The following is a 72,089-nucleotide window of genomic DNA, read 5'->3' as shown; positions in this document are numbered from 1 at the left end:
GTGCACAGCATAAGGAAATGAGTGGGGCAAGGATGAAAAGAGATCAGGCCGACCTCGTGAAAATCAAAGAAAGGCTCCAAGCATTCAGTCCATTTTGTGCGGATCCAACGCTGAGGAACATCATCACCGGAGTGATTGCGAAAGATGACGTAAATGTTGATGATTATCGAACAGTCGGGAGGAAAATCTTAGAAAAATTGGAGGGTCAGCCAGTTTTTACATATGCAAGTAAACGGAAGGACAAAGTGAAAACTTTACGTGATTCATGTTGCATCAAAGTTTCCCAAGATAGATCCATCAATCCCGCCTTACTTTTTCAGAGAATTTTGGTCATATCGAATGCAGGTGACTTTTCTCTAGAGGAGGTTCTAGAATACGAACTGAGCCCATTCCCATTTCCCACCAGCCCTGTTTGAGACAACCAACATTATGAGGAAGCCAGAGAAAACACAGCTTGCTAAAGCAATCGATGAGTACGCAAGCAGCCTATCTGATGAGGCTGTTACCAACGAAGTACCACAGACCGAGAAGTATGTCCTTGATGGTGGTTCCCTCATGCATCGCGTACAATGGACGAAGGGAAGCACATATGGTGCCATTGCGGATGGCTATGTCGACTTTACCCTACGCAATTACGGGATGGCGACAGTCGTTTTCGACGGTTATCGTGATCAACCATCAGTGAAGGACTGCACCCACCAATGCCGTCAGCAGAAAAATCATCCAAAAGTGAGCTTCACTCCAGGAACAGTCTTCACTGGAAACAAGGAGGAATTTCTGTCACAGGGCTGCAATAAGCAAGGGCTGATCAATATGATAAGCAACAAACTGCGAAAGAAAGGCCCCACAGTTATAAACGCTGAAGGAGGTGCCGACTATGATATTGTTCAGGCAGCTATTGCAGCTTCTGAATACCACACTACAACCCTGGTTGGAGAAGAAACAGATCTCTTGATCCTTCTCCTCTATCATATGGACAGTCGGAAGAAGACAATGTATTTTCGTATACAATATTAATACCCTAAAGGAATGTCTCGGACAACAGCTATGTTCTCAGTTACTCTTCATCCATGCGTTTACAGAATGCGATACCACCTCACGAATCTTCGGAATAGGAAAGAGAACACTCTTTCAGAAAGCCACCAAAGGCGACAAAGAGCTAGAATCCATGGTACTTGCATTTACAAAACCTGGCCAGAGGGTGGATGCAATTGAAGAGTATGGCAAACAGTCAATGGTTCTACTCTATGCTGGAAAGCAAAGCGATTCGCTGGCATCTTTGCGACATTCTGTGTTGAAAAAGAAAGTAGTTTCAGTGTCATCCTTCGTTGCGCCAGCCCGACTTCCACCAACTGCATCTTCTACAATATTCCATTTCCTGCGTGCTTACTATCAAATAATGATATGGTTAGGATTAGAAAGCAATTTGGACCCTACTGCCTGGGGTTGGAAGATTAAGGACAAACAATTCACACCAGTAATGACTCTGAAAAACCCTGCACCGGACAATCTGTTAAAGATTGTGCATTGGAATTGCACGATCGCTTGCACAACACGGCGATGTACATGTAGGAGGTACGGATTTCCGTGTACCTCTGCTTGTGGACAATGCCAACTTGTGTCCTGTGAAAACCCAAACAATGTCCTTCCATTGGATCAAGACGACACAGACAGTACCGATGATAATTGTGACGACTACTAGTATGTAACAATCATAACTTGAAAAATGGTACTTCATCTCTGACATTTAGTGCATATACTCTTCCATCATAGGCGTCGATTCCCGGAAGGCAGGGGGGCGCGCCCCCCTGTAGAAATTGTTTGGGGGGCAGCTACCCTGCTTTTCTGTTCTTTTTTGTAGCTTTGACAGTGTAATTTTATGGAACTGTTCAAATTTGGATACATATTTCACACTTTTTATCATCTTGCCCCCTCAGATTTTTTCTTAAATATTAAAAAACCGATGCCTATGTCTTCCATGACATCATAATGACATCACAGACGGTTTCTGATATGTTCATTTGGTACATAGATACCATGTTTATATGTGTTTAATTCATTTATAGTGTGTTAATTGAACTAAAAAAAAATTTTGTGTACATTGAAAAATTTGGGGGGTCACCATTTCAAATTATGTAAATTGACCACTTTCCCGGGGTCAGATTTTTCTAGACTTTTTTTCTGGGGTATAGTACAACCTAATCATACACTTCTTAGAACAAAAAACCTTTTGTATAAATTTTTTTGGGGTCAAACCTTATATTGACCCGCCTATATCAACTGAAATGACACATCAGAGAAATGACATTTATCGAAAAGTTTGTTAGAAGATTGATTGTGGTTCTCAAGCGCTCGAATGCGTTTTGTGATGATGGAATGCAAAAAGGTTTGAATTTGACCTATTGTAGACTTGTAATGTAGGCGCTACATGTTTTTACTTTTTACACCGCAGGAGCTATTGTCCTCATTGTCGCTGGGTGCATAATGTTGGTTGTGGGATTTTTTGGCTGCTGTGGAGCCATCAAGGAAAACACCTGTCTGTTGGGAACGGTATGACAAAAGCTTTTGTTTTTAAAATTTCCAATTAGTTTTTTGATTCATCGTGTTCAAAAAATTGTAAGCTAACATTTCAACCTCAGTAAATATTCTATGGTTTGGCATTGGGTTTCTGATACACACGGCTACGAATAAATTATAAATTTATTACAGTCAGACGATTAAAAATTGTGCGAGTTAAAGAAGCTGAAAGTTTATCATATTAGACATAAAACTTTGCAGTCCCATGCTTCAATGCAAAATCTCAAACAGCAAATCAAACGTCTGTTGACATTAAATCAATGTAAAAAAAAAGCAGTTAGTTCCTGCCTGGGGTGATTTGCACAACCAACCAGATACAGGCTAATTTTGTGTGGATCTGATAAGTCTACATTTGATCTAAGTAATGTTATAAACACCTATTTTATTTTTAGTACTTTGTCTTCTTGCTGGTGATATTTGGCTTAGAAGTGGCCATTGGAATATGGGCATTTGTAACATATGATACGGTAAGAACATAACTGTGGGCAGGTGTTTAGTTTTTCGTTAGTGTTTCGTTAGATTTCTCACAACAATAACCAGCAACCGTCTTGTAACTCAAGTAGTTGCGCTGTATAATTTTAACGTAATCAGTTTTACAAAAGATCCGCTACTTACGAATAATAATCAAATAACGTTTCATTTCACCAAGGCTCCACAAGACAAATTTAAGACACAAGCTCTACTCGGTTGGCTATTTTTCTCCAATAGGCTTTCGTGAGTTTTATCCGGAAAGCATTTTCAATTTTGGTACAGTACAAAGAATAAACGTCGACTAAGACGCTCAAGAGAAGAAGATCCTATTTATTTTAGCTCTCGTAGTTGAAGTAGGGGGGAGGGGTTATTCAATTTTGTTAAATCCAGCTTTAGGCATTCTTGCACCCCTAACACTTTAGATACCGTAGTCAGCTTTTTTAGTTTTGATAAATCAGAAACTTGCAAAAGCTTTGAAACTTTAAAATAAAATTTTTCCCTTTTTGTTACTAGTAACCCTGACCCAATAAAACTAATATCGATGGGCCATAATCTTCAAGTCGACAAAGGTTTAAACAAAATCAAAACGTACGAGTTTTGTTAACAAAATTTTCGGCTTCGGTAGAATGCTTTTATTTTCATTGAGGATTTCGAAATTTGTCGAATGCCAAAATCGATATTCGATCGGTCACCTGTGAGAGTTATTTCGTTCAAACAAAGAGGCAGCGGTAGGCAAAAATTTTCTTTATAAAGTGTAATCATGTATGCTAGTCTTTTGATCAGCAGAAACAGCACTACATCGGTTTTGATAATATCCCACCAAATAAAACTTCACCTTTTGTTTTCTAGTTAGATCAAGCCATAGACGATGGCATAGGAGCCATCAACCTTTCAGATAAAGATCAGCAAGACCTTCTTCGAGCAACGGAGCAGAACGTAAGTTTTTCAAACTGGAAGCATTTGAAGCGACTTCTCATGTTGCTTTGAAGTTTGAGTTAAATATTATTAAATAAGCTACGCAAAGACAGTGCTGATGAACTTTATAAATAATTAATGTTGTTTTTTTGTTTTTTTTTATTCTATACGTTTTTTTTTTACAAAAAAACTTCATAATCTTTATTGCTTTGTTACCCAGAATAAGCTAGGATACAATCTGCATACGTTTTTTCCTGAAATTTTTATATATATACACTACACAGTATATCTAAAGTTTTTCAAATACACTACCCCTTTAAGCTGTTCACAATTCATGCAAATACTTTTTTCAACAACTAATCCTTTTTTATGTCTTAACACGTTCTTCGTTACTTAATTTTCTAGTCTATTGGTTAGTTGGTTACATGTAAAGAGCTGTATTAGCTAGCCAGGGATAACTAACTATTTAGTATAGAATGTAGATATACTGTAAATGATCTTTGTGAATAGATATTAGTTCTTACTATCTTGTGATTTAATTGCTGATTACTTGACAAAGAGATCTGGCTATGTCTATATTGCCCTGCGCAATGCGCATGCGTTTACAAATAAAGCACGGATACCTTACCTCTTATTAGTGTCAATACACAGCTTCTCAGCGTACGTTATCAATAACTATAGTGTATACTAGAAAACGGATATCTACATATAATCTAAACCTGCCGCTATTTTCACTTAAAACTTTGCTTAATTTCTATTTTTCTCAATTTTAAGTTCACAAACCTAATCCGTTGTAAAAGATGTCATATGCAAATTTTTGTAGAAAGGAAAATCTTACGACTTTTACTGTTTACGTTTTTGCATGAAAACTATCAATTTAATTGAACATTAAAGCATTACGGTGGCAACAAAGATTTAAAAACAATTGTTTTTAACAAATACGCATAAACAAATATTTTCAGTTTGAGCGCTTGCAAAACAAAAGGATAGCTTTTTGCTATTAAATTTTGACGAGATAAAATACAGAACGGGTCCTGAGTTAGAAATCAACGACGGTACAAAAGTACTAGGAAAATTATTCTAGCTTTTTTCCAAATGGATTAGATGCAAACAACATAGATGGCAGAATACGCAGTGCTTTCATCAACTTTCCATGCCCGATATAAAAAGTAGCTTATGCCCTGGCTGGACCCCTTGTCAACTCTACCCCAGTTACTAAAAGATTGTAAAAAAATTACATTACTTTTCTTGTACATTCAGGTTTTCCGTGATGTTTTTCTTATTTCAGCTGCAATGCTGTGGAACGTTGACGGGATGCGCAGATTGGAATGCCCAATCAGTTGGGAGTTATGGTTGTGGCTGCGATCAAGATACCGTCTCCAACAAATCATATTGCGTAGAAATACCAACAGGTTGTTCTGCAGATTCGTATCCTGATTCACCAAAAGGCTATGTGTACGCACAGGTAACCAACAGTTTTTTTATTATCAAGTCATTTATTGAGGTTGATATCTCAAAAAGTGTTACGGTATTTAAAAAATAGGAAACGAAAAGTTTTAAACTCTGCTCTGCTTGATGTAACTGCTTCTATCTGAAGGGAAGACATCCTCATCTAGAGAGATTGCAGAAGGAAAAAGTTTATTAGCAATGATTCAAGAGTCTTTAAACAATGAAAAAAAATACTGTAATGGGAATTTAAACTGATGATTTCTTTTATCAATAAATATTATATTTTCAAATGAAAATAATTTGAAGCAGCTTTGGCGATAACAATTATTTAATTATTTTGCTGAAGTGATACTTGTAGCCTACTATGTAGCCTACTAAGCTTCTGGAGCTTCTTTTTGTAAGGCAGAAACAAGGTATCCATAACCACAGGCCAACAAAATTTTTTTTTTAAAAAGACACGACATGTTAGAGTCATTTTATGGTATTTCAAGGCCCCTGATCCCGAAAATGCACTTGTTTTTTTCGAATTGGCTCTAGTTTTTGAGATACAGCAAAAACATTTTTTTCGCAATTTTGAGCCCCTATAGATTTAACGTCGTGTGGTTTATTACATAGACAAAACTGAAAGTAATCCCAGGCACATTTCTAAGTTGTACAAAGGCTATTTGGAACCAATCACGTTGATTACAACCCAAACAAACAGCTATTTAACGTTTACTGGCCAGGTAACAATCAAAATAGGCCTACGACGTGAAGCAAGCCTGAGGAAACAAGATGTAGAATATACAACTTGTGTTTTGCGTTAATATATTTGATGACTTCAACAGTATTAGATTTACTAACTAAGCTACTAAGTACAAACAAAATGCATACATTGTTTTGCTTAACAAACTAGACAAATAAGCAGAACAAAGCTATGGATGATGATGATGATGGCGTATGAGCGATCTTTCCAGGCTAGATTGGAGGGCAGGAAATCTTCAACCACTCAGCAGTCTCGTCGTCCAGGACCCTCAGACCATGCGCACCGTGTGGGGGTCGGTGGGTTAGGCAGTGGTGGATGACATGGTCTGCGGTCTGTTCCGTGGCACCACACTCGCATTCTGATGAAGGAGCAAGGCCCCACTTGTGCATGTCCGAACGAAAGTGGCCGACGCCAGTTTGCAGGCGGTTAAGCCTGACCCACGCAAGCCTTGCGAAGGACATCCCTGGTGGACGGGGATAGGCGTCGGGTATGAAGTCACGGAGCGTGGAGGTGTGATTTTGCCACTCCGTGTTCCACATGTGGTTCGTCCAGTGTGCCGCACTTAAACCAAGTTCTTCTGCGTTTTTAAGTAGTTGTTGTGCGGCAGGCACAAAGGGGCGTCTTCATTTCAGCCGCTGCTTTATAGGTGGTGGTCTCTTGAATGTTGCATGGAGGAGATGGTCGGGGTCCAAAGCGCGGCGAGTGAGAGAAATCGTGGCTCCTTTACGGCGTAGCTCAGCGCAAGGATGGAGGAACCACGTGAGCCTCGTGGGCCCACCTACTTTATTTTTTGGGTAGGCCTGGCCCACCCACTTTTTAAAGCCAAATTTCTTTGAAAAGGTAGCGAAAACGGAAAATCAGAGAGGGAGTTCCAAAAAAGGTCTTAACTCATTTGATACACACTAGTTTGATTATCTTTGATAGCTCAATGATGAAATCCAACCTTCAAACTTTTCTGTTGAGTTCATTATTGATGTGCAGCGTGTGTGGGTGTGGTTGCGTGTGACTGGTGGAGCAATCTATCAATCAATATAATTATTCTCTATGCTCACTATGGGTAGAACAGTGATATCATTACATATGCAGTTATGCACGTACTGTATAATGCTGCATGTTATTACTCCTAGGTGGTATTATAACTGTGTTTATTGTTGCCTTTTTATTTGTGTGTACATCGCCACATTTTGTACAGCGCTATAGAGCAATTCAACGATTTTGTAAATTTTTTGACCAAATCCGGCCCAAAAATGGAAAATTTTGCTTGTTGGCAGGAAAGGCAGTTATGAAAACGCAATGTGTAAACCAGGGGTCGGCAACCTTTTTCTAACAGCGGGCCAAAGCCAAAGTTTACATGGTCTTCAGTTCAGTTCAGTTGTTTTTTATTTCTGACCATCATATCAAAAACAATACACGTCAACATAGCAAAGGTCGAGAAAAAGGTAGAAGCGACAAAACGAGAACGTTAAAACGTGCTTGTGACCGAAGTAAGTTATTAAGTTGAGAAATTTGGCACGGTCGCAACACCTTGAGAAAAATTTAAGATATAAAGGAAAAATAAAAAAAGAAACTGTTACAAAAAAAATAAAATAAACAACATATATTTAGGCTATAGCTTTATTAGCCCAAATAGCTTTAGCTGATATATTTAAAATTTGTATGGACATTGGACAGTTGCTATGAAGATCGGCCATGGTGCGTTATCAAGAGTGCTGACTGCTGATGGTCGTGAGGGGAACACGTCTTGATGCGTTTAGCTCATAGCAAAGAAGAGAAAGGCAGGCAAAGAAAACCCCACAAAGAAATCCTACCACGGGCAAAGCCATTTCAAGCGCAACGCACCAGGCCTTGCACGACTCACAAAAAAGATACAACTTGACGAAAACAAATAAAACAAACTAGCAAATACAACATCATCATCTTGCGGAAATTCAATTATACCCAGGGAAGTTATGTTTTGAAGATGTCAAGCGTACTTTGATATAAAGTTGCGTTGATAAAGCGATAATTTTATACCCCAGTCAGCTAAACTCGTCACTTCCACACTGATGCAATGTTAGCAAACGTTGAATTAATGCAAAAATGACAGGCATCGCTAGCTGGGACGTAGTAGTGGCATGTCACAGTAATATGAGAAATTTGGGTTAATGAAAAAAAATTCGGCATATTACGTTAGAAAAAATAGATAAACAAACAGACAATAGCATGACGATCCAGTCCAAGATATTGATATAAAACAACTGTTTGGAGCACATGGTCACCTCTTCACCGAAAGATGGCGATTGGTCAAAGAAGATGGAAAAACTTTTGCAGACTCTGTAGAACTTCTGTGGACAAAAAAAAAACAAAAAAACACATGAACCAGAAAGCCAGTAGGAGTATTTACAACCTTACCATTTTGCTAATAAATCTACACACATTGGTCTATCATTGCTGGGCAAAAAAAAATATTAGTATGTTTGGTGTATGTAATACTTAGATAGGATTATTTCAAGGAAGATTTAGCTTGTTTATTTTTAATTTAAAGCCTTTTACAGTTTTACATTTATTTCTTATAGTAGTTGGAAGCTTGTTCCAAACTGTTGGCCCCATGTACCGTATTGATTGTTTGCAAGTGTTAATTCTGCAATATATAGGAATATAAGGAGAGTTACTTCTTGTGGTTAGGCTACTTGATTGTTTACACATAATTATATCATTGAATGTTGTGGGAAATAGCTTTTTTGAATATTTAAACATGAAAGTTGCAATCTCTGTATTTTTCATGTGGTAAATTGATTTTAAATTATTGAGTTCCATTACACCTTTTATGCTTTCTCTGCGATCAATGTCAAATACAATACGAAGAAAGTTATTGCATGTACGTTGCAGCTTTTGCAATGTAGTTTTGTTTTCATGACACCATGTTGAGATACAATACAAAACAATATTGGCTGGCCGTAGCCTATTAATACCAGTTTTGATATATTCAGAGGCATGATTTCAAGGCGTTGACGTAGCCTAATACCTTCAGAATATCGGCTAGTAATATCCTTGGCGGGAATTAGCTAAACAAATTCTTAAACATCAAAATCTTTGTTTACTGCACGCACAAATACTGCCAGCTCAGCTGTAGGCTTATCTGTCGTGTCTGTGCTCTCATCTATTGCCATTACGAAGAACTGTAGATGTACAATAACTTTTTTCTAGATGTTACATTCTCCGATATATCTTCTTTTCGTCGAGTTATGGTTCTTGTTGCAAAACTTAGGCCTATATCTGAAAAGTAGTTTGTTTTTTTTTTCTCTGGACATATGTTTTAAATAACTTCCATCTTACACCTTTTCCCAAATTTTCCATCACTACGATTTCTTGTCTTTTGCTATTGATTGTGCTACCTTGTAGCTAGCAAAAGAATTTTCTGATTCATTGGTTTTCCTTTCCTTTGTAATAGAGAAATTTGCTGTTTTAATGCTATTTTTGAGTAGATTAGCTTTGCCGTTCTTTGTTTGACCCATTAACTTGGAAAAAATAATATGTTTTGTATCATAATGGCGCTTTATGTTGAGTTCTTTGTTTATACAAACAGAAACGCTGCAAATCAAAGACGTGGGCCTACTAAAATGATTAATGAAAAGTACGGTAGCCTACTTGTTCTTCCATTCGATTATAGGCTACTGTAGGCTAATAAACCACTGGCCTGGCCACATATTATTATAATTTGGAAGGGAGCAGCGGGCCAGATGATTTTTCTTGGCGGGCTGTAGGTTGCCGACTCCTGGTATAAACGATTTCAAATATTAGGAATGCAACAATGTTATGAGGGTCAGGGGGCTTCGTCCCCCAGAAGTTGGATTGACTTTGACTGCTGCCCCTCTTGGCCCACCTACTTTTAAAATGGTTCCTCCATCCCTGGCTCAGCGGGTTGGATGCCTGCTAGGATGGGTAGGCAGTCCGTTGGAGTGGGACGCAGGCATCCAGTCACAGTACGCAGTGCGTCGTTGATGGCGGTATCAACGTGGTGGGTGTGAGAACTACGACACCAGACCGGCGCGCAGTACTCAGCTGTGGAATGAACAAGGACTAGGGTAGCTGTACGAAAAGTTTTAGCACCAGCTTCCCAGCCGGAACCCGCCAATCGCCTCAAAAGTTCGACGCGTGTAGATATTTTTTTGCGCAGTGACTTCAAGTGCCGGCGGTACGTGAGTGACCTGTCCAGGGTTATGCCAAGGTATGTATGTTCGTCACAGTAGGGCAGGCGTTCCCCATCAATGTTGATGTTTATCTCACGCTGTGCCTCCCGGTTGTTAAGGTGGAAGGCCGCCGGCACTGTCTTTGACTTGCTGAGCTGTAGCTTCCATTTCTGGAGGTATGCTGATAGTGTTTGCATGTCTTGGCTGAGGTTCCTCTCCACTGACTGCCAGTTTCCTGCATAGTGCAGGAGTGTCAGGTCGTCCGCGTAAGCATATTTCCTGGAGACGGTGGGGGGCAAGTCGTAGGTGTATATGTTGAACAGGAGAGGAGCCAAGGCTGAGCCCTGTGGGACGCCGTTTTTAAGTCGGCGTAGTCTGCTTCGATGACCGCTACCCGTTGTGAGGGTAAAACTGCAGTTTTGCACAAGTTCCATCATCATATGGACCATGTGTCTGTCAGGGAGCAGACGGAGTAACTTGCAGGTAAGGCCGCTATGCCATACGGTATCATAGGCAGCCGTGAGATGAACAAACACGGCGCCAGCCTTCTTCTTAGCCGAGAAGCTGTCCTCAATGTCTTGGGTCATAAGTGTGACCTGATCTACGGTTGATTGTCCGTGGTGGAAACCAGCTTGTTCACGGGAGAGCTGCGGATCTATTATTGGTTCGACACGGGCGTAGATGAGTCTCTCGATGATCTTGAAGGGGATGCAGAGCAGTGAGATTGGACGGTAGCTCTTCGGGTCTCCTGGGGGCTTCTTCGGCTTAGGAACTGCAACCACAAGGGCTCTTCTCCAGATTCTGGGAATTCTCAGGTGGCGCAAACAGCAGGAAAGCAAGTCTTTTTACCAGGACATTAAGGAGGCAGCAGCATGGAGTATCAACTCCGGGCATAGGTGGTCAGGGCCCGGGGCTTTACCTGGCTTTATGTGCTGGAGAGCGGCGGAAAATTTTTCCGGGGTGAACTCACCCGAGATGTTGTCCCTGTCTGGGGTTGTTACCCTCCAGAGGTCCGTCATTTCCTGCAAGACGGATCTATCTGATTCACGGTCTCTCGATTTGTATTTCCCGTTGTCCACAAGTTGTGAGGCGATGGAATTTGCTGAAACGGGACATTGTTGACGAGAGGCACGTGATCTGCCAGTTAGGTTGTTCGGTAGCCACTTTAACAAGTCGAAATTCTGCCACTGATATTGATTAGAATGAAAGCGCCAACCAATCACAAGCTACGGTTTAAGTGACGTAAAAAATGGCGAAAAGAAGATAATAGCTGGTTGGCTTAGGGGTTAGGGTTAGGGCTAGAAAGTAGTCATTTCATTGACGCAGGTTCGATTCCCACCACTGCTATTGCTCTTTTTCTTCCGCAATTACCAAATAAAGTTCAAAACAAGCATTAACTCTCTGGATGAGTGCGAGAAGGATCACAATTGGACGGTAGCCTCTTATAACATGTTCTGATTGGTTGGCGGTTGCATTCTAATCAATTTCAGTGGCAGAATTTCGACTTGTTAAAGTGGCTACCAGGTTGTTCAGTGTACTCCATGCTATGCGGCTGGAGTGCGTGAAGTCGATTGATTCAACGGCTTCTGTCCAGCGCTCCTTCCTCTTTAAGTCCAGCCTTGCCAGCAGAGCTGTGGCTGAGCTGTTGGTGTCATTGCCCTGAGGGGCGGGGAGGAAGTCGGAGTAGAGGCTTTCGCACTCCTTATCTCAGCACGGTATGTAGGTCTTACGTCGGCCGCGGGGATGGATTGTTTTGCCGCTGATGTTATTGCATCACAAAAGTCCTGGTAGGCTTCTTCCACGTTGTTGGTGTGAGGGGATGGGAGATACTGTGTGGCTTCATTAGTGAGGAGGCTATAGCACTCCCAGTTAGCCATTCTGAAGTTCCATCGCTTAACAGGCTTGCTCGGGACAGGCATTATGAGCGCTGGAGCCGTGATAATCGAGGGTCGATGTTTGGACCTGGGGAACTTCTCTAGCACACGTCTGTCCGGTTGGTAATTATCGAGGTCATCACTTGCGAAAGCCAGATCGGGGTTTGTACCAGCGTTCCAGCGTCCGGAGAAGAAGCTCGATCGTGCAGTAGGGTGAGGTTATTATTGGCTGACCATGAGGCCAGGCTTTCTCCGTCGGTGTTGGTGGTGTTGTAGCCCCAGTCAACGTGGTGGCAATTAAAATCGCCAGCGTAGAGGCTGGGTTGGGGGAACACTGGGATGGCTGTTGGTGTTAAGCGTGAGGGTGGTGGCTTATAGACATTGATGATGTGATAGCCTGATGTGTCTATGCATAGCCACTCTATCTCCGATTGGGCACTGGACTGGTCTATTGGCGTCCAGCTCAAATGCTCATGGACAAACGTGGCGAGGCCGTGTTTTCTGCTGATGGTTGCGCCTGCGAGTGTGAAGTTGGGTAATACCAACTTATCCGCAGATGTGCAGTGGGTCTCCTGGAGAAGAATAACGAGGGCCTGATGTTTTGTGGCCAGATACTCGATGATGCTGAGCTTGCTGGCCGTAATGCCCTCGGTGTTCAGCGGCAGTACGGTGGGTCGTCGGTACTTTTCGACAAAGGAGCTGCCGCGCCCTGGGAAGGGCGTTTCCCTATCCACCCTGCGCTGAACCTGGGCCTGGTTTGCTCGAGTGTGACAATCTTCGCTTCGCATATCTTTCTTTCTTGAAAATATGGTACTGACGGGAGGGACCACGAGAAGGTGCTTGTTCTTCCTCCCAAGCTATCGATAAACAACGCAACTCGTTATTATGATAAGCCTACTGAGCAACACCCCATCAAGGCAGGGGCTCCGGACACTTCCTGAGAGTAGGGGGGGGGTAATTTAAGCAGGGGCGGGAACGATGTTTTGACATCGACAGGGGGCTTATTGGATTATCGCATCACATATACTTCTGGGAGGACGCCACCCAGACCCTCTTTCGCATTACTGAAAGCTTCAGTACAGCGTCTTAGGCAGCATGTTTCGCGCCCAAGGCGCAAATTTTTTGCTCTTTAGCACAATTTAAAATTGAAAAATTATTTCAACGAACCTAAAATCGCGAGCAAAAGCTCTTTAACATTTGCCACATTTTTAGAAGCTTTGAGACAATTTTGACTGGAAGAGGAGACGTACGCAAAAATTTCTCTCTGTATTCTTCCTTGGCTCAAGTCCTCCAAATTTTGCACTTCAGACGCTAAATGGTTAGATTTAAAAGATCAAAAGCGTTAAGGCCAAAGTTTTCTATAACTTAATTTACAATTGCATGAATACAACACGATAAATTGTGCCATAACATCCGCAGTGAAAGAAAAAGTTTCAGCTTCTAGGATTCTAGGGTCTAGGCCTACATTCAATTCAGAAAAAAAAAATAAATAAAAGCTAAAATGCATTAACTTTTACAACAACAGAAAATATAAAGACATTGAAACAATGCAACTGTAGTGGGTTTCGTTCGTGAGTGGTAAAGCATGATGTGAGTGGTAAAGCATGAAAGCATGTTCAGCAATCAATGACCGTCTCGCACACGCCATGTAAGCATGATGTTCCAACTTCCTTTGTGACGACTTCATTCGAACATGTTCACCGTACATAAGTAGCCTATCAATAAGGTGATTCCATGGCATTCTGAACTTTTTCTTAGCCTTGAGCCCAGAAACGGGTTTGAGTGCAATGTTTGCATACTTTAGAAGGAACCCAGGACCAGTGCCGGTCTTAGGGTATTTCGGGCCCTGTGTGGAATATGCTTTGCTGGCCCCAATGACAATGATTCAATTCAGTAGCGTAGCTAGGTATTTTGAAAGGTAAGGGGGGATGGTTTGACGGTCGGCGGGCGAAACCTGACGGTGTGATTTCCGATGGCGACACCCAGCGGCGTGGGGTCTGGGGACTTCCCCAGAATTTTTTGAAACATTGCTTTGATTTTGGGGCATTCTGAGAGCATGTTCAACAAAAATTTGGGTATGAATATTACTGTAAAATGGTGCTGTCCGGTGGCATAGCAAAAGGATAAGATCATGCTTTCTTTGGCATTTTTCGGAAATAAAGCTATGTCTCTACGTTGAGTCTGGATGTAACCTATTTCGCCCCCTGAAAAATTCGTACCCCGATTTCGTACCCTGAAATCGGTGTAACAAAATCAAATTTCGACTTATTTTGTCCCCTGAAAAGATCGAGAGAAATTTTAAAATGTTTGCGGCAACTTCGATCAGCGACTTCGGCTCTGTTGTTTGTTTCTCGATCTTTACAGGGTACGAAATGTTCATGGGACGAAATAGGTTGCACCCGTTAAGTCTCTATGTTTTCTTGTTGCTAATTCCTTTGTGAATTTTTCCATTGAAAATGACAAAATTACTGCATTTTCTGAGTAAAATGCGGGCCCCCTAATTTGCGGGCCCTGTGCGATCGCACGGTTTGCACACCCCAAAGACCGGCACTGCCCAGGACTTATCTTGATCAACCAGTTTCATGTCAAAGTAATAATAATAATGCTTGTTTTTATATAGCGCTGTATCCATCGCAGAATGTGTTGCTCCTCAGCGCTTCACAAAGCAGACAGTGTCAATGCAGACGGCTGCATCCTACTCGTCAAAGGCATATTTTATTAGCCCATGCCATTTATTAGCCTATAGATAAAAAACTTCTCGCAGCAAAGACTTGGCCTTAGCAAAGGCTTAGAATAAAATTTCATTTGTACAAGTATCCATTTCAGTAGGCCTACCTTTTCAATATAAAACTGCATTCATAAACACATGACTTTCGGGCTGTCTTTCTTGTGAGGTAGCCTACTGATTCACAACTGTTTTCATTGAGTGTTCATGTCTCCCTTACATTAATCACAGTTCATTTCGACCCTTGTTTGCGTTTTGAAGTTTCGTACAATATCAACCAATTGAACTAGACAAGTGCACTTATGACATCACAATGAAAAGCAGGGCTGAAAATAATTAGCCTAATGTGCCAATTGAAAGCTTTTGAGTAACGATTTCAAAAATATTTTCATTGTTGAATATCTCGAAAACTAGAGCGAATTCGAAAAAAACTAAGTGCATTTTCGGAACCAGGGGCCCTGAAATACTCTAAAATGACTCTCACCTTTTGTGCCAAAATTCTTTTGTTGGCCTGTGTAATCTGCAAATTTTATCGTTTTAAAATAGATGACTTATAATACAGTGCGTAGCACAATATTACTGTGCTTTTGCGGACCAATGCAAGTTGATTAAACTGGAACAAAATGCACAGTATTATATTAGGCTATAGGCTGCTATGACAAGATGGCTTCGAATTTAAGTTTGTGGAGTCACTCAACCATCATTAAGATTAGAAGCTGTTCAGGTATCATGATCTATTTTCATGCCTTTTTTCACTCCACTCACACCCTTTGACGCCAACTATTTTATTTGTTGTCATTCTATACAACACAAGATGATGATTCTAAAACCACTCAGGAGCGCCATATAAGATGTGAACAGCCCTTTAATAAAATTATACTAATTCATGTTGCTTTGTCATACAGCCTTGCTCTGACGCCGTGTACAGTCTGATATACGACAACTTGACCATCGTTGGGGCCATCGGTCTTGCTATTGGTTTAGCTGAGGTAAGTAACGTAAAATTTACTCGAAAGCAAACATAAATAGACGTCGTTTTGTTTTTTAATCCAGTTTATCAAAATCTTGACTCGCACACTTTTAGATTCTTAAAAACCTTATTGTTACCTCGTCTTTGTAAAAAATTACTTCGAATATCTGTTCTGAAGAATAATATCGAAACTTGAAATAAAGCTGTTTAACCGTTCGCCATGTAGGCTAAATAGCTACTATAGATCATCAAAATCTAAATTTACTTTGGATACAGACGAAGAACATCATCTGTCGAGTGTGAACCCAACGTTAGGGGAAAATAGCTGTTCCAAGTCTCAATATTTTAAGCCTTGACCGTACCAATTTTAACTACATGGTGTCGACTACATTCATTACTCTGTAGGCTACTTATCGCAATTGATAGTTTTATTTTCTTGAAAAAAACACAACAATCAAGTATCAACCCTGCGGTAAAGGCGCCAAATGTAGAAACATAAATTTATATTTGTTTATACGCAAGGCTTCTTCTGAAGAAGCACAATGCTGAGCAGCAGCCTACCTAAACAACAAGCTTTCGCGTTTTGCTAAATAGACCTACATCTGCGCAACTTCCACGTTAGGCGAGATGCCTTTTGTCATAAGTGTCAGTATCGTCAATTAGAAATCATAAAGTTTAAATATTAGGCTTACCAACCACCACCAGGATATCGTTTCTTTATCTTCTGTTTATCATCAAGAATAAACTTAAACATCCTTAACACAATAATTGTAAAAGCCATTTCATAAGTTTTTGTAACTTTATTGAGTTTTTTTTTACAGATTATTGGAATGATAGTTGCAATGTGCATGTGCTGTTCCGTCAAGAACAAGAGCCACCATTCAGTATAACTTTGAAGCAAGCTACATGAACAGTCATTGCAAGTTTATCATGAAACGTCTTTGCAGTGCTGACAATTCGTTGCATCATACCCATTGTAGTAGCGCACTTGCTCTAAAATAATTTTCTAGATGGATTTAGCGAAGACTATTTCGTAAAGGTTAACCCTAAAATCAACGTGTGTGTGTAAAAATGTTATACAAAGTAGCTGCAGCGAAAACAATGTCGGTTCTTACATTCCAATGACTTTCCACGGGCTCTCATTTGTTATTATTGTCCTGCTAATTAAACACAACTATACATGTTGATAATTATTGAGTTAGGTAGAAGAAAAGAATACCTATACATGTCATAACCTCAATATACCAACTAAACTATAGTCAGTAGACTAAGTACCTGCTTTTCTATGTGGGGTTACCATATTTTCGCTACCAAAAAGGAGGACATACTAAAAAATATCAACGGTTAGCCTATTACTTACTTTTACATTGTCTGTAGGCTACTACTCATTCTCACTTAGTTGCATGCAGCAAGAGCATTGCCATCAAATTTCAATATTAAGGGCATCATTTGTACATGGAGTCATAATCATTGTTTTCCTTCGAGTTTACTCACCTTTGACTTCAGATTTGGACCTACCTTATCTTTATTATCAAAAAGTTTTGCTTTGTGTTTCTTAATCTATAGAATATAAAATGTGAAGAAGCTAAAACTAAAAAATGCAATAAATTAACAGTTTTAAGTTTTTGCCAACAAGTCTACGGTTCTGCTTTTACAATTAGGCCTACTAAATATGCAAGCTGTACATGAATGCGCGCTGAATTTCAATTGTTTAAAATGCAAAAGGATGACATTTCCAAACGTCCTTGAAGAGCAACGTTTTCTTTTTATTAAAAGAGGAAATGTCTTCCATAAAAAAAAGACGCATTGTAACCCTATTATGTCAACAATTAACCAGCCAAATGGTTAAATCCGTTTTACTGTATATTCGATTGGAAGTAGGCTATCAGTTCTTTTCTCCAAGTCCGACACCTTCATAGCTGCATGGAAACGATGGTTTGTTGGTCACTGCTCTTATGATAATTGTTCGTTTGTACTGTAAATAAATGTTTCATTGACCCAACAATTTGAGATTGTATCTTTAAAGTGATGTGAAAACTTCCTTGTGAATTTTATCATAGTTCTCAGATTAAAACTACCTGGATTGTGGCTAATGTTTGAGCTCGGAGGCGAATTGGAGTGTCAAGACAACATCCCCAACATATTTGGAGCAGGAGTGGAGTTGGAGTCACAAGCATTGGGGTCAGAGTAAAAGAGAAGTCCAGAAAACCTGATTTCCTACACCTCTGCTAAGAACGCACAAAGAACGTAAGATCGCAATAACAGAAATAATAGCAAAAACAAACAGGGAGCACCATTTTACCACCCAGACCCACCAAAAACATTTTCTGAACAGCCAACTTATTTCACTGTATTTAGCTATCACTACATAGACAAAATCAGAGCTTTAGGTGAAATCAGTAGGCTACTTCGGTATGGCATTTATCATGCGCCACTGCTATCTCAGTAGCCTATTCAGCATGCACTACTGGGGAAAGGGCGGATGAGTTGATACGGAAGGTTAGTTGATACACCACCACTTTCAGGAAATAATTTAACTTTTTGGAAACAAAATATAACCAGCTAGCGATATTTCAGGTTGATGATTCAGGTCGAAAAACCACAGTGAAAACATAATTAAATGAATTGTCCCAAAACACTGTGGTGTAATTTGAAAAAAAAACAAATTGTGTAGTCGGTGAGTAAATTTTTCTAATACTGTAGTTTTTGTCGTCTTCTTGCAAAAACCAAAAAACTGTTCACATAAAATAGGTTAAGCTACTGTTGTGACATAATTAAAGTAGAAAATGGACATTTTATTATTATCTACAGGCAGGGATCAGACCAGTAGGCTACACGTGTATCAACTGATTTGCGCTATATATTTGTTCCAGACGGTTGTTCGCCTGGTCAAACGTCATGTAGAAACCGTTCGGGTCTACTGAATATTACGTCATGGAAATTCCTAAAACATGAGCCAAAATTGCACCATCGTCCGTAAGACTCGTGTCAAACCTGTTTAAACCTGTTTCAGTTGAAACCTGTTTGGACATGAAATTGCGTCACACGAACTGCTCTCGTGCCTTTGAGTTATCACAAACTTTTCTGATTCATTCTCGAAGTTGTTTGTTGGAAGTCGGTCGCAAGTTTAACTGGTTTATTTGGTGCTTGCTAGCTGGACAAATTCTCCGTCTTTTATCCAAGTAATCTGTATCGTAGTGACAGTTTTAGAGGTGTACGGCTTTGCATCTCGATTTCGATAGCCGCGGGCTAATTTTACAGGAATACACTTTTGAAAAGACGTTTCGAAAGAGTGTTTATTTTTCGGTCACCTACATGCAGACGAACGGATTTGGGAATCTTATGTTACAATTTTCCCACGAAGAGATTATGGTTTACCGCTGTGACCATAAAAAATAAAAGACGAGTTCTTGTCAGTTGGTAGGTCAAGAAGAAATTAAAACATAAAAAATAAAAGACGAGTTCTTGTCAGTTGGTAGGTCAAGAAGAAATTAAAACATAAAAAATAAAAGACGAGTTCTTGTCAGTTGGTAGGTCAAGAAGAAATTAAAGCAAGAAAAATAAAAAACGATTTTGTTAGCTGGTAGGCCAAGAAGCACTTGAAGGCATAAAAATAAACGACGTGTTTGTTGTCAGCTGGTGCAGAAGAACTACTTAGAAGTACAAGAAATAATAAAAGAAGATTTGTTGGTTGGTAGTCTACACTCTTACAGAAGCAAAGAAAAGTAAAGACATTTCTTCTCAGTTTGGTACTGAAGAAAAATAACTTTGACATTCATTGGCAAGAAAGAAGATTAAAGACAATCCATCTGTGCTTGTAGATTCAAGTGGAAGAATCCAAGCAAGTTTTGTGGACTTTAGGACTTCATACTCGTACAGCTACGGTATCGTGCATTTAAATTCTTTTTTGTATTTTTACGGTCTTGGCAGTTAAGTTTTTTATAACTACTGTAGCCTAATAATTTTGTGTGTTTGTGTAACTTCATTTTTTTAATTGTTAATTTAGCCCCAACATTTAATATGTCTACACTCGGTGGCGACAAGGACTCGACCGCCGTAGACTCGACTGAGTTTAAGCCTGATGATGTTCTTTGCGGTCGGGCAGGCCATTCTGGGGAGGGACCCAATAACGATGAGGCTAAGTCAGTTCGAGAGGCCCGGCATCTTAGACGGGATATTTTGACTCAAATTGGGGAACTTTCTGTAGCCCTAGGTTCTTTGAGTGATAAGCAGGAACTGTTAATTTTTCGATCTAAGTTATCTATTTTAGAAGAGGAATTGCTGCATTCCCATGCTCTTTTGACTAAAATCTTTAACTCTGCAATCTTGGCAGAACTTCGTGATAGGGTAGATCCCGAATTTAACTCTTTAAAACATAACTTCGAACAAAAAGAAAGTGAGTTCTCAGATAGGTTGGATGCTGACATACATCCTGAGGATAGCGCCTCAAACGTAAGCACTAGGATGTCTGAGAGCTCGTCACGGATAGTTGCACAAATTAACCTACAGTTAAAACGAGAGGAGCTCCAGATACAAGCTGAGGCCGAAGCGAGAGCTGAGGCCATACGAGCTGAGGCCGAAGCAAGAGCTGCTGAGGCCATCGCGAGAGCTGAGGCCATACGAGCTGAGGCTGCTGCGAGAGCTGCAGAGGCCGCCGCGAGAGCTGAGGCCGAAGCGAGAGCAGCTGAGGCCGCCGCGAAAGCCGAAGCTAGAGCTGCTGAGTTCGCACTCAAAGACGCTCAGTTGAGGGCTGAACAACGAAAAGAGGTAGTTTTAGCTGAATATCGATCAGAGGCGGGCTCCCGGCGTAGCTCTAAGAAGAGCTCTTCTAGGCATTCCAAAAATGAACATCAATCGCAGTTTAATTTACATAACCTTTTCCAAACGCCCGTTCAACCTGTGAGTGGACCAGGGCAATCCACACGTTTTCCAGCTGTTTCAGGAGGTCTCGGGGCCGCGGCTAAGGGTCTTCCGAATGCTGTAGAGCCAAGGTCTGCGAATTACAACCGAACTCCTCCCCCAGAGCGTACAGGTCACGGGGCCGCCATTAGTAGCAATGCTTTGCCCCCTTCACATTTTTCTGCGCCGCTAGGTTTTGATCGCCCAGCTACACGTAATTTGGGTGGTTGTGAGAGGCGTATCGCGTCTCCTGATTTTAACGTGTGTGAGGATCGTGATCGGGCTGTGCACGTGACTGACCCTACTCAGCCCCTTAAGGGATATAGCTTGTCTTCTCCCGCTAAATCGAGTTCTCAACAGCAGGATTGCTTTTTTGAATACCAAAATAGTAGGACGTTTTTCGATAAGGCGGCCTTGATTGGTTACGATGGTAATAATATGCCATTTATCTTCTTTAAAAATCGTGTTACGGCCGTAATGGCAGCTTCGCCCTTTAAGGGGACTCGTTTGACTTTGTTACAAGCAGCTTGTGTTAGGACAGCTGCGCAAACGATTGCTAATTTGGTTTCTGACACCCCTGGCTTGTCAGAGGAAGACAGGATAGAAATGTCGTTAGCTCGCTTGTCCCAGCGTTTTGGGGTTCGTGGAGGTCTTTTTGCAGAACCAGAAATTAGAAAGTATCGCTATGGTAGCAAATTGACTTCGACCTCTTCCAGTGATCTGAAAGAGTTTAAAGATGAATTATCGCAGTGTTTGCTTTACGCGCAAGCTTATGGTCAGCGTGACAATTTGGAAGGACGTTTTGTTTTGGATTTGGCTAAGCGACTCCCGTTTGACGCTAAGCAGCGTTATTTTGACTTTTTAGGTAATCAGTATGGTGGCACTGATGAGCCTACTTTTCAGAGTTTGTTTGAATTTGTAGTACGGGAGGAAACGCGCAAGTCGACTGATTTTAGCATTATGCTAATGGGCGATTCTGGTGAGTCGCAGCAATTTAAAAAGTTTGGCAAAGGAAAATTGCCTTCATGTCCGGTTAGGCAGACGTTCGTAAAACCCCATGATGATGTGATGTCAGAGAGTTCGCAGTACTCGACTGTTGTTGGCGCACCGCGCGGTGGTGAAGCCAGACGTAAAAACCTACCGGCATGCATTTGTTGTTCGTCACGTGGTCAAGTTGAATATCATTTTTTGTCTAATTGTAAAGAATTTTTTGCGCTTGACACCTAAAGATCGGAGAGATGTCATTGTGAAAGCTGGCAAATGCTTGAATTGTTTGCGCCAGCATATGGTTAGGGATTGCGTTCATGCAAATAACTGTCGTAAGTGTGGGCCTAACAACGATAGGAAACACTATTTTCTTCTGCATGATTTTTATGTGACGTCACGTGATTCTCTGGATTCGATCAGCAAAGATGATGCTGGTGCTAGAGTTCCTGTGCGTAATGTTAAGATTGGAAATGTTAAAGCAGCCTTTAACCGCGTTACTGCTGCTCGTGTTTTGAATCCAATGACTGGCAAATCGAAGTTGGTGTATTGTCAGCATGATCCTGGTTCGCAGTTGACGTTTGTTTCGAGTGATTTGGTGTGTGAACTTGATCTTAAACCGTACGATAAAGCGTCGTTTAAAATGGATACCCTGGCTGGTCAGAAAGCTACTTGTGCTGACCTTGTCAAACTCAACATCCAGTCGTTAGAGACAGATGAACTGTTTTGTGATATAACTTCGGTGGTTAACCCAGCTTGGGCTGATGATCTTAAAACTTTACCGCATAAACAAGATTTAAATGGTTTCCGTCATTTTCATGACTTGAATATGTTTCATTTGAATGATTGTAGTACTGTAGATGTACTGATTGGCAATGACAACGCTTACTTGATGTGTGCAAAAAAAGAGCGTGTTGGTGAAAATCGTAGTGAACCACATGCTTTGCTCACTCCTCTCGGCTGGTTGGCTTGTGGTGGTAAGTCACCCTTAGATGAAAGCGTTGCTAAAGTGTGCAGAGTGCAGACGTCTTCAGAGTCGGATGTCATCTCTGGCTTTCAGCGTAAAATTGAGTCTCGTGATATGGAAATAGCAGACCTGAATAAAGTCATTCAGGATTTGACTTTGCAAAATGAAACCTGTGAATTGTCTCGCAATGATAAGTTGGCTAGAGAACTTGTTGAACCGAATATTGAGTTGAAAGATGGTCGATTTGAGATACCTGTTCCGTTGAAGGAAGATATTGATCTACCTAACAATTTTGTGTTGGCGTCAGATAGAGTTGCTGTTTTAAGGAAAAAGGCTTTAAAACAACCTGAACTTCGTGATTTCCTTACTGACACCATGAAAGATCTTAAATCAAATGGCTATATTGAGCGTACTGGTGAAGCAGGAAATGTCAAGGGATTTGAATGGTATTTACCATACTTTGTTACGTCACAATTAAAAAAGCGCATTGTTTACGATGGCAAGTCTGAATTTCGAGGAACTTGTGTTAATGATGTAATGTTTTCGGGTCCTGACTTGTTAAACCCTCTGGTAGATGTCTTGGCTAGACTTCGGCTTGGTAGATTTGGTCTCATGGCTGATGTGACTAAATGCTTCTTTCAAATAAAGTTACCCGAGTTGATAGGATCAGCTGAATTTCACAACGCCCTGAAACAGAGAGAGATAAACTGGGAATTTATACCTCCGTATGCTCCGGCGCAAGGTGGCGCCTGGGAGGCAATGGTTAAACAATTTAAAATCGCATTTTTTCACATTTTGGACTCTTCAAGTCGTAAGCCCAATTTTATTGAACTGCTTACGTACACAGGCGGTGCCGTTCGGATCGTGAACGAACGCCCTTTGGTACCTTTGAGTGACGACCCTAGGGATTTTACTGTCATCACCTCTGCCTCACTTTTGACCCCATACTTAGACCCATACTGTGCTGTTGGGCAACCACATGATCGTGACCAATTAAGAAGGGATTATCGGTTCAATTTGTCACTTTCTCATCAGTTTTGGAGCAAATGGATCGATTTTTACTTGCCAGGTCTTCAGGGCCGGAAAAAATGGCTAAAAATGGCCGAGAATTTGGAGCCTGGTCAACTTGTAGTGGTAGGTTCTCTCCAGGACATTGGTAAACGTGGGAAGTATCAACTTGGGAGAGTGCATGAGGTAGTTCCACAAATTAGGAAAGGGAAGCCTGTGGTTCGTAGAGCTAAAGTTGCCGTCTGCAACTATGATGAGAGTACGGGGAAAGTGAAAGTAGACTGTGTGTTGAGGGATATTTCGTGCCTCGCCCCCGTAAAGAACACCTAAGTGTTAGGGTTTGAGCCTGGTTTTGTCTGCGGTGGCCGACACTTGTCTGAGCCCAGAACAGTCGGTTATTATCGCAACCATGGTATATAGCGTCATTTTTTGCGTGTACCTAATACCTATCCCAAGTAGCAAAGATTGGCGTCTAGCCAGCTCCACGCTAGCGAAGTTATTGGCGACGCGCCAGCGATAATCGTCATCTAGCCGCCACTGATCTGCTCATCGCATAGCCGGCGTAACGCTGGCGAAATTCGACAATAAAGTCGGCTGTGCGTAAGCGCCTCGATCGCGAAAGTCGCTCAAGTTAGTTAACGGCGCGCTGTCTGTACGCCAACGAATTTCGCTAAACTTACTGGCACGTTTTTGCGGCTGCGCGCGCTGTCGCTGGACTGACGAATGTCGCCCTGCTGAAGCCCTTTTTTTTCGGCCACCAGCAGCAGCTGTTGTTTGCGAAATTATCAAAACAAAACACTAAAACTTTTTGAAGCATTTTGTGTAATAATTGTCTTTTTGTGGTTAAAGCGAGACGCAATTCAAGAATGTAAAACAACGAAAAAATGAAGATTTTTAATACACTGTCTTACCACAGCTCCATTTTCGTAACACAATGCTAAAAACTGTTTCAGTAATAATGAATGGCGGTTTTTCTGATCATTTGTAATACAAATAACAGAACAGTTTACAAGTCCAAGCCATGTGAGAGCAAAGCTAAAGACTATAAACATGAGATTATTTGTAAAAGTCCAGCAGCTGTTAAGTGAATTTTGACAGTTTTCGCGAAACAATAATTTTTAAGCAAAAAATTCTATTAAAAAAAACTTTCTTGGTTTTCCAAACTATAATGAGTTTAAAAATTCAAAGAAAATGAAGGGGTGTACCAGCAAACATCTATAGGATTGGCCCATGATACAAGAGAAGGATCCCCAGAGGAATCCAGATGTAATGAGTTTGATTAAAATGTTTGCTTGCAAGATTTACCTTAGGCCTAGGGTAGGGGTAAGTAAAATTTACTCCCGGTTAGAAACCAATTGTGTACTACATACGACAGTATCATAATTATATAAGCATATATGATAGGTAGCCTATTGCAATACGTCAAAATCACAGCACTGGAAGAAAATACACAGCAACATCAAGAACACTACGGTACTAGTACTATTGCTTCTACTGTAGACTACTCTATGATGTAATAAAGATTAATACGTAGCCAGCAGGGAAATTCAAATTAATGAGTTTTTTGTGCTATCTGGCTTTGAGGGTTGCCAGCACGGCAACCACAATTATAGGGAAGGACCGCCTGAACGACGACCATAACGCATTTTCGTTTGCACATCTGTTGTGGCTGTCATGCTGGCAACCTTCAAAGCCAGATAGCACAAAATTCAAACCCTCATAACATACCATTGCATGAAAAAAAATGTAAATCCACGTAGGATACATGCAGTATACCAACAATCATGAGTGATTATTGCGTTCCGACATCCATTAGGTAAATATAAAAAAAATGGGAACAGGTCGTTTTGACGCCAAAGAGCTTTGGTTCGGGGCAATGTTAGGGATTAGGACTGGCGGCAAAACACCCCTCCGAAAACACGTTTGAATAACAACATTAAACATATTAATTAAATGATTAATAACATTAAACTCGACTTAACTACAAGAATTAATATTAGTGAATAGACGGCACAACAGTGTTTGGCAATAGCTTGTCGGGGATAAGATTTTCCCAAATACAACTACTGTACGAAGGAAGCAAACCGAATTAAGAGGCACGCAAAAATAATAATTCGCAGCAAGATGTTAAAAGAGAACACTAAAAGGTCAACAAACAATCAAAAAACAGATAGCGTTCATATATCGTCCGAATTTTTATCTGCGCCGGAAGTTTTGTTTTCCCGGTTCTTTTTTTTTCATTTCTGTCACCAGCCGTCTTCAAATACCGCTTCACTGCAGATTTGATAACTTTGTCCGTCGCCTTGGCTTGCCCTGTATCACATCTGTAATAATACAATATGAGCTCTCTGTGAAAACAAATTTCGCTCACAACAACTTAATTACACTAGCCTACTAACTCATTATTAGGGATCGAACCGATGGCAAGTATCCTTAACTTGCATGAGGACATGAGCGGGGTTCATTACAATTAAATGTACTGTATAAACCCCCCTATGACGTAGCAAGACGGGTAGTAATAAAAAAAAAATTGTAATTAGGGAACGTTCAAATATGACGTAACGCCTGCGACGGGGAGGGGGGGTATGTAAAGCGTTACGTTAGCGTCACATCGGTGGGGGAGGGGGTTTAATATAGTTCATCAGTGATAATACTCATCATTATTGGGGTTTTATACAATTCATCAGTGATAATACTCAGCATTATTGAAACATCTTTTGTGATAAGGTGCTGCTGAAACCCGTGTTTTATCCTGCAACAACAACCACGCATGTGATATCGGGAAGGCATAGCTAAATAGTAGAAACTGATATATTACAGGACGTTGTCACATTTTAACGTTTATATTGCAGAAAAATATTCCATTCCTTGATAAATCTACCAATTTGTCAATCCTCAGTTGATTTGATTTATATTTAACTTCCATTCATAAAAACAAAGAAGCCTGGCATTTTCCACCATCGTACTGTAGTATGCATGGCGTTAGCAATAGCATTGCAGCACTTATTACTGACGGTAGCTCGTAAAACTACTTAAATATATAATTATATAAATACAAACTTACCAAATAACACTTTTTTATTTTCAGATCAAGAAAGGCAGTTTTTTCGTTTTTTCCACTCCAATTAAATTTGAGCGGCCAGATCGTCATTCATTAAAAGTCGCATAACTCTCCACACAGTTTCCATACAATCATTTCCTCCAACCGTTGTTATTTTCCATCGCTGTTAAATGAACATCCACACGTTACTCAATAGTCAGTTTAAAACTGAACAAGGTAACAAGCGAAGTCTAGATCGTAAACTCAAACCAAACAACCACACGTTCTATATATTGGTTAATCGGTAGGTTATTCTTTAAAAATCATCATAAATTGATTTAATAAACATGATTCTATTTTACAAACTAAATTATTTCTGCACACAAAATGTATGTGGAAGCATTTAGAGCAAAACAAACAAGTTTTAAAAATTGAAACTGAGCAGTTGAATAATTAAAAGCCCAGACAGCAAAATCTGTCATTTTTACATTGGTTCAATGTCCGCAGACGTCACATCAATGTAAAAATGACGGGTTTTGCTGTCTGGGAGGTTCTAATATTTTTTGAGTATGATTTACTGTAGTTACCATCTGCAAAGCGAAAACAAACATGTAACTACTGTAATATGACAACAGTTACTTTATAGGTGCAATAACAAATATTTTGTCAACAGGTCATGTTAGAATTTAACTGATCAGTTGTTGCATGACATAAGGCTGGTGTAGCCATGTCGGAATAGGATTGCATGTACCTATTCCGACATGGCCTACCACACATGTAGCTTACGGCATAAAAGTGTATAACAAATGAGTACAGTGACTTACAATAGCTGCCAAAACATCCGCATCTTCTTCTAACTTTTCTTCCAGATCAAAAAGAGAGCGTTTGTTAGCTTGCTTAAATCTTCATGTAATTAAGGTTAAACACAATAGACTAGGACACAGTTCTCTCTTTCGACACTTTCTTACATGCTGTAGGCGTAACCGGGTACAGCAAAATAGGTGCAAAGTAAGCTTTATTGTACAGCAGTCTACCCAATAACTGAACAAGCGCAAAAGACAATCAATCAGACAAACAGGCTCTTCAAATCAAATCAACCGCGTGTTTGAAATGGCACGTGACTTCAATCAAGCGCAACTAAACGGTATGATGACGAAATTTTTCTAATCAAGCGCGAAGCTCGGCCTTTCGTACGAAACCAACACCATCTGACGAAACGCGACGGTGCGTTGCCAGCGGAAAGCGAGCGAAAATCGAAAGCGGGTCTCTCGCTCGAAAGGCGACGGCGCAGAGCTAGCAGAAAACGCTCACATTGGCGACATCGAAAATCGTTAGGTGTAGGACAGCGCCTGACTGGCGAATATCGTCATGACTTTAAAGAAAAAAAATCATGACGATATTCGCCAGTGAGGCGCAGTCCTACAGCTAACGATTTTCGATGTCGCCAATGTGAGCGCTCGCCGCCCTGATGACGCCAGCTGCACGCCGACTATTGCTATCTGGGATGGTACCAATTTCATGTATCGTCGTGTTTATTCTTATTGCTGTTCATTCTTTGCATGCCCTTTGTATTTGCGTATTAACTTAAACGTGAGTGATTCAAACAATTTGTGTATCATGTGTTTTTATTCATTGGCTCACAATTGTCGTCAATTCTTTTTTAGTTATGCCATGTCAGACTGTCATAACTAGGGGCCGCTATGTTCCAGACGGTTGTTCGCCTGGTCAAACGTCATGTAGAAACCGTTCGGGTCTACTGAATATTACGTCATGGAAATTCCTAAAACATGAGCTAAAATTGCACCATCGTCCGTAAGACTCGTGTCAAACCTGTTTAAACCTGTTTCAGTTGAAACCTGTTTGGACATGAAATTGCGTCACACGAACTGCTCTCGTGCCTTTGAGTTATCACAAAATTTTCTGATTCATTCTCGAAGTTGTTTGTTGGAAGTCGGTCGCACATTTAACTGGTTTATTTGGTGCTTGCTAGCTGGACATATTCTCCGTCTTTTATCCAAGTAATGTGTATCGTAGTGACAGTTTTAAAGGTGTACGGCTTTGCATCTCGATTTCGATAGCCGCGGGCTAATTTTACAGGAATACACTTTTGAAAAGACGTTTCGAAAGAGTGTTTATTTTTCGGTCACCTACATGCAGACGAACGGATTTGGGAATCTTATGTTACAATTTTCCCACGAAGAGATTATGGTTTACCGCTGTGACCAATATTGATTAGGGGACAGTGGAATACCGGGACGACTCACTTTACTGAATTTTCTTGCTATCTTAAAACAATGAAAACTATTAATACTACAAAAAGTGCTCAATGCTAAGCAAAAAGGCAAAGCAGAGCAAATTAAATCAAATATAGTTATTACTATCTTAAGCCTTTGTTCCAGACAATTGTTCACATAATCAAACGTCATATAAAAACCGTTCAAGTCTACTGAATATTACGTCATGGAAGTTGCTAGAAAGTGTGCCAAAGTTGCACCATCGTTCATGGACTTGTGTCAAACCTGTTTGGACCTGTTTGGGCTTGTTTCAGTTTGAAACCTGTTTAAACAGGAAATATTGCATCAGCCTCTGGAGCAGGTGTTTGGATGACTTCATAATTGTTTTTCATTATTGCGTCACAGAACTGCATATGTGAGTTTGAGATATTGCTATCTATTCTGGTCATTCGTGAAATGGTTGCTTGAAAGTTGGCCGCACATTTAACTGTTGGCTTAGTGCTTGCTAGCTGGACAAAGGTTCCGTCTTTTATCCAATTAATCTGTTCTGTAGTGACAGTTTTAGAGGTGTACGGCGTTGCATCTCGATTTCGATAGCCGCGGGCTAATTTTACAGAAATACAATTCTCGAATAGACGTTTCCTGAGGTGTGTTTCTTGTTCGGTCATTGCATGCAGACGAACGGATTTGGGAATCTTACGTTACAATTTTCCCACGAAGAGATTATGGTTTACCGCTGTGACCATAAAAAATAAAAGACGATTCTCTGGCTAGTGTTTGTACGGAAGCACAGGCAAGACACCAAAAATAAAAGACGAAGTTTGTTAGTTGGTAGGCCAAGAAGCACTTAGAAGCAAAAAAATAAAAGACGAGTTTGTTGTCAGCTAGTGCAGAAGAACTACTTAGAAGTACAAGAAATAATGAAAGAAGATTTGTTGGTTGGTAGTCTACACTCTTACAGAAGCAAAGAAAAGTAAAGACATTTCTTCTCAGTTTGGTACTGAAGAAAAATAACTTTGACAATCATTGGCAAGAAAGAAAATTAAAGGCAATCCATCTGTGCTTGAAGATTCAAGTGGAAGAATCCAAGCAAGTTTTGTGGACTTTAGGACTTCATACTCGTACAGCTACGGTATCGTGCATTTAAATTCTTTTTTACATTTTTACGGTCTTTACAGTTAAGTTTTTTTATAACTACTGTTATAATATTGTGTGTTTGTATAAATTAATTTTTTTAATTGTTAAATTTACCCCCAACATTTAATATGTCTACACTCGGTGGCGACAGGGACTCGGCCGCCGTCGACTCGACTGAGTTTAAGCTTGATGATGTTCTTTGCGGTCGGGCAGGCCATTCTGGGGAGGGACCCAGCAACGATGAGGCTAAGTCAGTTCGAGAGGCCCGGCATCTTAGACGGGATATTTTGACTCAAATTGGGGAACTTTCTGTAGCCCTAGGTTCTTTGAGTGATAAGCAGGAACTGTTAATTTTTCGATCTATAAGGCATTTCCATGCTCTTTTGAGTAAAATTGTTAACTCTGCAATCTTGGCAGAACTTCGTGATAGGGTAGATCCCGAATTTAACTCGTTAAAAAATAACTTCGAACAAAAAGAAAGTGAGTTCTCAGATAGGTTGGATGCTGACATACATCCTGAGGATAGCGCCTCAAATGTAAGCACGAGGATGTCTGAGAGATCGTCACGGATAGTTGCACAAATTAACCTACAGTTAAGACGAGAGGAGCTCCAGATCCAAGCTGAGGCCGAAGCAAGAGCTGCTGAGGCCATCGCAAGAGCTGAGGCCATACGAGCTGAGGCTGCCGCGAGAGCTGAGGCCGACGCGAGAGCTGCTGAGGCCGCACGAGCAGAGGCTGCCGCGAGAGCTGAGGCCGACGCGAGAGCTGCTGAGGCCGCACGAGCAGAGGCTGCCGCGAGAGCTGAGGCCGACGCGAGAGCTGCTGAGGCCGCACGAGCAGAGGCTGCCGCGAGAGCTGAGGCCGAAGCGAGAGCTGCTGAGGCCGCACGAGCAGAGGCTGCCGCGAGAGCTGAGGCCGAATCGAAAGCTGCTGAGGGCACCGCGAGAGCCGAAGCTAGAGCTGCTGAGTTCGCACTCAAAGACGCTCAGTTGAGGGCCGAACAACGTAAAGAGGTAGTTTTAGCTGAATATCGTTCTGAGTTGGGCTCCCGGCGTAGCTCTAATAAGGGCTCTTCTAGGCATTCCAGAAGTGAACATCAATCACAGTTTAATTTACCTAACCTTTTCCAGACGCCTGTTCAATCCGTAAGTGGACCTGTACAATCCACATGTTTTCCAGCTGTTTCAAGAGGTCTCGGGGCCGCGGCTAAGGGTCTTCCGAAGGCTGTAGAGCCAAGGTCTGCAAATTACAACCGAACTCCTCCCCCAGAGCGTACAGGTCACGGGGCCGCCATTAGCAGTAATGCTTTTCCCCCTTCAAAGTTTTCTGCGCCGCTAGTTGTTGATCGCCCAGCTACACGTAATTTGGGTGGTTGTGAGAGGCGTATCGCGTCTCCTGATTTTAACGTGTGTGAGGATCGTGATCGGGCTGTGCATGTGACTGAGCCCACTCAGCCCCTAAAGGGATATAGCTTGTCTTCTCCCGCTAAATCGAGTTCTCAACAGCAGGATTGCTTTTTTGAATACCAAAATAGTAGGACGTTCTTCGATAAGGCGGCCTTGATTGGTTACGATGGTAATAATATGCCATTTATCTTCTTTAAAAATCGTGTTATGGCCTTGATGGCAGCTTCGCCCTTTAAGGGAACTCGTTTGACTTTGTTACAAGCAGCTTGTGTTAGAACAGCTGCGCAAACGATTGCTAATTTGGTTTCTGACACCCCTGGCTTGTCAGAGGAAGACAGGATAGAAATGTCGTTAGCTCGCTTGTCCCAGCGTTTTGGAGTTCGTGGAGGTCTTTTCGCCGAACCGGAAATTAGAAAGTATCGCTATGGTAGCAAATTGAATTCAATCTCTTCCAGTGATTTGAAAGGGTTTAAAGATGAATTATCGCAGTGTTTGCTTTACGCGCAAGCTTATGGTCAGCGTGATAAATTGGAAGGACGTTTTGTTTTGGATTTGGCTAAGCGACTCCCGTTTGACGCTAAGCAGCGTTATCTTGACTTTTTAGGTGATCAGTATGGTGGCACTGATGAGCCTACTTTTCAGAGTTTGTTTGAATTTGTAGTACGGGAGGAAACGCGCAAGTCGACTGATTTTAGCATTATGCTAATGGGCGATTCTGGTGAGTCGCAGCATTTTAAAAAGTTTGGCAAAGGAAAATTGCCTTCATGTCCGGTTAGGCAGACGTCCGTAAAACCCCATGATGATGTGATTTCAGGGAGTTCGCAGTACTCGACTGTTGTTGGCGCACCGCGCGGTGGTGAAGCTAGACGTAAAAACCTACCGGCATGCATTTGTTGTTCGTCACGTGGTCAAGTTGAATATCATTTTTTGTCTAATTGTAAAGAATTTTTGCGCTTGACACCTAAAGATCGGAGAGATGTTATTGTGAAAGCTGGAAAATGCTTGAATTGTTTGCGCCAGCATATGGTTAGGGACTGTAATCATGCAAACAACTGTCGTCAGTGTGGACCTAACAACGATAGGAAACACTATTTTCTTCTGCATGATTTTTATGTGACGTCACGTGATTCTCTGGATTCGATCAGCAAAGATGATGCTGGTGCTAGAGTTCCTGTGCGTAATGTTAAGATTGGAAATGTTAAAGCAGCCTTTAACCGCGTTACTGCTGCTCGTGTTTTGAATCCAATGACTGGCAAATCGAAGTTGGTGTATTGTCAGCATGATCCTGGTTCGCAGTTGACGTTTGTTTCGAGTGATTTGGTCTGCGAACTTGGCGTTAAACCGTATGACAAAGCGTCGTTTAAAATGGATACCCTGGCTGGTCAGAAAGCTACTTGTGCTGACCTTGTCAAACTCAACATCCAGTCGTTAGAGACAGATGAACTGTTTTGTGATATAACTTCGGTGGTTAACCCAGCTTGGACTGACGATGTTAAAACTTTACCACATAAGCAGGATTTAAGTGGTTTTCGTCATTTTCATGACGTGAATATGTTTCATTTGAATGATTGTAGTACTGTAGATGTACTGATTGGCAACGACAACGCTTATTTGATGTGGGCCAAAGAGGAGCGTGTTGGTGAAAATCGTAGTGAACCGCATGCTTTGCTCACTCCTCTCGGTTGGTTGGCTTGTGGTGGTAAGTCACCCTTACATGAAAACGTTGCTAATGTGTGCAGAGTGCAGACGTCTTCAGAGTCGGATGTCATCTCTGGCTTTCAGCGTAAAATTGAGTCTCGTGATATGGAAATAGCAGACCTGAATAAAGTCATTCAGGATTTGACTTTGCAAAATGAAACCTGTGAATTGTCTCGCAATGATATTTTGGCTAGAGAACTTGTCGAACCGAATATTGAGTTGAAAGATGGTCGATTTGAGATACCTGTTCCGTTGAGGGAAGATATTGATTTACCTAACAATTTTGTGTTGGCGTCAGATAGAGCTGCTGCTTTAAGAAAGAAAGCTTTAAAACAACCTGAACTTCGTGATTTCCTTACTGACACCATGAAAGATCTTAAATCTAATGGCTATATTGAGCGTGCTGGTGAAGCAGGAAATGTCAAGGGATTTGAATGGTATTTACCATACTTTGTTACGTCACAATTAAAAAAGCGCATTGTTTACGATGGCAAGTCTGAATTTCGAGGAACTTGTGTAAATGATGTAATGTTTTCTTGTCCTGACTTGTCTGACTTGTTAAACCCTCTGGCAGATGTCTTGGCTAGATTTCGGCTTAAAAGATTTGGTTTCATGGCTGATGTGACTAAATACTTTTTTCACATTTTGGACTCTTCAATTCGTAAGCCCAATTTTATTGAACTGCTTACGTACACAGGCAGTGCCGTTCGGATCGTGAACGAACGCCCTTTGGTACCTTTGAGTGACGACCCTAGGGATTTTACTGTCATCACCCCTGCCTCACTTTTGACCCCATACTTAGACCCATACTGTGCTGTTGGGCAACCACATGATCGTGACCAACTAAGAAGGGGTTATCGGTTCAATTTGTCACTTTCTCAGCAGTTTTGGAGTAAATGGATCGATTTTTACTTGCCAGGGCTTCAGGGCCGGAAAAAATGGCTAAAAATGGCCGAGAATTTGGAGCCTGGTCAACTTGTAGTGGTGGGTTCTCTCCAGGACATTGGTAAACGTGGGAAGTATCAACTTGGGAGAGTGCATGAGGTAGTTCCACAAATTAGGAAAGGGAAGCCTGTAGTTCGTAGAGCTAAAGTTGCCGTCTGCAACTATGATGAGAGTACGGGGAAAGTGAAAGTAGACTACGTGTTGAGGGATATTTCGTGCCTCGACCCGTAAAGAACACCTAAGTGTTAGGGTTTGAGCCTGGTTTTGTCTGCGGTGGCCGACCCTTGTCTGAGCCCGGAACAGTCGATTATTATCGCAACCATTGTATATAGCGTCATTTTAGTGTGTACCTATGGTACCAATTTCATGTATCGTCGTATTATTCTTATTGCTGTTCATTCGTTGCATGCCCTTTGTATTTGCGTATTAACTTATACGTGAGTGATTCAAACAATTTGTGTATCATGTGTTTTTATTCATTGGCTCACAATTGTCGTCAATTCTTTTTTAGTTATGCCATGTCAGACTGTCATAACTAGGGGCCGCTATGTTCCAGACAATTGTTCCCATAATCAAACGTCATATAAAAACCGTTCAAGTCTACTGAATATTACGTCATGGAAGTTGCTAGAAAGTGTGCCAAAGTTGCACCATCGTTCATGGACTTGTGTCAAACCTGTTTGGACCTGTTTGGGCTTGTTTCAGTTTGAAACCTGTTTAAACAGGAAGTATTGCATCAGCCTCTGGAGCAGGTGTTTGGATGACTTCATAATTGTCTTTCATTATTGCGTCACAGAACTGCATATGTGAGTTTGAGATATTGCTATCTATTCTGGTCATTCGTGAAATGGTTGCTTGAAAGTTGGCCGCACATTTAACTGTTGGCTTAGTGCTTGCTAGCTGGACAAAGGTTCCGTCTTTTATCCAATTAATCTGTTCTGTAGTGACAGTTTTAGAGGTGTACGGCGTTGCATCTCGATTTCGATAGCCGCGGGCTAATTTTACAGAAATACAATTCTCGAATAGACGTTTCCTGAGGTGTGTTTCTTGTTCGGTCATTGCATGCAGACGAACGGATTTGGGAATCTTACGTTACAATTTTCCCACGAAGAGATTATGGTTTACCGCTGTGACCAGCCTTTACAAATTGTTTCACCTAACGGATCATCAGAAGGTCTTATTCAAATAGATTTCAGATAGTAATAACTATACTTGATTCTTGCTAACTTATATAGACAGCTGGAAAGTCACTGCGAAATTCAAAAATTGGCAAAATTGCAAAAATCTTTTTTTGTTTGCTATTACCTAAATTCATTTTTATTGAATGAAATTCTATATTTTGCTGAAAATTTTGGGTGTGAAAACATCAGTAGAACACTACTGCAGCAGTGTAAGACTACCATAGACTACCATAGACTACCGTAAGACTACCATAGACTACCGTTTCCACTGTAGCGTGAAGTTTACGGCTGCATTATCATGACTTGAATAGTACTGTATTAAATAAACACGATATCACGTATTTTCAAACATTTATTTTGACAATATAGGCCTACACACTTTGTACACACGTGGATAAGTCATATATACTGCACCTGGGTGTGTGACATATGGCAGGCGACCTCAAGCTGTAGTTGCACTAAATTTTATCATGACACTATATGACCCTCCAGTTGTCCACTTTCTTTTTGAGTGAGCGATCCCATACTTCTACCATCTTTAGTATTGATAAAGTTAACCACATAAAAATCTCTTGTGGTGCTTTTTCAATAAATTCTATTATTTTATGTCAAGTTTTTTCTACTTTTATACTGCAGTCATTCAGTTTTACTCACATTTTTATTCATTGTTGATAAAATTTACATGATCCATTATTTTGACTCGATTCGAAACCGATAAAATAAGTAATTTTAAAGACTTTTTAAGTAATCGTATTTCCTCTTCTATTTTCTTTAAACCACCAGACATGTACGAAATAATAGAAGAAATACACAATGCAAGATTAAATAAATCAGCAGGGCGTGATGGTATCTCGCCTTATTTCCTTCGAATCTCTTCATGTATTATAGCCTTGCCTCCATCCATCCTTTTCGACCACGCATTTTCGAATGGCATATTTCCAGATGTTCTCAAAATTGCTAAAGTAATTTCAATTTATAAATGTAGAAGCAAACTAAAAACAACTAATTATAGACCAATTTCTCTACTGTCATGCTTTTCAAAGATTCTAGAAAAGTTAATGTTCAAACTTTGACATCGTTTATAAATAAGCATTCGATCTTAATGCCTACTCAATATGACTTTCGTGTCAATCATTCAACAAGTCATGCTGCTTTAGACATTATTACCTCCTCATATGAGCAAATGGACTTGACTGGACTTGTTTCACTAGATTTTAAAAAAGCTTTTGACACTGTTCATCATGAAAAACTCTTGCATAAACTCGATCATTATGGCATTCGAGGAGTTGCCAATGCTTTACTCACTTCCTACCTGAAAAACGTAAACAATTTTTGTCTATCAGACAAGAAAATTCTGCATTAAAAAGAACTAAAATTTGGTGTCCCTCAAGGGACCATATTAGGACCACTTTTTTATACTGGGAATGATATATCTAACTGTGTTTCTTGTGCTCCTAGATTATTTGCTGATGACACTTGTCTCGTCATTAAAGCCGATAATCTTCAAAGTTTAATTAATCTTGAACTGAAAGGAATCAACTACGTTGGATTACTGCCAATTCACTCACAATAAATGCTTCTAAGTCTAACTTTCTAATAATTGCACGCAAGACCAACCAAACATCAACTAACGTTAAAGTATTTTACGGCAACACCAAACTAAAAAACGTTGACACTGCTAAATACTGTACCTTAATTTGGTATCTTCATGGACAAGAATCTCTCATTTCTTCCTCATATTGATGCTCTATCTTCCACTCTCGGAATCTGTTGGCATACTCTTTAAATTGAAACGTTGTTTATCAACCACAGTTATGTTTCAGCTGTAGCCTATTATTCTCTCTTGTATCCTTATCTTATATAGCCTACCAGGGCCAGGAACCAGGGCTACTCAACTAATGTTAGCAAAAGTCCGTTTTGACAAGTGGAATATTTTTGCGGTCCGGTAAATATTTCATATGCAACCACGAAAATTAAACAACCAGTAGCCTATGAGCACCTAAACACTTGACACAAACAAAGAAATAAACAAACGCTGACACAAACAAAGAAATAAAAAGGAAAAAATGTATTGTGTTTCTTTGTAGTGTAGCTGTGTGGATCGCACATCAGAGAAGACGGCAAAGCGCTGGGGGTTTGGGGTCGAAGCCCCGGCACCTTGGATAATCACAAAAATCACAAATTTTCCTAATGGAAATCTGTTTAAAGAGACCCTAAAATGTGGCAATGAGGTTATTCTTCCAGAAGCCCGAGGTCCACCTTCAACACCCAGAAGATCCGGATTCGGACCGCGGTGCGCCAATTGAATAGTCCTGACGTTATATACGGACTGACAATTTAGGGGTCGTCATTCTAAACACATATAGGAAAGCTTGGTGTTTTGCAAAACAAGGCAGTCAATGCTGTTGCGAAAGGCAAATGGGCTGACCATGTCAAACCTTTTATAAACAACTCAATATCCTAAAGTTAAAAGATCTGTAGGCTACAGTAGGCTACAACTTTGAAATTGCTAAATTTATGTAGGCCTACCGGTTTAGTTTTAATTCATTACCCAGCACTTTTCAAAACTACTTTAAAAAAATGCAACGAAATTCACAACTTTGATAGGCTACTCGACCAACCTAGATTACCATTATTATGGATGCACAACCACTGAACTACAACGCTCTATAAAATACTTTGGCGCAAAAGTTTGGAATAACATACCAGTTAAATTCGCAAATCCTCATTCACAACTTTTAAAAGAATGAAAGAAACAAAAAGAAAATTATTGACACTTATGTTCCGGACAATCTCTGTACAAATCAAACGTCACATAAAACCGTTATGGTCTGCTTGACCTGGCGGCTTACGTCATGGAATATTTCTAAAAATGAACACAGATTTCACCATCATTTGAAACACCTGTGAAATTGCGAAATCTTGCGTAAGCCAGATTTACCTGGTGCTGTAATGCTTCATAATGCTTATCACTGTTACGTCACATAAGCTGGTTACGTGCAGTTGAAATATCGCAATCAATTCGTCTTTTATTTTTTATGGTCACAGAGGTAAACCATAATATTTTCCGGGAAATTTATGTTACAACTTTCCCACGAAGATATTATGGTTTACCGCTGTGACCAACATATTAGGCAAATACCAAATTATACTAATCAGACTTGCAATTGTAACATAGGCTACGTTGGCCTTCCTAATTCAATTCAATTTATTTTTCTTTGTCAGAATGCAAAAGAAATGATATTGTGAAAAAGAAATACAGTAACAAAACTAACAAAAGGAAAAGGTGGCAAAACCTTAATGGTTTAAGACATGCATGAAAGGATCTAATATTGCGGTATATGCATCAATAAATATAGTTAAGCACGGCCACCAAACCTGATACTTTAAAATAAGTTGATGAATTATTGTAGCCTACATCTTTTTGCAGCTGCTAATAAACATCTATTAATCCTCAATGCATCAGTTCAAGAAGCCAATGTAGGCTATGGCCTAATTATTCTTTCATTGCCCTATGATTTTTTGTTTTGCTTGTATGCGAGACATGTTATAAAGAGGCTTGTGACATTGTATTTTGAAAATTATTTTTGAGTCTCGGTAATGTATCAACTGACCAGTGCCGGTCTTTGGGGTGTGCAAACCGTGCGATCGCACAGGGCCCGCAAATTAGGGGGGCCGCAATTTACTCAGAAAATGCAGTAATTTTTGTCATTTTTAATGGAAAAAAATTCAATTCGATTTACAAGTAAGTACCGGTATCCTTGAAGTGAATTGCGGCTTTAGGAATTAGCAACAAGAAAACATGGAGACTCAGCTTTATTTTCGAAGAATGCCAAAGAAAACATGATCTTATCCTTTTGCTATGCTACCGGACAGCAACACTTTACAGTTAATATTTATACCCTAATTTTTGTTGAACATGCGCTCAGAATGCCCCAAATTCAAAGTAATTTTCAAAATTTTCTAAGGGAGCCCCCCCAGACCCCACTCCGCTGGGTGTAGCCTTCGGCGAAAACGCCGTCAGGCTTCGGCCGCCGGCCGTCAACCCCCCTCCCCTTTCAAAATACTTAGCTACGCTACTGAATTGGATCATTGTCATTGGGGCCCGCAAAGCACATTCCGCACAGGGCCCGAAATACCCTAAGACCGGCACTGAACTGACCTTCCATGGTGTATCAACTGACCTGCGGCAACGAAGAGAGTTGATACACTTGAGTGCACCTTTTAAACTGCGCGCTATGAGTAAACTGTAGAAGATGCGAATTTGAAAGATGACTAAAGAAACGATGAGATATCATTCCACTGAAAATTTTAAGCTTTTTACCATATTTACTTTTTGGGCCATGTAAACAAATGAAAAAAGTGTATCAACTAACCAGCCAATTAAGCCACTGTTGCGCTAACATCATCAGTTAAATTCACTTTATCAAAGAGCAGCATCACTGGATGAGCAAAGTGGTGAATATATTGATTATTACATTTGTGATGAACAGTATTTATAAGATGTTATTTCTACAGATAATAATTAGTCTTAATTAATCAAAACCATTACTTTCAGGGGCTCCGGACACTTCCTGAGAGTGGGGGGGGTAATTTAAGCAGGGGCGGGAACGATATTTTGACATCGACAGGGAGCTTATTGGATTATCGCATCACATATACTTCTAGGAGTTCGCCACCCAGACCCACCTTCGCATTATTGAAAGCTTCAGTTTCTTATACAGCGTCTTAGGCGGCATGTTTCGTGCCGAAGGCGCAAAATTTTTGCCTTTTAGCACGATTTAAAATCGAAAAATTATTTCAACTAATCTAAAATCCCGAGCAAAAGCTCTTTAACATTTGCCACATTTTTTGAGGTTTTTAGACAATTTTTACTGGAAGAGCCAGAGTCAAGCGATACGCAATCTCAAGCGATACGCAAAAATTCCTCTATGTATTCTTCCTTGGCTCAAGTCCTCCACATTTGCACTTCAGACGCTAAGTGGTTAGATTTAAAACATCAAAAGCGTTAATGCCAAAGTTTTCTATAACTTAATTTACAATTGCATGAATACAACACGATAACCTGTGCCATAACATCCACAGTGAAAGAAAAAGTTTCAGCATCTAGGGCAGTAGTTTTCAACCAGGGTTCCGCCAGTAGCCTAAGTCTAGGGCAGTGGTTCTCAACTGGGGGTCCGCGGACCCCTTGGGGTCTGCGAAGCGATTTCAGGGGGTCCGTGAAAGCTTGCGAGTTTGCAGCATGATTGATAAATTACGAAATGTAAAAATTGGTTGGTTGTGCTTTATTTGTGTATTAGGCTACCGTGATTTTCAAACTGTACTTCCCAACGAACCGGTGCGATGTCCTTTGAAAGTTCAAAGGTTTGGTTTCTAACTAAAAAAATATCATATAAATGAATTAATTTTTTAATAAGGCTATGTTCAACTTAATTTTTTGAGACAGTAGTCTGTTAGTCAATGCTTAACTTAGAAATACAAACGTTGGTCAGCAGTCTATCACCACTCACAGTTTTGCGATGACAAAGATTATAGCGAATTAATATTGATTAGAAACGAAAAAAGAAAGAAATTGTTTGTAACGGTCGCAAAATTCTATTGGTTTTTGATAAAATTTATAGAAAAACATCAAATCAACATAATTATAGATTATATAGCCTACTGATTTTTGATGTGCCAACATAAAGCTCATAACATAACTTCTCTGATGTCATCAATAGTCATAATTAAGTGTGTCGCGAGTTCACCAAATTCTTTTAAGTGTGTCGTTTCGAAACTCATAAAACATTTGATTCCATTACAATTATAGGAAAAGCAATATACCAAAATTTCAGATAAAATTTTTTTGGGGGTCCGCGACCGCTTCGAAGGTACCAAAAGGGGTCCGCCAAAACAAAAAGGTTGAGAACCACTGGTCTAGGGGTTCCGCAAGTTTACGTTCAAATCCGAGAGTCTATTTTATTATTATATGGCTAAAGTTTCTCATTGAATTCTTTATGAGAATAAATGTAATTTTTTTACAGTTTGTATTTTTATTGTACATAAATAAATCTGAATATGAGTATTTTAATTTAATTTTTTTAATTAAACGATATTTTTTGCATAAGGCAATTAAATTATTGAACAGGGGTTCCTCGAGCTTTTGGAATGTTTCATTGGGTTCCGTTCCACCAAAAAGGTTAGAAACCACTAATCTAGGGTCTAGGCCAGGGCTACTCAACTGGCGGACCGCAGTCCGAATTCGGACCTACTGGGTGTTGAAGGTGGACCTCAGGCTTCTGGAAGAATAACCTCATTGCCACGTTTTAGGGCCTCTTTAAACAGATTTCCATTAGGAAAAAGCAATTTTTTGTGATTATCCATGGAGCTGGGGGCTTCGCTCCCACACCCCCCGACGCTTTGCGTCTTCTCTGATGTGCGATCCACACAGCTACACTACGAAGAAACACAAAACATTTTTTCCTTTTTTATTTCTTTGTTTGTGTCAGACAAAAATCCAAGTCGTGTTACATACAACCTGAAAAGTGTTTCGGTGCTCGTAGGCTACATATGAAATATTCACCGGACCGCAAAAATATACAACTTGTCAAAATGGACCTTTGCTAACATTAGTTGAGTATCCCTGGACTAGGCCTACATTCAATTCAGAAAAAATAAATAAAATAAAAGCTAAAATGCATTAACTTTTACAACAACCGAAAATATAAAGACATTGAAACAGTGCAACTGTAGTGGGTTTCGCTCGTGAGTGGTAAAAGCGAAATTAAACAGTTTGTAGCAGTGAAACTATGACGTCACACATAGCGCATTGTGATGCGCAGCCTATATTTTTGACAGGATTCATTGGCCATAGATGACTTTGCGATTCGGAGTTTCCAAGCAAAAACCTCAAAAGTTGTGCAACAAAATAAAAACATGAAAATAAAACACAAAAGTAAAAACTATATTAAAAATGATTTTTTTATGTCTACAATAGTGGGGGGGTAATTTTGCATTAGTTACCCCCCCACTCCGATTGGTGGGGGGTAATCACCCCCGCGGCCCCCCTCTAACGGAGCCCATGATTACTTTGATGTTACTTTTTCGCATCCAGGCTTACACCTGATACATGAGCAGACATAGGTCACTTTAGATTAATTCTCATAATGTAAAAAAATCTGACAACACATTTGCATAACCCGACTTTCACAACCAAGATGGCGTAAGTTGCGCTACCAGGTAGGCTACATTCTTGATTTCTATGGACAAAGTGTTTTAAAACTTTGAAAGCATTGGTGTGGCTAAAACCATCCAAAGAGTACGCGACCTCCAGGTGGGATCCACTGGCTTGGCATGACATTGTTCACGACTTCAGCAAACTACAACATGGGAGGTTGTCTTTACCTTCACTGAACAGCACAATGCACCCAATAGACGGTATGCTTGTATTTCTGTAATTCTCGGCGACATATACTTTACAGATTGAAACTATTTGAGATTCATACGCTTTTGCGAGGATATCAAGGCTTGTAACAAAATATCACAAAAAATACACCAATTGTTCTCGCACAGCGAAACAAGCTTTGAACTGGAAGGTTTATGGATTTTCAAAACATAATTGCTAAGCAAAAATGAAAACATATTCAATTCATGCACGAGGATTCATGTTTCGATATACATTTGACAGGGGAACATAAAATAGCGACTTGGTATGCAGATGGGGAAACCTTCATTGAATGTTAGATATCTGTAACATGACCAACAGTCGTAAGCGGAAATCACAATCTAATACTGAAAATCGAGTGCAAAGCTGACAGGGCTTTCAATACTTTGGTCTTATTGTTTGGTAAGAAATACATCAAGATAAATTTACATCAGGGCGTGTTCAAATAACGTACAACCTCATTTTCTCACTTTTTAACCGGTTTCCATATGACTTTGTCAGCTCCAATACGCAATATAAAAACATTCCAAAGAGTGTCATATGGTATTTGAATAGCCCTTTACCTAGTCTTGGTGGCATTTCTGGAAATATTCTTAGCTTTTAGCTGACAAAAGCTAATTCCGTATTTCAGTTTTTTCTAAACCTATACACCAAGTTACCGTCAAAGAACAATACTTTGATTTAAGAACTCTTTCAGCAACGCTGCAGTTATTTTCATAACCGAACTAGTATTTGGCAGTAAGACCTACACTACAATGTGGTTTTATAAATAAAGTTGCAAGACGGACAAGGTTCAATGATCCTTAATTTTCTAACTGACCTGGTTAAAAACTTTACGGATAAGCATACACACTAGTACCACCCTCATATAGTGGTAACTAGCCACCGGTTGTGGGAGTAAAAAACTTTGGTTAGATTGGTGGTAACCTTATTCCGAGAATGCAATGCCAAATCAAACAATTTGAAATAGCAATAAGAGAATTACATCAAATAATAAATTTATGAACCTTCAGGTAACGACAACAACCATTGCCTCTTCATTCCAAGTAGGCGCAAAATTGCTTGGTGCATAACCATGATGTTAATAGTTCACAGTCGAGGCTGGGCAGTTTTTGAACTTTCTGCTGCAGAATGGTCAACCACGCTGTTTTTTCAACAGTTTAAATAGAGGCATAGAGTTTCCAAGTTTGAGTCTAGTGCTAACAAAAAATAATAGTACACGTTGTTTCTAGAATAACAGTAAGGTATGCTTATACCGTTCTACACCCTGGATACACCATGTGAACCAGTTAAGAAAATGCAGCACTTTCCAAATACGGCAATGGTCAATTTCACCAATCCCCACACAATATTTGAACAGTATGACGTAGTGCCAATGTTTCCAATAGGCTACACCAAAAAATAATAACATCACCATCCAAAGAAACATTTGCAAGGATATAAAGATGCACAGGACTTCATTGAAACCATTTATAAAAAGACATAGCCTACGGTAGCCTAGATATGATGATTTACAAGTTCAGGGGGGGAGTCAGTGGTATTTTACTGAGGGTGCTAGATTACTGAGGGAAGCATTTCGATTGGAAAGAAATGCTTACTTCAAAGTCGCTAAAATCAGTTACTAAAATGTGTCAGTTACACATGAGATTATAGTAGTTTCATATCCCAAAGCTTAGTGGTGCCTTGATCAAAAACGCCAAGGCAAAACCTATATATTACCAGCTTCTTGCCGCAAGTTTTGAACTCAAACAGAACAGTAGCTAAAACGACCCATCATACACTGAAATGAAGATCCCACCATCAGAGTCCCTCCCCCCAGAAGCAAACGCTCCTTGGGCAAAGTGGAAAACATTAAATCGACTCCGAACCGGTGTTGGACGTACTAAGTCTGCAATGGTGGAGTGGGGCTACGACACGGGCCCTGCTGTATGTATCTGTGGCACCGAGCCCCAAACAGCGGACCACCTTCTTGTTTGCCCTCGGCTTGCCACCAGGTGCAGTAGGTGGGACCTGTCAGTGTACAACTCCGTTGCGGAAGAATGTGTCAATCTGTGGTGTATCAACAAACTTTAGAAGACTCGATAGAAGAAGTAAGCTATTGTAAAAGATGATTCCGTTTTATCTTGTCCTGTGTAAAGTACACAATAAACTATGGGATAGTGCAATGACAATTGTCTATACACTTACTTAGTCGCATCGATCCACATGCATGCAAAGTATTAAGGTTAAGTAGGTTACTTTATTGACGTCATTAATGTGCCATTGAAGGCGATGGAATAAAAAAAAAAAAAAAAACTTCTCAGCAACACCATGCACCCTTTAAATCCACTGACTGACACCAGGAAAGTAAACTTTGCTGATCAAATCAAATTCTGTTTGATCATATGAAAGATACACGACTTTATGCCGCAGTCCGAATGACGCGATTCAAGTACCGTGTTATTCATGCATTGCGGTATTCGGGCGACGCGTCATTCGTGTCTTGTGGCCAGGGGTTCGCGACAGCCGTGTTTGCGTCATTCGGACCGCGCCATTATGTCGTGTACCGTAATGCGAATACCAACGAAAAAGTGACAACTGGTACGATGCTGTCAGCTACCTATGGCGACTGTTGCAACATTGAAACTTGGTTGCCAAACAAAATAATGGCTAAAGAAGCAGCTGTAAACGTGAATTTGCAGTTCATTATCGTTGGAACTATGTACAACGACGGCACATATGTCTGTCGGGGCACGTCATAAAAGGAAAATAAAGGTGAACGAAAGTTGAAACACTGTATTACAGGTAAGATTTTTATGAACGACATAACTTCTTAACCTGATTTTGAGTTAAAAGATCTTTAACAACATAGCACCGTACCTACTTCATTTTCTTTCATCAGTGCGATTCTACAAACTCCACAAGATCTTTCGACAACAAATGAGCAAAGTTGATGCCATTTCTCAAGAGAACTCGAGCGGCTAGACATTGCAACGTTTCATGTTTCACGCGATTGAGTTTGGGCTCGAGATGCAATCCGATTGAATCAACGACTGTGTTTCCGAACTTGTCGACAAAGTCAATGTGAGATCCTTCATCCAGCAACCGGTTAACCACGTCGATTGTCGAAGCTGCTTTGAAATCTTTAGCTGTTTCAGCGGCAAGATGAGCGGCTGTCTTGTCGTCGCAATCTCGGGCGTTCACATCGAAACCACACTTCAAAAGCACGTTGATGACGTCTACGTTAGGAAACCTTGTAACCGGATAGCGACCAAGCGGACACGCTCTTGCGCACGACGCAAGATGCAGCAGAGTGTGCTGGCAATGGTCCTTCACAAACCTCAGCTTATAAAGCAGTCTGTTGCGTTGATCAACAATCTTCACGATCTCGTTCTCGGTTAAGGCCGTCTTGTCCTTGAAAACGATCTCAGATAAGGCAGTGAGATGAAGAGCGATGACCATTCCTCTATATACTCTTTGGTTGCTGGCCTCGCACAGTGAGCAACAGGATGTGGATGTTGCTGGTGAGCGGCGAGAGACTCCGTTTCCGATTGATCTGTTGTTGGATGCGGACACAGACCGGGAGTAGGGTGGAGGAGTGTCACGATGAGACGATGAACTCATATCGCTTCCAACTCTGCTGGTGCGGATACGAGCCGACTTCTTCGACAGGCAGACCTTTTCTGTGGAACACAAAACGTGATTCATAATTAAAAGCTTACCTTTACTCGTTTCGTCATTGCAACTATCCAGGCAGCAAAATCCGTCATTTTTTACGTCTGCAGACGTAGATTCAATGTAAAAATGACGGATTTTGAAGCCTACATTAGTAAAACAATATGAAGAAGGTTATGTTCTATCGGATATCCGGATACTGACAAGACAAAATACATTCTACATATCTGGATGAAGATGGACCGTATGGTGGAACAGACTTTCAAGGTTTTAAAGCTTTTATAATAATGAAGTACCGTAATGCAGAGACCCTAAGCTCATGCAGAAAAACACTACTTAGCAACATAAATAAAAAGGCAGGCGACAGTTAAAATGGACAAAAGCTTTGACAGCTGACAACTTATAATCGGTGAAAATTCGATTCATTTCCACAATCACGCCTATACAAAGTATATATACATTTGATTTTAGTTTGAAAGCATGTAAAACAGTACCTTTCTCCTTGGTTGACTCAGATATTTGCCTATACCCGAGTACGATTTCTTCAACAGCTCTTTCCAATACACCCATTATTTGTTTGTGATTAGCTTTAGGAACTGTAGAACTCATGTGAGAGCGATTCTGAGAAAAAAGAATGAAGTAATGCAACCTTTATTGGTTTTGATACAGAATTTGGCTTCGCATGACAATTTACGAAATACTGCGTTTTGGTTACTAAGAAGCTAAGATCACATCAACGCAGGCATAAGTAAAAATAGTACAAGGAAACAATAAAAACGGGAATAGTATTTGTACATATTGCGCTCAACAAAGCGTCATGCAATGGGTGTTAGACTTAGTTTAGAGGAAGCTTTCCCTATGTGGAAATGATTGCTTACTCACCGAACGTATAGCAAGCAACATTAAACGCCTAGGATTTTTCAACCATCGTCATTGTTAGAGAAATCTGTCATAGCTCAGCAACTTGATTGTTTGACAGTGTTTTATTGTTTTAGTACATAAGTATTTCAAGGACTTATACAGACCTATCCGTTGGAACTAATGCTCTCATACTACTACTTTGAGAACTCAACTAGCAGAATCCATTATTTCTACATTGATTCAACATCTGCAAACGCTTAATCAATGTAAAAAAACGGGTTTATCAAATGGAAAAATAAGAATGTGTTCTTTCAACAAACACAATTTAATCCTTAACAGTTGCTAATTTAAGCGTACACGAAGCATGGCAGCAATTATTTGGCCGAGAGAAAGTTTAAATTAACCGGTAGTAAAGATTTTGAGCGACAATGTATTTCCATGATAAATCGACTGGTACCCGATCACATGCAAGAAAAAGCAACGCAATCATTTGAAACCTTCGGGAAAAGTGTAATTGCGTTTGTTTGAATATGAAATGTGAACGCAGAAATGAAGTCGGGCAGTCTCCGTTAAATTAAAGTCACATGGCCATGAATCACAAAACACATAACCAGTTTCACTGGCTTGATATGTAAAACAGACCATTTTAATGTCTCGTTCGTTGATTGAATTCAAATATTTGTCTCTGGTACCAATGAAAACATTGTCGTTGCATAGTCTAGCCGTTAGTTGACTCAAGACTGCAAACTGCCACAACCTCAACAAGCAAAAGGTTAAATTAAAGCTGTTTTACCCTATTTAGGCTGAAAAACGAACTTGTATGAAAAGTTTAATCAGTCATTGTTGGCTATCTGCATCCGCCTTAGCCCTAATTCCCCCACTTCAGTGGAATTTATGTTTCCTTTTTGGAGTTGTCCAAAATATGCCAACAACAATGCCGAATGAAGGAAGTCAGAAGTGGCGATCACACAATTAACCGATTCAGCATTAACACACATTTCAATAAATTATGCTGTTTTGGCTTGCTTCCATGACATGTTCTGTACGATCTATAGTTAATTTATTGCTTGTTTTACTAGTTTTTAGGTCCTTCACAACTTTTGAAACGTATCAACAGTACCTTAACATTGCTATCATTGAAAAGCACGGCCATTGACTAAAAAATTTGATAAGATCCATCAATGAAACGTTTAAAATTAGAATTAGTTAAAACAAATCACACAAGTCAACTGTAAGGATGCATATAATGTATAACACAGGAGCAATTGGATTATTACAAGAAACGAGCCGAGTTATATCTCAGTAGTTAATGAGGGCACGGAAACAGAAAGCAGGAAGATGCGACACGCTTTGACTATCACTGTTTTATAATGAGATTTGTATAAGCAGCTAATTTTAAAACAAATTGCTTACACAGAAACCTTATGCAAGTATAAAGGTCACAGCACACGCACAATGCATTTCAACGGATTGTTAATGGTGACACCTATTAAAAGCCATGATTGAATAGAAAAGGAAATTACCAGCAGTTGCACACTTACTTGTTGCATAAAACTGAATAGCTCAGCGAATGATAATAAACTGCTTAACGTCATCGGATAAAGAGGTTCAAGATTGCTTCTTTGCATGTCTAAAGCGTACATCCACAGGGCAACACACTTTTCAAAGTCGCCGGAATCAGCGTAAACAGCTCCACGGTATCTGAAAAGAGGTGAAGGTTACACACATGATTTCACGAAGAAAACAAGAAACTTTTATCAGAAATGGCAGTATTATGCAATCAATGCTCTCACAAGTCACACTGATCAGTATTTGTATTGCCAACCAAGAGTCCCCTCCCGGTATATTACGCGGAAAGCTGTGCAGTGACTTGAAGATAGTGAAACGGAAAAACACCAAGAATATACCACCAAGCCAAGCAATGTATGAATAAGTTGGTTGGGCTAAACTCAGTTGCCAAAATTACAGCCATTGAAACAACAACTCATAGTTTTGCTTTAGTTGGCTGATAGTCCATATTAATTATTATATATTTTAATAGGGTGAATGGGTGATGAATGATATTGCGAAGTAATTCGAGTATTGTCATAAAAAAAGTAAGAATGGTTTGTTGAGTCACAACACTGGGTCGTTCGACTGATATATAGTTCACTAGGACTTGTTGCGTCATCATTGTATGGGAACTGATGACAAACTATATGACGACATTGTGAAACTTGACAGGTGGAATATAACTAGACAGCAAATCAATCGTTTTTTACATTGATTCAACGTCTGCAGACGTTGAGTCAACGTAAAAACAACTGATTTGCTGTCTGAGCTAATGCGTAGACGGAAGAAAATCATTCTGGAGCATAGGCTTTTTAAATGTGACACTGACAACAAATTAAACAGCAAATTCGGTGATTACGTTTTGCACAGCAGAGAATACTGGTCACAGAATGCAGGCTACGCACAGCGGAATGGCCCGTTTCGGTGAGTCCGATTCGGTGAGTTCGATCCCTTAACGGGGGATTTTTTCAATTTTTTTTAAAAATTATCGGGTACCGTAGCCTAATTATCATTGCCGTTTTAGGGTTAGGGGTTTGGGGTTAGGGTTAGGGGTTAGAGGATAGAAACTCACGGAATCGGACTCACCGAATAGTAGCAGACCCACGCACAGTTACATATAAACAAATCAAGTACATTTTTAAGTTTTCAAAATTCAGTACCACAATTTTGTGTGGACAATAAAAGTCGACTATGTGCTTGAAATTGAAAAGACTGCATCTGTGCTGTACACAGGCGGCTCTTCCTTGTATTGAACCAAGCGAAATTTTCAAACGTGATGCAAGCACGACTTAGCAATGCAAACGTCATCATAACGAACCATTGTTTGAGTGACGTCAGAAAAGGGTGATCAGTTGCGGTTCGAAATAGAAAAAGGGTTTCACGAGTTCGTGCTTGAAAAGTGGAAGTGATTGATTGAGTGAGATAGCTATAGTCAAAATCGGTAAGTATGATAGATTTGAATACATGCATCTATTGAATGAACTTGCATTCTCAGCACATCTGTTGAAAGTCACACCAGACACAACGGCTATTTTTACGTTTGTTTGCCATAAACAAACGTTGACTCCATCCAAAAAGAGTAACTTAGTGAATAGTGAACTACTTCTTTTAGCACACAGACAGTTCAGTTGTGTAACTTCTATAGGGCTTTGTGTTGCCAGGTGAAACATTAGGACTACAAATTCTGAAAAAGAAGTTTTATGACCACATCATAACAACGTTGTTTTGCACTTGCGCTATGCATTTCGTTATTGATATAACGTGGACAAAAATGAAGTATCAGCAACAGTTACAGTGTGTACATGTGTAATCGTGTATATTGGCAGTTCGATGAACAGGAAAAGGTGGCTATAAACCATAGTGATCTATATTGGCCGCCATGCAATAAAAAAAACCTGGTTAGATTTAAAACGTGCATGAAAGTTGTTTGGACAACACATTTGTAGCTAGCACGGCGACAACATCCACCATTGTTTCAGTTAAGTTTTATCTTCTGCAATACGTGGCACCGTTGGGAACATGTGCTACCAATATTGTAATCCTAACTAACGTTAACTATATCAGCTTTCCAACAAAATTACATCTAATCTCCAAGTGCGTATACTTTCCCCCAAAGAGAAATAGAAAGAGGATTGCTTTCAAATCTGGCACTTTATTCAACTAACACAGCACCGATATCTTACAATATTAAATCAAAGATGTACAGTGGCAATGCTAACTGAAAATTAATGCAAATTAAAACAGTTTTGTTTCTTTTTTAATGCTTTCATAACGTATCACACCTACCTTATAAAATAGGAGGTGTCGGGGTGCGCTGGGCCTAAAATCCTTTCCCGGATAAGTAATGCAATCATTCTGCATTTTTCTGGATTTATTCTAACAGATTCAAGTTCTTCCGCAGTATTCGGTTCACTGACATCACCGTAGGCAGAAATGTGTTGCTGGGGTGGATAACGAATGACGGGTGGAATTGTTCTGAGAGAAAGTAATACCCATTAACACCAATTTAGTCAACATGACATCTGTCACTTAGTTCATTAGTTTAAAAAAAAATCTCATTCACTGCTGCTGTTCACCGCTTACAAGGATTTTTCATGAGTACGGTATGCCACAAAAGTTAAATTGCATAAATTGGCCTGTGTTGCTGAATGCAAAGCCAGACTACCTAGACAGCAAAATCGGACATTTTTACATTGATTCAACGTCTGCAAAAGGACGGATTTTGTTGTCGGTGTAGTGGTTAAAGGTGGGCACGGCGATGCAGATTATCTTCCTTGCCATGCCCTGCATGTAAATCTCAACTACAAAACAAAGTTTGAATCCAACAAACCAATAAATGTCTGTGTTTAGTACATACATTGTTCAAGAAATTACTGAAAATCCGAACCTCATTGTAAGTGCTTTTCGCCAAAAGGTTAATGTGTTGAGCAAATCGTGTTTCTTGTCCAAGTAAGTAGCACCAAGGAGTTCATAGGCTTGAATTTCATCGACTCTTGTGCAGTCCGGAAGCTTGGTGAAAAACTCTGTCAGCTCAACATGACCGGCAACAGCCGCCGTCATTAGTGGGGTCATTCCGTGGCCATCTTTCCGAGACCTGTATGCACAGTGATAGAATTTCATTAGCCTGCATTGAAAGAGCATGGTCGTGATGTATTGTGACATCACACGATAAGCGTTTGCAATATGTGACAACACCTAAAAAAGATAAACAGCATTCAAGAAGAATTCGAATTTAAAATTTTGAGAAATAAAATTGACTGAAGCAAAGGGGAGGATGAGAATAAAAATGAAAGTAGGGTAGAACATGATACTTGAGTTCAATACTTTATGGAGGCACAATTGATTTTTTTAACTACCGTTCACCTACTACTACCCATCACCTACTTCAACCTACTATACCATCAGTCAAAGTGACCTCTTTGCAGTCCTATTTCTATGGATATAGCTCAAAATCAAGCAGTAAAATAAACCACTCATTAAAACAACATTTTTTAAAACAAATATACAATGTATATAATATAATCTTCATGCAAAAAGAAATGATCATACCTAGACTTATACTGCAACAGCAGCTTTGCAATTGCCACTGAACCATGCTCAGCACAATCATGCATCGCTGTGTTCTGTTTTATACTGCAACGGTTTACATCAGCACCAGCTTCAAGCAACATCTTGACTATTTCTGAATGTCCTTTATAGCAAGCTATCATCAAGCATGTGTGTTCGTGTCTGAAAACATTTTATACAGTTGAAATGGCAATAAGTGATGATATTATTGGTTACCAGACAGTTCAACAAGTTATTTAATTTTTATCAAATACACATTATATTACCCAACTTTCTTCAAATAATACTGTATATATATATGATAAAACTTTAGGTGTGCATAACACCGGTCAACAAATTTTTTTTTTCCATGGACTTTGAGAACTAATTTCAAAGGGTAATTTTGTTGGGGCTGAATGTGAATCTGAGCTCAGATTTCCTCTATTACATCACGTTTTTTTGCAATATATGCATGTATGTTCCATATTGATAAATTACATAAAAGCTGCTCATTCTCTCACGAGATTGACACCACAAAATCATGTACAAAAGCAGCTTTAAAAGCATATCTTTTTATATCAGGTTTGCAAAATTTTAACAAAGAGTGTAACAGGCTAACAGCGCTTATGGCGCAGAAGAGACTTGCAAGAGTACAGCTTTTTAGAGAAGACTTGCAGCTTAAGAGACTGTATGTATTTCATAGGCGTTTTGCAGGTACACAAGTCACCTAGTTCGAGATATGGAGGATTTTAATTTAAATAGTTTCAAGTCAACAAACTTCTACTGCAACGTTTGTTAATGTGCTACGAGTTTAGCAAATTACAGTAGGCTATAGTGTTTGTAAAGACTTTTCCTGATTCATTTTTCTGCTACATTAGATAATATGCCTATAACTTCCAAGTGAAGGAACTATTGCAATTACCCTGATATTTTCTGTTATATATGTGGTTGCTTCACTTTATAACTTCAAAGACGTAACGTCAATACTTTCATCAAACAAGTAAAAATTGCTTATTATGGAGTGCACCGATCTCCCAGACTATGATGAAGACGAGTTTACTTCTTCCACCCCTTCATCCACTTCTGATGGAAAAGACAAGGATAAAAGCACATGAGGCATGAGATGATGATCCAGTTTCTATAGCCAGCCAGAATTAAATGATCTTATCCAAGATGTAAATTTGCCAAAGCAATCTGCTGAATTGCTGACTTTCAGTCTACAGGAGAAACATCATCTCAAAAACGCTTCATTTTATCGAGACAAAGAGGCCAAATTGAGAAAGTACTTCCAGGTGTTGAGGGGCTTCTTCTTTCTATGGGTTTACTTGCATATCATTCAAGTGACTGAAGACTTCTTATTGATAGCTCGAAAAGAAGCCTAAAATGAGTCTTGCTCCATAATGGGAACAAGCATGGGTCCATACCTATAAGACACTTTGTTTCCCTGAAAGAGAATTATGAAAACAGCAAAGTTGTGCTAGAAAGATTAACATTCTGCAACCACCAGTAGTTGATCTGCGTCAGTCTTAAGTTAAAATGGTAAATTTTTTATTGGAACAAGAAAGAGGTCACGGCGTCATGCGAAGAACGTTGGGTAGAAAAGAATGGCCACCAAGAAATACAATGAAAGCTGAGATAAACATTAAACAACCTGCTGATTGATCGGAAAAGGATCACTCTACCACAATTGCACATCAAACTTGGAATAATGAAGCAATTTGTCAAAGCACTTGATCATTCTGGGGACTGTTTTGGCTTCATAAGCTCAAAATTTCCCGGCCTTACCTATGAGAAGAAAAAAGCAGGGATATTTGATGGGCTTCAGATTAGAACGTTGCTCAAGGACCAGCACTTCGTGATTACCATGGCTACCATCGAGGCTCGAGCTTGGAATGCATTTGCTGATGTGGTTTATAACTTTTTTGGGAAGAAAGCTGACAAATACAGAGAGATGGTGCAGAAGCTGCTCATCAACCTGCACAAACTTGAGAGTAGGATGAGCATTAAAGTTCACTACTTGCACAGCCACCTGAGCGAGTTCCCAGAGAACCTTGGCGACGTAAAAGAGGTGCAGGGTGAGTGTTTCCATCAGAACATTAAAGTGATGAAAGAACGTCACCGACTGTAAGGTGACAGTATTACCTTTTCTTGCACATGGTTAGTTTAGATCTGCAAATTCAATTCCGTCAGAAAGACACATAACTAAAAAAAAATCAGATTTTCAGTTGTGCTTTACCAGTGATGAGCACAATGCTCTAAATTGTACTTTTTGTAATGTATTTCACTTTTAGTGTTTGTATACTGCAGTCAATAATGACCATAAAGGATGCACTCACAAAATTAGTTTTGAAAAAGCATTCTTAAGGGAATAGCTACCTTCAATAGCAATCTATATTCCATAATTATATAGGTGCTTAACTGCTTAATCGCAAAGCAACTTGAATCGGTAAAAATTATTAATTACAAAAAAGTTTTTATATCTCAAAAACATGATGTGATGAGCAAAAACCAACATCAGATTAAGATTCAGCATCCCAAAGTTACCCTACATTCATTAAAAAACTCCAGGCAAGAAAAATTGTGTTGACCAGTAATCTAGTATTATAAATGTCAAGCACTAGTTTTTACATACCTATTTGCAATTTCAATGTCAGCTTTATGCTCCAAGAGATATTTTACTATTCCTAAGTGGCCGTCAAAGCATGCTGCACGTAATGGTGTGGAGTTCGTTTGAGTTGTGCAATTAGGGTCAGCTTTGTGGTCGATGAGACATTTCACAATATTATAATGGCCGGCTGCTGCTGCACACCATAAAGGAGGAGCATCTAGTGAAAAAAATTTCTGTTAAAGTTGTTGGTTGACACTGATCGATTAGCTTAAAAGATTTGCAATTTCAAACTCTTAAAGATTCAGATGATTTAACTCTTTGAGTTTGTAGTATAGCAGCACGTGGTATACCACATGGGTTTTTGAGTGTGATGCTGGTAGAAGGATAGCGTTGAAAGACCAGAGGGTCAACAAACTCGGCTGCCACTTTCATTTAACAAATAAAAAAATAAAACTATATCACTGCAGCCGACATCAGCAATGTGGAAACTGTACAGCAAGAAAACAAATTTTGACGCCTATGGATCTATTTTGATTGAACAGCATCGATGACCGCAAAACACAAGAAATAAATAACACTGACATTCTAAAAAAACTTCATTACCTTCTATTGTTTCTCCATCAAATACAACTGACCCACATTGCTGGAGGTCAACATGGCACTTAGTAATAAGATATTGCACAATATCAAGGTGGCCTTGACGAGCTGCAGTAATCAAAGCAGTGGTACCGTCAATTTTTGCAGAAGTTATTGCCTTAATCTCTGTGGCACTTTTTCCTGCAAGGTAACCCTGACAACAAACAACAATAATTGATAAAAAATTGCGGCAACAATATATGATTAAAAATAATAACTTCAAATACCGGTACCACATCATGTAATAATATTTCCATATGCCACCGGGTCTCACTACCTGAATGAAATGAAGCTGGAATGCTGCAAGACTTAATTATTTCTCGAGGTTGTGCTGTTCAGGGGTACCGGCATTGCTTACATTACTACTAGGAAAGCAAAATTAAATCTCTAATTCTTATGAAAATATTAAATCTACGTGTAAGATGAATGACAATTGACAAGTGCACCAGAGAGCGGATGATTACATTCAAATCCTTGAGAATAATGTGAAAACTTCAAACAATCCAAACAATATGAGAATTTTCAAGAGGAACTTCATACACTTTTAACCCTATTTCCTGTGGGGGGGGGTCGGTGGGGACTTGGTACTTTTCAAAGCAATATCATTAAAGAACTACGCGATCCACAGCTTTGAAATTTCTTGACTTTTCCTAAAAATTATTTAAGTATTTATTCCACTTTAAATGACGTTGCTATTGTCTATAGTTTTAAAGATATTACATGATTTTCATAACATACTCTGATATTTTAGCTAGCTACTAGCTAGCCCTTTTGTTTTCAAATTATACGGATTAATAGGATTACTGAGCGCCGCCCGTGCGTGGTCTACGACGCAGATCTCTCATGAGTTGGCTTTGTTGTAAAGCATTCAACCGTAATGATTCCGCCTTATGTTTGCAAACGAGTTTTGAGTTGCTTTGATTAATCTTTTAATTACATCTGAGTTTCTTTGAAATTATCAGAGAGCATCCGATAAGCTATGCTGAAAAAAATGTAATTTACGTTGTTTTCTATGGCCAGTACATTTTGTTTCTAACTTATAACAAGAAGCAGTAGGAAAATTCTTGACAAAACTCTGTTTATCTCATAAAACAAACTGACTGATGTGGAAAGTTTCTTGATTTCTTGTCCGAAAGCAAAGAGTATGTTCTTGTCCCGCCAATAAACTTTTGCATGTACCTGTACACTTATATTCACATGAATATTTAATGGATGTTTCTATCAGATGAAACCTGTTCAAACTATTTTTTTTTAAAAACTATGTGTTTTTACCTCGATTTTTTCACAAGCAATACTTTACACAAAACAACTTCAGTGTGAGCCTACCCAGGAATGCTGACTCGATAAGTTATTTGCAACGTGAGTTGATTGACCATAGTAGCCTAAATGGACCAGAAAGCTGTGGCCAAAACTTGATTACTTTTTATCAAAATGTTTGCACATTGGGAACAGCAACCACTTTGTTTGAAATCAACAAATCACTTTTTTCATTGGTTCAACGTCTACAGACGTCTAAACTAACATACAACAAAGTTGGTTTTCTGGGTCTTTGGTTCGGAAAAACATCATTATGATGTATTGTGACGTGGTCTATCAGCCAGCAGTAGTTTATGCGCCCTTTGTTTTTGGGTGTGTGTCAATTACAAAAGATGGCTTTTGCAGTAACGCCATCAACCGCAAACTGCATTTAAAATGCTATTTCAAAATTTGAAAAGAAAGTAGCCTACCGTATTTTACGGACCATAAGGCGCACTTTAAATCCTTTTTTTTCCTCATAAATTGATCGTGCGCCTTATGGTCCGGTGCGCCTAATGTATGGATCAAGTGCGGTAGTGCTGTATTGCCTACACTCAAAACCAGTACCGATACTACTATTATATATGGTCCGGTGCGCCTTATGGTCCGGTGCGCCTTATGGTCCGGTGCGCCTTATGGTCCGGTGCGCCTTATGTATGAACAAAAAACTGATTAAAGCAATTTATTGACAGTGCGCCTTATAGTCGGGTGCGCCTTATGGTCCGTAAAATACGGTAATCTTCTAATGCGTAATAAATAACGACACAAAATGCAAGTCCAACAAATTAGAAAAAAAATGTAGAAAACGTTATCTTGCAAATCTAGTTAACAACATGAAAAAAAAACATTTCAATCATTTAGACACAAAAGTGCATTTTTAAAATATCAATAACCTTCAAGTTTGCCCAAGGAAAAAGTCAAAACTTTAGAGATTTTTTGTTTTTGTACAACAATAGCACTCAGCCTGAAAAAGTTTTTTTTTTGCAAGATTTGATATCTTGCTAAATGTATCCATTTTTCGTATCGTTATGCCATGACTTTGAGTTTGTCCCGCAGAACGGGAGTTCCATTTGGCATTGTGCAAACGACCTCTTCTATAGCCTACCAACACGATTTGACTAAACGATTATTACCACTACATTTTATTACAACTGTTTGAAAAATTGTTTCATTCAAAGTGATCATTGTTGGTAAGTATTAAAACATATCACTTTTGTAATGCATCGTGACATAGTTTATCAGTCAGGAATTTTAGACGCTCTTTGTTTTTGGAGTGCATGATGGCCTAAAATGGAACGAGCTCCTATCGAAGCATGTCACTACCTTTGGATAGGTTGTTGTTCAAATACCACGTGACACCATTAGGCTACCTTACTTTTCTGTATTCAACCGCTACCCAGACAGCAAATCAGACACTTTTTACATCGATTCAACGTCTTTAGACGTCCATGTGACATAATTACCTTACTTTTCTGTATTCAACCGCTACACAGACAGAAAATCAGACACTTTTTACATCGATTCAACGTCTCTAGACGTTGAAACAATGTTAAAAACGCATAAATAGCTCCCTGAGATGTGCTGTGAAATACAAAGTGTTTCTTGATCAAGCATAACCAAATTCGACAGTGTGAATGTGAAAAAAAGTGCTTGATTTAGTTCTAATATCAAGTAATGACAGTACGTTTGAAAAGGTGTAGACTATAAACATGTGGCTCAAAAAGAACTTGAAATAGTTTTATTTTGCAGTGATTTTGTCTCATCCTCTGCAAATATTGAAACAAAGCAAAACATTTTTACAATGCCTCCGGCAAAACAACAAGCAAACGCAAGTCGGACACCAATTACGATTTCATTGAAGCGTGGACGACGTCTCCGCGTAAAAGATTAAAATCCTACACAATGGAATTAACCCGTCACACTCAATTATAAGTAAATTAAGAAGCGATTTCTCAAGTCAAATAAAAAAATATGACCAACCATCAAATTATTTGATTTTTCAAGTTGTACTGTTGAACAAATTGCAAAAGAGTTTCGATGCTGTGTTGTCAGATAAATTATCTGCATCATGTGAAAATTTGATTGATCTATCTTGCGTAGTTTTTGAGTTAAACGAGCTCAAAGTGCTAGTGTCGAACCGACCCCCCCGTCCGCAGGTCAACTGGCCAAAAAATGTCACAGGAAAAAGGGTTAAAATAAAAGCTTTCAAAGTTGGACATGAAATTATGTGCGCTTCTCTTCAATCCTGTTTGTTTTGTTTGATTCTTACCATTTGAAATAAAATATAATCATTGCCACAATATACTATGGGACTAGAAAAAGGTATAAGCAACAAAATCAAAATTTTGAGAATATTATGGTCTATAACACAGACTAGCCTAGTGCACAATGACATGCATCAATCTCTGAACAGCACAAATAACATAAAAAATAACTGAGTCGCTCGTCATTTGGGTCTTGCTACAGTCAGGTTTTGTGGCGCTTGGGTCTTGAGATATTTGTGTCTTGCATCATTCAGGTATGGTATGCAAACAGATTGTGTCATGATGTTGGAGACCACTTCAGTTTGGCCACTCAAAGTATAATATAGACTTTGCTTAGTAGGCTATTGTGTTTGTGTAATCAGCATTTCAAAGACAGTAACAAACGTCTTGCTATTTTGGATAGCCCAATAAAAATTAGGAAAACAAAATCTCTATTTTCTGCATTGTTTCATAATGTGTGTTCAAATAATCAACTTGTGAGTATATATATATCAATTATATGAGTTTATCTTAGAAAGCAATATATAACATTAACATGTCATATAAGCCAACAACATTAAAAAGCAGTCAAAATGTAATTTAACACATTACCTTCAAATATTTCAGATGGCCTTCTTTCACAGTTTTAAACACAGCACTTTGTAAATTTTCCATGATATTACATCAAATACACATATATATACTTTCTAAAGGCTCATTATTATACTAGTTTTTTTCTAAGCGACAAAGCAATAATTAACAAACTATATACATAGAACAAATATAAAAAATCATTTTTTGTAACTAGAAAACTTTTAAAATATAGGCTCATGGGCAAAACACAAGTCTATCGCTGTCAATTCTTGCTACAAATCGGCTGCCGAGAAACATATTATCAAGCCTGTTATGCTTTGTTTGTGGTTAAAACTACCTAAACACACCAAGTTACCAATCGGGCACCTCGGATAATTGTGAGACCAAAAAGATTTCCTGCTTTTTAGTGACTTTTCTCAACAAAAGGGATGGGCAATTCAGAATAATTCACTAATCCAGAATTATTTCGGAATACTAAATCAAATCCAGAATACAAAATCCTATTAACTTCCAAGGAACGCAAAAAGTAAAAAATTTCATACAAAAGCAACACAATCAAAGTAGATGTTTGTTGCAGTGCAACACATTAAGGCATTCCAAATGACTGCCAGTCAAACAGGACTCAGGAGCGCAGCTTAGTTACCGTCCAGCCCACACTGGAAAAGTATCACTCGGAAGATGCTGATGTGGCAGGTATGCTGAGATATTTCAGAGCCAACTCCTTTAGCAGGGGCATCTGCTCAATGTTGTTACGCCACTAGTCAAACTATCGCAGAGTATGCACGTGGATTGAAAAAAGCATTGTGTACAAAGCGTGAAGAAAATTGCCTGCTTAGTAGGGTGGTCCTCAAATGTATGGTAAAATTTTAAAGTTGGAAAAGTTTGGTTCTTACCCTCTCATTTGGTTCCATTTCACTAAAAAACAGTTCACTAAAAGTTTGAAGTATTTTGATAAAGGTTTAGAGGTGCCACATGACCAGTGAAAAATGACAAAAATACAAAAATTTTGTCAAAATAGGTAAACCGCCTAAATAAATGTCTTAAAAACAAAACCTCAGCAATATACAATGCACTGCAGAGTGCAGACACAAATGAAGAAAAATAGGCAACAATCTTGCCAAATCCGGCAGTAGCAACTACTCCAGTCTGTAATGGGCTATAAAATATACTGTGATGATATGCTGAATATGTTTATAAGTTGTTTATAAGCGCACCCACCTAGAGTGGACACATTTACAGGTCTCGTATATCAAATATGATTCAGTCTGTGGACTTTAAGTAGTTCTCAATATTCTTATTATTGCAATTTCGAAGATGACGCAGAATATACTGCATTTGATTTTCATCTTTTGTCAGCAAATTGTTAAAATTTTGCATCAATGCAACACCTCTTTCAGCAAAATCGGTGATCACATGAAGACTAACTAACAACGCTTTTTGTTCTCTTATTACTTTCATCCAAATCCCATGCTACAACTTCCAGCTTTAGAAAGTCAGATGGCAAATCCAGAATCTGGAACAATCGCATGGTGTTGGATGTGACAAAGTCTGATAAATCTTTTGAAAAGACATCATCTGGCAATGAAGAAATACGCTTCAATGGTGGACTACTCATACTTTTATGGGTCAAGGCAAAAACCATAGCTTCTTTTTCAATACTTGAAACACCATCATCAAAAAATACAAGGCCAATGAATTCTTCACATAAAGTTAGGGTTAAGCGGAAACTCCGATTCGTGTGCTATTTTGGCTTTTTTTAATTTTTTTTTCGATTTTTTCAGGGTACCAAATGAGGGTACAAATGGTTCAGGGTACGAATTAGGTTGCATCCTCACTTATGTACCATCAGTGCATTGAGAATGTTTTCATTGCTTCTTTGGCTACCGCTGAATCATGTTGCTGATATTCCTTTAGTCTTTTTATCTGGGGTTGCAGATCATTCCGTGGGTCGCACGTTGTTAGAGAAGCAGTAAACCAAGATTAGAAGTATAAGCAATGCGTCTGCACATTGCAATACAAGAAAGAAGTATACTTTTAACACAAAAATGACAATTTTTTTGAAACTATATTGCTCCTTATTGGTCAAATCAAACTGCATTCTGAACAGCCAAATCTTCAATGCATATACACTAGCAGTGGCCATCCATCTTGTCTGGTGAAGGGCGCCGGGATAACGAAACCGAATGCCATGTGGTGGTGCTCGATTAAGAATTATGATAGATAGTTCAAGGAACTCTTGGTCATCTCTTAATTGAGTTTTTTCTAACTGGTCTTTGCAAAAACTAATGATCTCATCAGCACAGCAGAAGTCATCATTTTCTAAGGTGACATAATGATCTTTGTCAAAACTAGGCTATCCCACTTTGCTTTAAATCACCTGAAAACAAGAATATCCTGTCCAGATGATGGCGCAATGTTGAGAACGCTCTTTGCAACACAAGTTCTAGAATATGGTGACAGCAAGCCAAATGGAGCAAGTCCTTGTTTAATTCTTTTGCAATCAAATACAGGCACCAGACCAAACACCAGTGTTGCTGGATGTCGTGTCAAAACACATTGCTCTTACATTGTCAACAACACCTCAATCTTTAACACATAGGCCTACAATTAGTCCAGTAGCTTGCGCACTTCCTGATGAAGACTGCAACTTTGGCACTCCAAGCAATTTGTTAGTAGTCATTCCAGTGACAATTAGTGGTAACCGTTCAACTTTTTTTGTTACCAGTTATATCTGGAAGGAGTTTTCCATTCCAGTGAACAATGGGCAGTAGAAATTAGAAAGGCTGTTTCAGCAATGATTTCCATTTCTGAAACACCCTTTCTAATTTCTACTGCCCATTGAACTTAACATATCTGCTTGGTAACAAAAACACCAACTTTCTTAGCCAAATAGTGAACAACTGCCACTGCTATGTCTTGTATTGATACTAAATAAAGTCATGGAAAGCTGAGGAATAGAAGCCACATGGTTGTGTCATACTGTGATTGGAAGATTAACCCGTATATAGGAAACTACTTCTTTAATAGTAGGGGCGTGAGACCAGAGGGGGGGGTACTCAAAAAATAGTATATCCAATTTTATTTTGATAGATATACTAAATCTAGGCTGTATACCAAATTTTAGGTCAAAATATTGAAAAACCGTTCATTAGGGGCAAAAAATGTGATTTTTGACCCCAGCGAGGGAATTTTTTTCATAAAAATTAATTTTGGATATAAAATCTGACACAGTTGAGGGAATCAGTTGATTTAAAAGTGTATTCCTACTCATTTTTCAGCAATGAATCCATTTTTGGTGGTTAAAATCATCAAGTAGAAAGTGGCCAAAACTTGATTTTTCTTCCAAAAATACTGAAAAAATACCCCTCAAAAAAAAAATTATTGTAAAAATTTTCTTGCAGTGCCACCCACATCCCAATTCCAGTATTTTAAGCCCTCGTGTGGGATGGTCAGAATAAATGCAAACATTTTGGTGCAAGAAAAAGTGAAAAAGCTCTTGAAATGGCCAAATGGTGCCATTTATGGTATTATATACATGCAAGAATTTGAAAATTTGCTTCTTACATAGCACACAATTAACTCACATAATATATATATATGTACACAGTATATTGAGCACAAGGATAGACTATAGTCAGTGTTGTGTCCCAGGGGTGAATGTTCTTCCCCAATGCATGTGGAAATTCAAAGGTTTGTATTTGACTCCTTCTTTGTTTGTTTATTATATTGGTGGGGGGAGATTGAGAGATTAGCAGGGGATTATATCAGGTGTTTTGAGAAGAATATTCACCTCTGATGTGTCCCAATATTTCTATGTTGCCATAATGAATGTTTATTGTTTATGCATATCAGCATTATGTTCATTATTACTGATATTTAGATCAGCAATTGTGCATGATATTGATACACTTAGAAGGTAGGTTTTGCTTTGTTGAATAGAGCTTCGATTTCTTTGGCATTTTTCAAACAGAATTTGTTTGTTCTACCAAAGTCCCACTTTCCTGTAATAATAAGCCTTTTTCCATTTTCATTTGTAAGGATCTGTTCTACATCAACTTTGTCATCAACTGGTTTTTCTGCATGTACCCAGTATATAAACATTCTTTTCAGAGTCCTTTCTCACAAAATGTTCAATACTATAATCTTTGGCTAAAAGCATCTCCTTGAAGTATCCAATATACCAAACTACAGTATCTCGCTCCACCATAATGTAGCGCAAAGTTCATTGACCTCAAAAAGAGAAATAGGAGCAGGTTGGTTCGAGATTATTGCCAATGCGTCTTCATTGGTAGGCAATGCTACATGAGCAGATGATATTGCTGTGCCATAGGAACCGCCTAACAGTATGCATAAATTTTCCACCTTTTCTTCAATTGAGATTCTACTTTGGCAGTATAATTCTGAATTAGATGCTCGTTCATGAGGATGAGTGTGAATAAAGAATGCTAGTTCAGTGCATACAATTGATTTAGTATTGTCTGGATGTTGTTGGAGCACAGCCAACAACTCATCTTTGGTTGTGCATGGACCATTCCAGCTCTCGCAGAAAGTGAGAAGTTTTGTGATGTGATCAGTGTGCTTTTTTTTTCTTTTTCAGGCCGATACCGATATTTATGAAATTTTTAGGCCGATACGGATATATATCGGCCGATATATATATAGCCGTGTAGCTGCTTAATATGCCGCATAACTGATTAACTTCACCCGAACAAGGTTGTGTGGCTTCTTGTGTCATAATGCTCTGGGCACGAATCGGAAAACTTTTACAATGACGCTACTATTTTCTTCTGTGCAAAGTTTCACTAGGCTTTTTTCTTTGGGTTTATTTTTGCATGTCATGTGAGCGAAAGTGAATTATCCCTAGGCCTTTTCTTTCTTACTGTAATACCAAAACTTGACAAAATTTGCTGCATCTTGCTGTCATAGCCTACTCGTATGATCTAATTTTGTAAGGAATCTTGCCTTATCAATATCACTCGGAGATCAAAGCCAGACATTGTGACGTAAGACTTGAAATAAGTTGTGCGTGGTTAGTGTGGAAATACACCGGTACTCCTATCGATTCTTAGCGAAAAATTCACCTTTGTTACACTGATTCAATGTCATCAATCGTTGAAGCAAAGTAAAACTCGAAAGTTTTCCTGCTGGAATGGAAGCTAAGGGATACGTACAGTATTAACATTTTCTAGATGCGCGCACTAGAATGGGCGGGAAATTATATTCTCGCAACAATTGTTCGTGCAATGCAAGCACGTTTGAGCAACTTGTGTTTCTTCTAAAGCAGGGGTCACCAACCTTTTTTGCATGCGTGCCACTTTGGCACTAAGGAGAGCTGTGGCGGGCCGCACTAATAACATTTTAGCTAGGTTGGCTCTTATGTTAGAAAAGAACGCATTTCGTACCCAGTATCCAGCGTTACATGTTGTTAATATTTATCTTAGAATACCGCAGCAACAAAATTAGTCGAACAACCCTACTGCCAGGCCAAGCTCCTTTAACAATACTTTTGACTTCTTCAACTATGCCTAATAAACGAGGCCAATTGTTTTGCGCAATTATAGCGAGGCAAGCGGTTTCATCAGAATATTCATCGCCAAGCAAGAGTCACTTCGCTTAACAAAAGATATCTTGCCATTAACAGTTTCAGTAAACATGGAAATGTTTGACACATCGCAATACAGGCAACAATAGTAACCTGCAAACATATCAGCCTAAAATAGGTTCCAATAACAGGGAAAAACAAACCAGGCTCCATGAAACAAACGCTTGTGGAAATCACCGAAAAAACGTTTCTATCGTAACTCATGAACAGTGTTCCCTCTAAAAAAGCAATTAATTGGTTTTTCATCCTTTTTGTGAGAGTCTATAAAACCGTCTTTCCTTGATTATTAGACAAATGTCACTTGCGGTGCTTATTAACATGGCAAGAATTGTTGATTAACAACATTTTGAAGGACTAAGCTAAATATTTTCATAATACCAGAAAAAGTCTTTGAATTTATATATAATATTTTTCCAATTTATTATAAATTGAGTTGGCACACCGACATATTTTGCCAACAAAAACTTGCATAAAGGAACACTGCCCGTGAAAACCAATAACGGTGAAACGCACACTAGTGTGTACAAGACATTTACAAACTTAAAATAAGCAACACTATGCTGACAGACATTTTCGAAATTCGAAAACAGATGTTTTAATCAACTACTGGGACAGTGTGGCTGGACATCGCATTGGAGTAACTTTAAACGACCCCTACCTAAAACTACAATCTGATTGGTCGGTCGGTGGAATCGTATGCAAAGCGAAAATATACTTCCCGGAAAGTGTTTTTTGCCTTCATGCTCTTTAACTCCTCAAGAAAAGTATTTTTGGTTATACTTATGCGCTGATACCTTCTGCGGGCCACACATAAAAGCGTGGCGGGCCGCATGCGGCCCGCGGGCCGCCAGTTGGGGACCCCTGTTCTAAAGGCATGTATGGCTGGTTTTAAGTGTGCTTTTGCTGGCCAATGTTTATCGGCGAAAAATAGCCGATACAATATATCGGCTACACCTGATATCGGCCGATACATATCGGCTGACCGATATATCGGTCGAGCTCTAGCATTTGATGCATGACTTGTGGTTGTGGCCAAATGTGTATTTTTCCATTTTCTTAAAGAAACTAAATTACTTCTCTATCATCTTTTAGTTTAAATAAAGGCTTGTGTGTGCATGATCGCTACACGTTGGAGCCGTTTTGATACAAGCGCTCTCTGCTTTTTGCAGCAGCGAAATTAGAAATCCAACTTTCAAAGTGAAAACAAAGAGAAAATAGGTGACGTATGAAAAGAAAGATTTTAGGCTGGATGCCGTCCAATCCTTTTTTTTACTTGGTTTCTACTTAACAGCTGCCAGGTAGTTTAGCTGTAAATAACCAACTTTTAAATATCAAATTTCTTTGTTTGTTTCTTATAAAGTGCACCGCTGCGCCTTATCGCTGTTTCTCCTGCGCTGCGCATCACCCAGACTGACTATATGTTTATTGTTTATTCACAAACTGCTGGTTGATTTTTTAGGATTCACAATCCGCGAAATTTAATCGCCCACTTGCATGTTCAAACTAGAGCTGCAGTTAAAATTTATGATGGTGTGCATAAGTACACTATACACAATTTTTTGTCTTGCTGTTGTTTTTACTGTAGAAATGAGACTTTGTGATTTCACAATGTGTATTTTAATCAAAAGTGCATACAAAAACTGTGGGCAAAATCATCATCATGACATCAAAATCAAAATCATTACATCATCATCATGACCCATCCTGTCGGTTTCGACTATCTATGGGTTCAGCATCTCTCACAGTCCTTGATATATGAGTTACACAAAGCTTCTTTCCTCTGGTGGAGAATCATTTACACTACATATGAAATCACTAGCAAAACATATGAAATCAATATGAATAATAAAGAAGACGCAGCTATACTAACAGGTGTTTTTTGCTACCGTACCCCATGAAATTTTTTTTTACCCCAAAGCTGGGATAAAAAAAAATTCAGGTATTTTGTGCATAATTTTCAAACCAGTTAATGGATTTAAAAAATTTCATTGTGGGATGATAGACATACATGGTCTACATTGTGACCAACTTTAGTGGTCATACTTGATAAGCTAAATCTAGGACAACCTTTCTGGAAATTATTTTTTACCCCACTTGACTACAGTATCTACCAAATTAACTTGTAGACCAACTAATTTTTTTTGTCAGATATACGAAATCACCCCTCCCCTCAACGTTACTAGCATGATCACTGTGACATCGACGATTATAGGTGGGTTAATCGCTAACCTATTAAACAATAGTTGCTAGATATCACTATAGTCGATAGGGAATGCAACCTATTACGTCTCCTGGACACTCTATCTCCCAATTTTGTCCCCTGAAAAGATTGAGAAAAAATAGAACAAAACCAATGTCGCTGATTGGAGCTTCCGCAAACATTTTTAAATTTTCCCCTTAATAGGCTAATCATTGAATTTTTCTGGGCAACCACAAAATAAGTGTGCCAAATCCTGATACTAAAGCGATAACCCTAACCCGAAAGTAAGGTTCGATTTATCAACTATTATTTCAAGATACTTAGCATGGTCAACTGTTTCGACAACTCTAATCAGCGACTTAGGCACTTACAAAGGAAATTAGCATATGTAGCCTAGTCAGTAGTCAGCCTACTTAGGTACCGTATCTGAGTAGGCCTACAACCTTAGGTAGCCTATTACAGTCGACATTCTGGCATTTAGAATTATTAAAAAGGCAGTTCCAAAAAAACAAAGTTGTTTTTTTTATAAAAATACTTACATTTAACTTAGGCCTATACAACATCTGACAGGCAACTTGAATCTGTTTAAATTCAATATTGGTAGCAGAATTTTCGCATCCATCAACGACTTAGCATGAACAACCACTAAATCTGACCTTATAAAATAGCCTAAGCTATACGGTAATCACACAGGCAATTCGGGACTCAGGTATGTACCGTATGATACACTCATCACATCAATCGACAAACCATTTGACAAAAGAAGACAAACAACTGCAAACATTGACGTCACAAAGAAGTGTTGCCTTCAAAACCTCAGTGTCACGATTTCAGATAAGGCTGTTTAATTTTATACGGTATAGAAATTCCAATGAATAAACACAGTAAAACGGTAACATAAGCCGATGAAATCAACCGACGATTTTGACTGTGCCACAATCTAACCTTTAACTAAAATAATTTTAGCTCTGGGCCCAAAAATAGGTTACTCCCTTGACTCCTCCGTCACGCTACAAGAAGCACTGTAGGCTACCAACTGTCCGCCCACAGTCCGATCAGATATCTCATTTGGTTAGCGCGTGATTTCGTGAACGCAGAAGCTTCAAGATCAAGCAGCGCTGGTTCGAATCTTGGGGTGTGCGCTTAAGTAACGCATTCCAAGAACTTCTCTCCAGTCTCCATTCAAAAGCAATTAATGGATGAAATATTTCCCCTGCAACAACACTTCAACAATGGGAAACTTAACTCTGCCAATCTCGGTAACCAGCCCTGCCTCAAAAGCTTCTACAAGCAGGGGCGCGGGAAGTAGGAGTGCTCAAGGGGCTGCATCCCCCCCCTAGAGCTAATTCAGCCCCCTGGAATTTTCAATGATTGCTTCAGCCCTGCCTAGAAAATGTTGACAATTTAAGGTAGGTTACATAACATATTTTCAGAAAAATATCAAATTGACCATTAATGCGTCTCAACCCAATCTATTAGTAATTCCTCCTAAAAAAGGCTACAACAAATTCGATGAGTTCCATGTTTTCTATAGGGCTGTTGAGCTAGAAACCGTCGACCACGCTAAGCATCTTGGAATAATAATTGATAAACAGCTCTCATTCGAACCTCACATTGATGCTCTTAGATCTAAACTTGCTAGATCTGTTGGTATTTTGTCGAAACTTCGTAGAAATCGTAGAAAAAAATCAAAATCGTAGAAAAATTTGTAAAAAATCGTAGAAGTTTTGTAGTGCTGTGCAGCTGGTACAATGAGCTACAGAAGGCAGCCAGCAAATGTTATGTAGAGCATATTTAAAGAATAGCCTACTTGTTTACAAAGACAGTTGAAAAGTTACCAGTAAGCTGTTTTTTTAACAAAGCCTTTGCAGTAGGCTAGATGTAAAGAAAGTATATGGATAGTTGAATTAACAACCAACCATGAGCATGCTGTGAATATCCAGGCGTGATGCTAATAGTGCAATGCAAGTTATCATAACAAGATTTATTAAACTACTATCGGTGCCAATTGTCATTTTACGATAAACACAGATTATTTACGATAAACAAAAGCCCTTTTATTGTCAGATGTAATAAAAGCCTTCGTATTCCCTTCTTTAGATATCCCTGCTCTGTATGCTAGGCTACTACAAAACTTCGACGAAGCATCAAGTATAGGCTAGTGGAGTAAAAATATGGAACTCAATCCCACTTGATATTAAAAAAATCTTTTGACTCATTTAAAAAAATTTACAAAAATTATCTAATTGCAGAATATTAAAGTTGTATCAGAGCCACTATATACATATGTATATAGTGGCTCTGATATACTATGTATATAGTGGCTCTGGTTGTATGCAGTGTAATTCACTAATGTGGACCGATACTCTTTAAGCTTTTAATCGTTGACTATCAACACCTAATATTGGAACTTGTAATTTTGACATATCATGGATGCAAGTTTGTTTCTGTCTTGACTCTTTGTTGCTAGTGTAGATATTTTAGTGTAATGTTTACTAAATGTTTATCATCGACTTGGCTGAGGGTGGCTGCTTGACTCGAAGACCGTCATGGTCACTTCGCAGCTTCCCGTTGTGATTTACTTACTTCAACGATGCAGTGGACATTTGTTATTTTTCTTTGTTTTAGTTTTGTTCGTTAAGCGTGCTGCATCATTTAATGATTTTGCTGTTATGATATTGCACAACAAAATAAACCAATCAATCAATTAAGGACTAAGCTGGACTAAAAAGCTTAAAGGGATAGTAAAGGAAAAACCTGACTTGGCGATTTTCCACGTTCTTTGTGTTTAACATGCTACCATAAAACGATTTTCAATGAAATTTTGCCTCATTGCGGTCTGACCACCATTGTGCGCGTGCTTTTGTCAGAGCTTTCAAAGCGAGATTGGGCCTGAGCAACGAAGCGTGCGACTGTACAGTCTACGTAACAAAAGACTAGCAATCGACCGATCACGCAATAATTGTTACTGCGGACGATTTGACTGTAGGCTATGTATGTATGTAGGCTACATCAAAACAGCACATTTCAAAATCAAAACAGCAGACAGTTTGCTCAAAACATCAGATGTGGTAACGTGGCTTTTGTTATTGCTGTCTTTTATTACGTATTTTCGAGCAGTGTTTGCACGTTTTAGTCATTTTGAAAAAAATGAAAATAAATGGAACACTGGACTTTGGGCCTTGCCAGCGCCATTGAAAACAATTTTTTTTCGGTAATTGTTTTTGAAATGTATTCTTGAATGTTCAGTTTATTCATTTTAATGCTTAATTTCGGTTTGAAATTTTCATTTAGTATGCCTTTAACGCAACACACTAACAGGATCATCAATAATTAACGTTGCAAGAGATCCAATTCAAAAACTAGCAAAGGATGCGAACGTCGGCTACCGTATGGAACTGTGCTCACAATTCTCAAGAAGGATTTGTTTGAAGATGAGCCCATTTAAACACATGAAGAAACAGTTGCTAAATGCCAATAGCCTACCATTAGGAAACGTTTCTACAGAGTCAGAATTCTGCTTTCACGCATGGACGGAGGAGGCACGCTGCCAAACCTTGTGTTCAGCGATGAGAAGAAATTTGATGTCCAGCATCATTTTAACAGTCAGAATGATCGTGTTTGGTCAAGAGATGGTGACGTCGACGTGGAACCCCGGGTGGTCACTCGGAGACACGGCATCAGTGATGATGGTGAGGGCCGCATGATGAGGGCCGCAGTCAACGAATCAGGAAGGAGTAAATTGATTCTTACGGACCAATTAAGGAGTGAAATCGAACCAAAAAAACTACCGAAATGATATTCTTGAGATTTGAATACTGAAAAATTTTGGTGTTCATCAGGACAATTATCGTTTCTAGCACTAGTTACAACGTTCATGTGATGAAATTGAAAGTAAAAGTAACAACAAACAACATGGTTTATTGCTTTACTGACGTTTTGCGCACCATGACAACGCGCATCCTCAGAGCGAATAACATACAAAATAAAATTTCACAAGGTTATATACTGCAGTGCAATGTTGTACCTAGTGCTAAAAACGATTCTTGAGATTGCTGCCTTGGGCAAAGAAACAATTCAAAAAACGTAATTGGTCATTCCAACAAGATTCTTCTACTTCACATGGAGCCAGGGCCCACAAGAAGGGGGGACAACCGGTGCATTGCACCGGGGCCCGGTGAGTTCAAGGGGGCCCGACAAAATGTCTAAATTTACGCGATAAAAAGATTGATTTCAACAATTTTGCATAAAATATTGTTTTTATATTAGTTCCTTATGTCGAACGGGGGCCCCTTATGGGTAGCCTAGGCTATGTCCTTTTTTAAAATTACAAGTTTTTTAATTTTTTTAGTTTAGAGGGCCCGACAAAATGTTTAAATTTGCGTGCTCAGGTTGATTTTGCATAAAATATTGTTTTTTATATGAATATTAGTTTTGTATTTTGAATGGGCCCCCTCATGGGTATGCCCTTTTTTAGAAAA

General features: G+C 39.3%; 2 protein-coding genes across 2 annotated transcripts in view; one reads left to right on the top strand and one right to left on the bottom strand.

Annotated features, from left to right (window-relative positions):
* LOC145772659 (CD9 antigen-like) overlaps nt 1-17,983 on the top strand; it is a 23,161-nt gene extending 5,178 nt beyond the window's left edge. Inside the window, exons 3-8 of the mRNA XM_082584528.1 lie at nt 2,453-2,550; nt 2,970-3,044; nt 3,898-3,984; nt 5,252-5,428; nt 15,831-15,914; nt 16,717-17,983. Of these exons, the coding sequence (XP_082440654.1) occupies nt 2,453-2,550; nt 2,970-3,044; nt 3,898-3,984; nt 5,252-5,428; nt 15,831-15,914; nt 16,717-16,785 (590 nt within the window). The 3' untranslated portion in view covers nt 16,786-17,983. The remainder of the gene's footprint in view (nt 1-2,452; nt 2,551-2,969; nt 3,045-3,897; nt 3,985-5,251; nt 5,429-15,830; nt 15,915-16,716) is intronic.
* Nucleotides 17,984-42,474: 24,491 nt separating this feature from the next.
* LOC145772109 (protein fem-1 homolog C-like) lies at nt 42,475-59,887 on the bottom strand. Its single transcript, XM_082583944.1, has 9 exons — nt 59,825-59,887; nt 55,641-55,827; nt 55,062-55,254; nt 52,433-52,612; nt 51,771-51,977; nt 51,170-51,358; nt 48,874-49,033; nt 46,966-47,092; nt 42,475-46,479 (listed from the first exon to the last, which is right to left on the bottom strand). Exons 1-9 carry the CDS (start codon nt 59,885-59,887, stop codon nt 45,695-45,697), a joined length of 2,091 nt encoding a protein of 696 aa, XP_082440070.1. The 3' UTR covers nt 42,475-45,694.
* Between the last annotated feature and the right edge of the window lie 12,202 nt (nt 59,888-72,089).

Source organism: Aplidium turbinatum, chromosome 6 (genome assembly GCF_918807975.1).
Source record: "Aplidium turbinatum chromosome 6, kaAplTurb1.1, whole genome shotgun sequence".
NCBI classification, from domain to species: domain Eukaryota; kingdom Metazoa; phylum Chordata; class Ascidiacea; order Aplousobranchia; family Polyclinidae; genus Aplidium; species Aplidium turbinatum.
This window is presented reverse-complemented; position numbering and strand designations above follow the sequence as displayed.

Bases quoted from the DNA above. Each gene is read 5' to 3' on its own strand.
- LOC145772109 (XM_082583944.1), bottom strand. From the start codon at position 59,887: ATGGAAAATTTACAAAGTGCTGTGTTTAAAACTGTGAAAGAAGGCCAT. The intron at 51,359-51,770 runs GTTCGGATTTTC...ACTTTCTCTCAG, and splicing joins CGAAAAGCACTTACAATGAG to AACAATTCCACCCGTCATTC. The intron at 47,093-48,873 runs GTAAGTGTGCAA...CTTTTTTCTCAG, and splicing joins TATTCAGTTTTATGCAACAA to AATCGCTCTCACATGAGTTC.